General features: G+C 38.4%; 2 protein-coding genes across 2 annotated transcripts; one reads left to right on the top strand and one right to left on the bottom strand.

The window, feature by feature from the left end:
• Nucleotides 1–4,717: 4,717 nt before the first annotated feature.
• Nucleotides 4,718–22,074, bottom strand: LOC108709394. The gene is made up of 4 exons (XM_018249177.2): nt 21,745–22,074; nt 10,727–11,247; nt 6,184–6,351; nt 4,718–5,162 (listed from the first exon to the last, which is right to left on the bottom strand). Exons 2-4 carry the CDS (start codon nt 11,220–11,222, stop codon nt 4,921–4,923), a joined length of 906 nt encoding a protein of 301 aa, XP_018104666.1. The 5' UTR covers nt 11,223–11,247; nt 21,745–22,074; the 3' UTR covers nt 4,718–4,920.
• A 15,326-nt stretch (nt 22,075–37,400) lies between these two features.
• Nucleotides 37,401–71,523, top strand: stk38.S (serine/threonine kinase 38 S homeolog). Its single transcript, NM_001086949.1, is given in 14 exon segments — nt 37,401–37,492; nt 40,620–40,753; nt 50,043–50,094; nt 51,618–51,740; nt 52,845–52,928; nt 62,110–62,233; nt 62,542–62,696; nt 63,583–63,685; nt 63,923–63,984; nt 64,926–65,043; nt 65,976–66,099; nt 66,544–66,639; nt 68,900–68,994; nt 70,835–71,523. Coding segments are annotated over 13 exon segments (1,398 nt in total). The 5' UTR covers nt 37,401–37,492; nt 40,620–40,622; the 3' UTR covers nt 70,966–71,523.
• Nucleotides 71,524–72,089: the final 566 nt, after the last annotated feature.

Genomic DNA, 72,089 nt, shown 5'->3' with positions numbered 1-72,089 from the left:
AATTGAAAAAGAAAAGAACCTTATGACATTTGTCTCCACTTATTTTAGTTAAATACAATCTCGTTACCTTTGCTACAGAATGTGACCATTACATATTCTATGGTTTCTCTGTCCCATTCCTTCTTTCATCACCACTTCCCTTTCTTTCCCTTCTTGTATCTCTTTTGTATTCTTTTTTTTCTAAGGGCTGCTCTTCTTTAAGACCATGCTTCTCTGCCTCATCTCTCCACATTCTTTCCCAAATTTTATGTGTTTGGTGATGCAATAAGTGTTACAAGCAATGCATTAAATACAGTACATGGTATAAGTGCTTGTGTGCTATTCAGTTAAAGTATTTAGTTAAAGTAAAATGCAGTTTTATTTTAGAATTGAATTTCAAAAATACAATAACACAAAATGTAATTAACAGTATTTTAGTAGAAAGACATAAATATAAGGACAATATAAAGAAAGCAAGGCACTAAAAAGTGATGAAAAGTTAACATTTTCAGGCTGATTGCACGTCATTTACTGAGATGTTATAGAATCCATCTACACAGTTAATTGTTAAACAAATAAACTTATGATCTTAACATTATTCTATGAGTTTTTTTCCCTACTTTTATGGCAATATTATTTTAATGAAAAATATCATTATTGATTTCTCATTTTTTGGACCCCTGACAGAAGAAAGGAGAAAATAAGGTGATGCAAATAGGCACTATTGTTATATAGATCTGCTACATATCTTAGATGTCTGCAACAATTTGTATATTTTATTGTGTACAATTGGGGGCACATTTACTAAGGGTCGAATATCGAGGGTTAATTAACCCTCGATATTTGACCATCGAAGTAAAATCCCTCGACTTCGAATATCGGAGTCGAAGGATTTACCGCAAATACTTCGATCGATCAAAGGAAAAATCGTTCGATCGAATGATTAAATTCTTCGAATCGAACGATTCGAAGGATTTTAATCCATCGATCGATGATTTTTCTTCGATCATAAAAAGCTTACAAAACTTATGGGGAAGGTCCCCTTAGGCTAACATTGAAGCTCAGTAGGTTTTAAGTGGCAAAGTAGGTAGTCAAAGTAGGTAGCCGAAGTATTTTTTAAAGAGACAGTACTTCGACTATCGAATGGTCGAATAGTCGAATGATTTCGAAGTCGTAGTCGAAGGTCGAAGTACCCCAAAAAAAACTTTGAAATTCGAAGTTTTTTAACTTTGAATCCTTCACTCGAGCTTAGTAAATGTGCCCCTTACACTTACACGAACATGCTGGAAACCATTTAAACATATATGGGCTCATTAAAACTATTTGAAAGAATTATTAATGCTCATCTTTTTTTCCAAGCAGTCCAAGGGTTTGGAAAAAGACTGAGTATTTCAGATTTGTTTGTGAAAAACTTGCGTCAATCATTCCCAGAAATGAAAATTTAATATAAGCTTCATCATACTGAAATAAGACATTTTCTAAATATAACAAACTAAAAATCCTGACCTGTTTCTGAAATAATCAAGTTACTCTTCACTATCCCCCCTCTCAGCATCTGTCTCTGTGTTTAGTGTTTTTCTAATACATCTATGCAGTACATTAATTTTCATTAACTTTCACACCCTAATGTCTCATTCATTGACGTATTTTTACCCTGCAACAAACTGGAAACACTGGACTTTATAGTAAATTTGGATTCTAAAGGGATACTGTCACGGGAAAACATATTTTTTTCAAAATGTATCAATTAATAGCTGTACTTCAGCACTGAAATCCATTTTTTAAAAGTGCAAATACTGTAGATTTTTTTTAATTTCATTTTGAAATATGACATGGGGCTAGACATGTTGTTAGTTTCCTAGGTGTGCCTAGTCATGTTATTGTGTGCTGATATACTTCAGTCACTTTACTGTACTGCAAGTTTGAGTGATATCGCCCTTCCCCCCCAGCAGCCCTTAAGAAGAACAATGGGAAGACAACCAGAAATCAGCCCCCTGACACCTGCATTGTTAAAAATGCTCCAATCCACCTAGTGGTAGATATGAGAACAGCACTCAATAGTAAAAAATCCAAGTCCCACTGTGACTTGTCCAGTTACATTGAGTAGGAGAAACAATAGCCTGCCTGAAAGCAGTTCCATTATAGTTTCCTGAAAGCACATGACCAGTTAAAATGACCTGATTTGACTGCCTAACACCAATATTACAAAAATACATACAAAATACATTTATTGGTCCAAGAATTACATTTTAACTGGTAGAATGAATAATGTGCAACTTACACAGTATTTTACCTATAAAAACTATGCCATAAAAAATCATGACAGAATCCCGTTAAACAAAAATATGAAAAAACTAGGGAGCAAATTTATCAAATGACCAAGCTGTTCCCAACATTCTGAAACATTTAACAAATTTTATCAATATCAAAAATGTTACCAATCTGGCTTGTGCTCATAATAGGTTGTTTAGCTTTGGTGACTTTAGAAGACAAGTAACAATGCATTTTTTATGTTGCTTTTCCTGCTGCTAGACTGTTGTGTAAGTAATCTTAATGTCTGGGAAAGTGCAAATATTGTTATAAATTCTTTCACAAAGGGGAGTTGCCTTCTAAGACTTCATTTGGCAGTATTCCGATCCAATAGATATTTTGTTTATATTCTTACTGTTTTAGTACCAAGGTACGTATGCAGTGCTGTTTGCACACAATTGTGTAACATGAAAAGGTTCCATTTACAAAAACCTGGACATGGTGCAAAGTGCAAGAAAAGGAGTACATAATGCCTTGGGATTTTTTCCACATAGCCCATAGGTGGTGTCTTGAAATGCAGCTCTTTCTGTTTCTAGAATGGAATTCACAAAAGTGGTGATATTTAGAAAAAATAAAAGCGGAGATAGATTTGTTGCATTTCCCACCGTATTCACAAATCTCTATCTCCACTTCTGTGAATTCGTATTTTCCATATTTTGTCTGTTGCACAACATTTCACCAACATTTTTCCTGAATTCGTCTAAACTTGTCAGTCTGCCATCAGGTGACTCTCAGCTATAGCTATGCCTTGTACTAATGGTTCTGCCTTGAGAAGTAATTCCCTGCCTCTTTTAAACAGCAATTAAAGGAACAAATTCTTTTCCACATAAGGTGTAGTTAACTCTCAGTTGATGAATAAAGAACTACATGAGCTATATCCAATAGGTGCTGTCCTCCGTGTAAAGGGGGAGTAAATCCTCCTGGCAAATGTTTAGTTTTAGCACCATGATCTTTTATACCCCTCCCCAACCACATCAGTTACACTTGCCCCAACTCAACTTTGGCTCAACGTTCATCCAGAACTGCAGAGCCACACCACCATCTTTGATTATGCGACTTCCACAGTAGCCGAATATCCTAGTTTAGTTTCCAGTGTGTATGTGCCTGATCACTGATCACCAAGACGGATGCTAGAAACAGAAGTGAGCTAAAATGCACACCAACACTTCTAAGAAGCTCTGTAGTTTTAGGCATGATGGGGAATGAGCTGAAGACAAAAACGAAAATTTGGCTGGGTGACTTTACGTCTCCTTTAAATACAAATCAATATGTATTTGGTCAAAATGATGCAAATATGAGCAAAAACAACTATTTTATGTTGACATAAAATTACTTTTATGTTGGGCATGGTTGTCACTGATACTACAATTGGGGAGCTCCAGTGACAGCTTTGAAGGCCTGAATCATTTCCACTATAGAAATGCTGACGTTTTAGGCTGGTTAAAGTTGCCACCTGAGCTCCCCATTTTGGAGTGTTATTAACAATCACATGCCCAGTGTGCTTAGAGCAGTTCTTTTGAAGCTAAACTTAGGAGTCTGTTAAAGAAGGTGATGCTAAAGGGCTGATTATTATGTTCTGATACTAATTGCACTGGTTTGAGGGCCTTGTATTGTGACATTTCTATTCTGTATATACAGTATATTGAGACGGTTCCTAAGCTCAGTAAGTGACAATAGTACAGAGCTGAGTGAATCAGCAGAAAAGAAGATGGGGAGCTACTGGGGCATCTTTGGATGCAGAGATCTTCATAACTTAGTGGTTGTGGTTGCATTTCTGCTCTACTTCTTTAGTTAAACTTTAGTTGGTGTTATATATCACTAATGCTGTTTTTTGCAGGGACCACTATTTAAAGCCAATTTAAAAAAACAGCCTCAAGGTGTTTTAAGAGTAGATTAAAAAATCAGGTTTAAAATCAAGCTGCTGCCCATCTGCCCTGCTCAATACAATGGTTTGAGGAAACAGATCATAAATGACAGACTCCACTAATGTTCCCCAACTGTTGGGGACCTGACAGGGCAGCTATGTCGGCCCTAACGTTTCAACTGCCATTAATTAAAATGGATACAAAGCAGTGTGATTTCTTATAGGGCTGAAAGTATCCATTTAAAGGAGAAGGAAAGCTCCAAGACAGTTTATTGCCAACAGATTAGCCACAATAGTGCAAGCTAGAATGCGATATTTATTCTGCAGAATGCTTTACCATACCTGAGTAAAAAGCTCTAGACACTGTCTCTGTTTGTTTAGGATAGAAGCTGCCATATAAGCTTGGTGTGACATCACTTCCTGCCTTAGTCTCTCCCTGCTCACTAACAGCTCTGAGCTCAGATTACAGCAGGGATGGGAGGAGGGAGGGGGAGAGGAGCAAGGTTTAAGCTGAAAACAGGAAGTCTGATACAGAAGCCCATGTGTACACAATAAAAGGAAAGAAATGCTGTGTTTCTTTTGACAGAGGACTCAGAGCAGCATTACTTTGAGGGTTTACTGGTGTATTTATATAGACTTTTCTGATAAAGCTTACTTAATTTTAGCCTTTCCTTCTCCTTTAAAGTGTTAATACACAGACACATTAGTTGCCCAATTTTTGGCAGACTGGTTGATAATTTTGAATTATATATATATCAATCATAGGGTCAGACAATTCTTTGCAGTGAATTGTATGTATCCAAAGTGGATCCGCTAAAACTGGGATTCATCTCCTTGTCGCCTGGTAAAAATTCCAGTATGAATTGACCTGGTCTTGAATTAAATGGAACATAGTCAGGCTGAGAATCCTCCTCTTCCAGAGCCGTCATGTTAGGATTGTAAATTCTTGGTCCATCATATAAACCTCCGGAAATTACTAGTGTGTCATCTGGAGCAGAATATCTGTCCGCTGTAAAAGGGTATCAGAGAGGTACAGGCATTAGTTATCCTTTAAAAGTCAAAACACAGCAGAATTCCCAGCCATACAGTATGGGGCACATTTACTTAGGATCGAATATTGTGGGTTAATTAACCCTCGATATTTGACTGTCGAAGTTATATCCTTCAACTTCGAATATCGAAGTCGAAGGACTTACCAGAAAAAAAAAGGGTTTTAATCCATCGATCGAACGATTTTCCTTCGATCAGAGATTTGTTAGAAAGCCTATGGGGACCTTCCCCATAGGCTAACATTGATGTTCGATAGGTTTTAGTTGGCGAAGTAGGGGGTTGAAGTTTTTTTTAAAGAGACAGTACTTCGACTATCGAATGGTCGAATAGTTGAGCGATTTTTAGTTCGAATTGTTCGATTCGAAGTCGTAATTGAAGGTCGAAGTAGCCAATTCAATAGTCGAAGTAGCCAAAAAAACGTTCGAAATTCGAAGTATTTTTTCTTCTATTCATTTCTTCTAAGTAAATGTGCCCCTATGTGTTGCTTTTCAGAATGCCTGGTAAAAATATTGTCTCCTCTTATTTATCTTACAAGTCTGAATGTTATTCATTGTCATAAGGCTAGATTCAATTCAGTGAGAAAAAGGTTTATTATGTGAAAACTTATTTTTCTTCTCAAATTGAATCTCACGTGTTTTCCATCGTTCCCTGACAGTATAAAAAATAACTGTTTTGCCTATGTTTTTTGTATCAAAAATTTACATACAAATGTTTAAATTTTTTGCAAATATTCAGGAATAAACCAATGGTTTTTGGCCCAAACAAATTGAAATGGAACAAACGTTCAACTTAGTAAATATATACCCCTTACTGTGGTAAATATAGAATAAGTATAGTCTAACAAATATCAATAATTGTTACAAGTTTTTTAATATTCCCAAAACAGAAATATAACTTTAAAAAATACTCTCTATTGAAAAGTAATATTTTAATTAATTTGTAATAATATGTTTTTTATATTTCCAACACTGATACTTAACCTGAATCATATGGGTATTCATCTAATGGCTGGTGCAAATACTGAGATCTCCTTTTCTTGTATTTCCTGAAGATGAAGACAATTATAGCCAGGGCAACAATGCCTAAAATAGTGCTAAAGATTGAAGTCAAAATTGTCTCAGAATCTTTTAAATTTGAAATTTTTCCATCTAGAAAAAGACAAGGAGCAAAATGGTAAATAGTTTATAACAAATGTGTGCAAAGCTCAAAACTTTACCACTTCATAACATCTAACATGGAATCATTAATGGAATAATAGTGAATACATTAAGGGGGTTATTTACTAAAACTCAACTTTTTCTCACTAAAATAATAAAAAATTTTGACCAAACTCTCAGACCCGAATCCCCTTAATTTATCAATAAATCTGATCAAAAAAGTTGGTGCAGGAGAAAGTTGCGACAAAATTCAACTTGTTCAAATTGTGGCCCGACAGCTTCACAGCATAATAAAGCTTGAAAAATTCAAGTTTTTCCTCCCTCTAAAAATTAAAGGTTTTCTCCTTTAGAAACTCGAACAGAAGAATTTGAAGTTTAATAAATAGGCCCCAAAATCGGTGGTTATTTCTACATACAATAAATGGACTCAAGAACTCATGTAGTAAACAATATACTTACCTCTCTCTGTGAATGGCAGGTAAGAAGTAAAATAAAAATGCATTTCCTGGTGGGGTGCAAAGTTGTTGGGCAATCCCCAGTATATAAAGTCTCTAACATATTACCCAGTACTTTTGCTCCCCTTCTTCAAAACATGCACCATTTTTGGGATGGAAGACTTAAACTATGAGGGTAGACTGTCAAGGTTGGGGTTGTTTTCTCTGTATATTGGAGGGCATTATAGACAGATAGTGGGTTTTTTTTCCCATAAAAAGGATCAGTGAACTAGAGCCAACCCTTCAGACTAGAAGAAAAGAACTTTTATTTGAAGCAGTGTAGGTGGTTCTTCACAGTGAGGACAGTGAGGTTGTGGAATGCACTGCCGGGTGATGTTGTGATGGCTGACTCTGTTAATTTCTTTAAGAGAGGCATGGATGATTTCTTGGAGATACATAATTTTAAGGGCTATTATGATACTAAAATCCACAATTAGTATATATATATATATATATATATATATATATATATATATATATATATATATATATATAGTTTATGTGAGGGTTATAAGTATGTGTATATATGTGCACTTGGTTTCCTTTGAAGGGGTTGAAATTTACTGACTACTCTTTTTTCAGTCAAACCTAACTATGTAACTATTCTTGCGGAATGCCTTGCCACAATCTTCTTTCTTCTCCAAGGCATCCTCTTCAGGACAGTACAGAAATCTCTGGGACAATTCTAAATTCCAGCCCTAACTAGGAAAGAGGCCTGGAGAAGAGGAAGAAGATTGCAGTGTGGTGGCCCCCAAACTTTTTTTCTCATGTGTTTGGTGGTATTTTGTTAAACCAATGGAAAATCCACACAGGTTTGATTCTCTAAAAGGAGCTACCGGAGGTGGTTCCTGCAATACCCCCCCCCCAGTGTGAACCTTTGCTGTGCCAGAGGGAAGTCAGGAGGAGGCAGCAGAAGAGTTGAATTTCCAGTTTAAAAAACAGAAATTAGACTCTTAAAGTTACCAGGAGCAGAAATCTTTCTATGACTCCACCACTGGGGAATTATCAAGACCTGCTGAGAAATCTCAATTTGCTTTGCAAACTATGGAAACCTTGTGTGACTCTCAAAGAATCCAGAATGTCCAAGAATATACTCATGTGAGATGTCAGAGATAAGTTTGATAACCTGGATGCATGTCTACTCGTGGGGGAAGTCTGCAACCCACTTATATAGTACCCATGTCCTATTTTGTGGAGTTTTTCCATGTTTTTAACTTTATTATGGTTTAGGTAATCATACACTGATTAAACAGGTTTACTTCTATAAGATAACTAACTGCAGATTCCGGTAGAATGTAAAATGTGCTCTATCCATTAGGTTTTCTTTCAAATTACTGCAGGCTGACAGAAGCAATTGTTTTTATTTTTTTTATTACTTTTAAAATGCTATTTGCATTGTGGAGTGACAGAAGATTTCTAATTGTCCCTGCTTTCAAGGAGAAAATTGCAGCAGTCTTAATCCCTAGATGCCATATCAGCGTTATGTATGGGATTCAGGGACTCTAGATATAGTATAATCTATTTATAATCCTAGGAGGATAATTTACCCTTTATCTAAAGGGGTGTGTCTATTCTGGCTGTAAAGGCTGATTAAAACTGGTTACATTTGCACTGTAAGGAAGATTACAAAGGTTAACTGCTGCAGAGTTAACAAAAACACCAAACCATATTTATAAAATCTAAATCTCTTAGCAGATTACTATGTTTGCATACATAATGGGAACAGGGCTGCCATTTGAAACTTTGGGGGGCCCTGTACAAATTATCCCCCCCCATGAACACAAATGCTTAGTAGCAAAATGTGTCTACACCCCATACAGTATGTGGCACTACACAAACAATCATCTAGCAGGTAGGTAGGTTCTGCTAGAACAAAAACACAAACTACATCTGACGAGGAGTCCAGGATCTATAGGGGGCATAATTGAACTGATAAGTAGCAGCAGTATATATTTATGGAATATGTCTCCAAAGTTTAGATGCCTGATGATCTTGCTGTGGGGCCCAATAACTAGTCATTCCACTCCTGAAGGTTTTGTGAAGTTGATAGCTCATATAATTCAGTAAATAGAGTTCAATATAAACTGTTGTGCAGAGACACACAGGCAGATGTGGGGAGATTAGTTGCCCGGCGACAAATCTCCTCTTCTTCGACCTATCTTCCCGAACTGCCTTTCCTCCTTTCCCGCCTGCTAGAATGAAAATTGCCTGCAGGATGACATTCGGAAGTTGCAACTTTGGACGACTTTGGAAAACAAAGCTCTCCGAGTGCCATTACGCCGTAAATAGTTCTTAGCACACTGCACTCTCAGAATTTCCTCCTCAATTCTGTGTTTTTTTAATACAGATATGGCATACTTCATCAGAAACCCATTATCCAGAAAGCTCAGAATTACAGGAAGGCCATCTCCCTAATGTAATATTGGTCGCTAACGCAATTCGTTCTTAATGTGAATAAATGTTCGCAAAGTGAAAATGTTGCCTTTACGAATATTTTGCCCCACACAGGACAGTAGAATAGTAATTGCAACCTTTATAGTTTGAGATAGTGTGCAGCGTATATAATAAAACTTCTTAATGAAAAAGTTGTTAGGTTTGCGCCAAACGTTTTCAAGCAGGTGTTAAAGGTTAGCAATGCGCAACGAAGATCCACAATGCAATAAAAACCTAATGAAGAATATTACATTGCAACATGCAAATTTGTATTTGCAAATTTTATTACATTTCCGATTCCATTTCAAGCAAATGATTGAAGCTTTAAAAAATTATTTCCTCTTTAATAATAAACCAGTACCTTGTACTTGATCCCAACTAAGATATAAATAATGCTTACTGGAGGCAAAACAATCCAGTTAGATTGAATTAATATTTAAATTATTTTTTAGTAGACTTAAAGGAACAATTCAGTGTAAAAATAAAAACTGGGTAAATACTTTAGATAGAAATGTTTTTAATATAGTTAATTAGCTAAAAATGTAATGTATAAAGGCTGGAGTGACTGGATGTCTAACATAATAGCAAGAACACTACTTCCTGCTTTGCAGCGCTCTAACTCTGAGTTAGTCAGTGACTTGAAGGGGGGGCCACATGGGACATAACTGTTCAGTAAGTTTGCAATTGTGACAGTGACTCAGCATGCAGCTCAGATTCAAAAGCAAACATACCTCCCAACATTTTGGAAGTAAAAAGAGGGGCAAAAAAAATTTTTCCGCACGTAGCGCAGCAATTTTTGGCCACACCCCTTTCTGTGGCCACACCCCTTAATTACCATGTTTGTTTTAAAAAATTTGGCAGGTTATGAAAGTTTGAAAATATTTCTCCTTATCTAAACTGTGTTTTTGTGTCTCAAAATTGTTACAAAGTATCTTATTTGCACCTGTTAGCTGTTCTGGGCTGTCTGCTAAATGCCAATTAAGTGAGAAACTTTGTTTCTTTTTCTGGCTGTTCAGTGCAGAGAAAAGAGGGACTTTCCAGTACAAATGAGGGACTGCGGGTTGAGCTGTCAAAAGAGGGACTGTCCCTCCGAAAAAGGGACAGTTGGGAGGTATGAGCAAACAGTTATGACCCATGTGCCCCCCTTCAAGTCTCTGATTGGTTACTGACTGGACTGAACAATTCCTTCAAAGAATTGTGATACAAAAGATCATTTATCTGGAAAAGCTCAGGTCCTGAACATTCTGGATAATAGGCCCCATGTCTGTACCTTTATCAGCTTAAAAATAGCAACTTTATTGTTTTCACTTTTCACCTGCCCTAAGCCCTCTTAGTGTCTGGTGTTTTGTTGATAACTTAACTTAATACTTAGGCAAGTTCCAGGGTAAATCAAGGCAGTTATGGAGCCTGGATAATTTCAGCAGATTGGTTTTCCTTACCTTGCAGTGTATATGTTGAATTCCCTGAAGCCCATTCAGATGATGTTACTGCTTGAGTATTGTCTTGTAAAGTAGTATTTACTTGGCCTGGGTGAGTTGTGTTTAGGGTTAAATGACTTGTACCACCAGTATAACTGGTAACTGATACATTGATAGTAGAAAGAAAAGTAGCAATAGTAGTTATACTCAGAGATCCATTTTCAGAAGGGGAATTCTCTGTAGATCTGGTTGAAGTAAAAAGATTACTGAATGTTGTAGTCTTTTCATGACCTGGGCTAGAGACATTACTTGAAGCATTTGTAGCGACCAAAGTCGAAATAGTCGGATGTGCCGAGGATATGTACTCAGTACTTGTTACATTCACAAAGGCCCCTTGGGTTGTCGATGTGGTGTTGCCTAATGCTGTTATTGTTACATTTTCAGCCATCACACCCCATAATAATACCATCACAGAAACAAAGATGGAGTAAAAAGCTTTTCTTTCCATTAAGGCCATGGTAGTTGCTGCAATTGATGAAATTCTAAAAATAAAATGAAAAGAAATGTAAATATTGTACATTCTTTTGGTTTTGTTCAAAAGCACATAGTTGCCTAACTAACTGTTCTTGTTTGTCACAGAAACATGGAAGAGGCTCAGGAAAAGCAGGAAAGGCTGCAAGTCTGGAGCAAGTTTCAGTCACTGGGGGATATATATACCAAGGGACTGACAATAGCATTGAAATCTGATGCATGTGCATGTCATATCTCAGCCATTAGAGCTCCATCCAAAAATGTGTTTCAAACAATATTAAAAGGGGTAATTTTCTAGATGCAGGGCAATGTGTAAATTGGAAAACACAGGTGAAATGTTTGCCGAGACCTGATCCCCCCCCCATACAGCACTGCGGTGGGGAGGTATGTGCATGTCCCTTCTCCTGCTTCTTAACTTGCACAAATTAGTTAGTCCAGGACTTAAAAGAACAGTAACACCAAAAAATTAATGTCTTTTAAAGTAATCAAAATGTAATGTACAGTTGTGCTGCACTGTTAAAACTGACGTGTTCACTGACTCTATAATAGTTTATATAAAAAAACTGCTGAGTAGCCATGGGGGCAGCCATTCAAAACTGAAAAAGAAGAAAAGGCACAGGATGCACAGCAGATAACAGACTCTGTCGTATACAAGGGAATTTTTCAGAATATATCTGCTATTATTGTGTATCCTGTTACATAGTTAAATTGGGTTGAAAAAAGACAAAGTCCATCAAGTTCAACCCCTCCAAATGAAAACCCAGCATCCATACACACACCCCTCCCTACTTTTAATTAAAATTCTATATACCCATACCTATATTAACTATAGAGTTTAGTATCACAATAGCCTTTAATATTATGTCTGTCCAAAAAATCATCCAAGCCAATCTTAAAGGCATTAACTGAATCAGCCATCACAACATCACCCGGCAGTGCATTCCACAACCTCACTGTCCTGACTGTGAAGAACCCTCTACGTTGCTTCAAATGAAAGTTCTTTTCTTCTAGTCTAAAGGGGTGGCCTCTGGTACGGTGATCCACTTTATGAGTAAAAAGGTCCCCTGCCATTTGTCTATAATGTCCTCTAATGTACTTGTAAAGTGTAATCATGTCCCCTCGCAAGCGCCTTTTTTTCAGAGAAAACAACCCCAACCTTGACAGTCTACCCTCATAATTTAAGTCTTCCGTCCCTCTAACCAATTTAGTTGCACGTCTCTGCACTCTCTCCAGCTCATTTATATCCCTCTTAAGGACTGGAGTCCAAAACTGAACTGCATACTCCAGATGAGGCCTTACCAGGGACCTATAAAGAGGCATAATTATGTTTTCATCCCTTGAGTTAATGCCCTTTTTTATGCAAGACAGAACTTTATTTGCTTTAGTAGCCACAGAATGACACTGTCCAGAATTAGACAACGTGTTATCTACAAAGACCCCTAGATCCTTTTCATTTAAGGAAACTCCCAACACATTGCCATTTAGTGTATAACTTGCATTTATATTATTTTTGCCAAAGTGCATAACCTTGCATTTATCAACATTGAACCTCATTTTCCAGTTTGCTGCCCAGTTTTCCAGTTTAGACAGATCACTTTGCAAAGTGGCAGCATCCTGCATGGAACCTATAGTTCTGCACAATTTAGTATCATCTGCAAAAATAGAAACAGAACTTTCAATGCCCACCTCCAGGTCATTAATAAACAAGTTGAAAAGCAAGGGACCTAGTACAGAGCCCTGCGGTACTCCACTAACAACACTGGTCCAATTAGAAAATGTTCCATTTACCACCACTCTTTGTAGTCTATCTTTTAGCCAGTTCTCTATCCAGGTACAAATACTATGTTTCAGGCCAACATTCCTTAATGTGCTTGAATGGCTTCCTCCATGGCTACATAGAGGCTTGTTTATATAAACTATAGTTGTGTTTCTGAAGCAAACTCACCCATTTTACCAGTGCAGGGCAACAGCAGTACATTATATTGTCATTCCTTTAAGACACTTTCAGTTTTCAGTGTTACTATTCCTTTAACTCTATGCCCTATAGGAGGTGGTAAGAACAAGGCTGCATTGCTCTTACTGGTGCTTTGCTTTTTACTTAGCACTACATATGAACTGTATGGTAGGCCAAAGTTCATTTTATTCAACTCCCTAGCAGTCAGATTGTGTGTCTGAATAGTAGGACAAAGATTAAATAAGCAAAGACCTGAACAAAAAGATGATCTTGACCTTAGCATTAAAAAAAGATGTAAAACACAAGAGGCAGAATGGAAAGTCAAATAAAATAAAACAAAATGCGAGAGATCTAACCAAAATAGTCATATTGGTAAATGGCTATCGACATATGGCATATCTAGTACACCATGCATTAGATTAAAGTAAGGTGAAACTCTGAAGGAGAAAAATCTAGGAGTACTAGTATATAATAGGCATAATTTTCCTCAACTTAAAAAAACAATCCACTGGACTTTTCACACTGCATAACAAGCTTTTCATAGACAATACAGTTGGTAATAACTTTCTTGAAGCTCAAATATTATAAATGATATATTTTTATGAATAGTGTATTGTACTTGGAAAACAAGTTGATGTAGGTGTCTTATATAAAAAGTCTTTTTAACATCCAGTGGTGACTTTCAGCTAAAACCATCCTGAATAAGTTTGACAGAAACAACGGGTGGGAATACACAAGATTTTAGGGTGATAAACAATTTATCTTAATAACAGTGTCCACAAAATGGCTCCTGCCTGCTTGCTGTGATTGTGTAATTCTAAGACTGAAGCAAACAAATGTAAATAATAAATATAGTGTAAGTAAAGTTTATTTTGCTCAACTAACATAATAGAAAAGAATTTGGAATTATTTCTTAGAGTGACAGGTCCTCTTTAGGGATAGGGGTAAAACAGGGGGCCTTCAATTTCCTCTGTTAAGGCGATTTTAACTTATCAGATAAGATTGAGGTGGACAGAGTTCAGTTTTGCCCACTGAGCTGCCTCGTTGCGCAACAAATTTACCTAGAATTCTGGAAAATGATGCACTGTGGGGAAAAGTGGCGATTGTATTCAAAATTGCACTTTGCACACTGCGTCAAGGTAAATGAATGTGCCCTAATGTGCAGAATTTCTAGCCTAATTCTTTATTAAGCTTTAGTTCTCCTATAAGTGCAAGCAATTTCTCTCTATTCTCTACCATAAAGATACAGTACAATGAAATACCAATTTCTCTCTATTCTGTATGATAAAGATGCAGTACAATGAAATACCAATTTCTCTATATTCTCTACCATAAAGATACAGTACAATGAAATACCAATTTTTCTCTATTCTGTATGATAAAGATGCAGTACAATGAAATACCAATTTCTCTATATTCTCTACCATAAAGATACAGTACAATGAAATACCAATTTCTCTCTATTCTGTATGATAAAGATGCAGTACAATGAAATACCAATTTCTCTATATTCTCTACCATAAAGATACAATACAATGAAACACCAGGAACATTTTGATTGAACCTGTGACAGTTGCATCAGAAAATATATGAATTGAACAATATACTTGATCTTATCTCCTCCCAGAGGAACAACAAATTAGTTCTGTGCAGATTAGACATCAGGTGCTATAAATAATTTTTTCCTACTAGTAACATGCTGGTCTTTACGGGCATGGCAAAGAGCAAAAGCAAGAATAGCCTAGTGTATGGAACATGTCCTTTCATGGGTTTTCTATAAGGCTGCTCATTTCCAAAAAATGTCAGCTTTCAAATGTTAGAAATCATCATTAATAATGATCATTAGAGAAATAAACTGAATGATAAGTGATGCTGTATACATAAAATTCTACTTAGAGGAACTAGGAAAGCTAACTGAATCTAGCCACACCACCTAAACTTCAGGACTGATCAGACCTTAGGCCTGTCCATACATCAGGAAGCATCTTCTGCAGAAGGACAGCCTACCATGTGATGATGAGGATACTTATATCAGAGAATGTAATGCAGTGATATTGACTAAATTTGTATTTGTTATTTATATATGTCCATTACCTTCTAATATCCCCTATTATTTAGCAATGCTTATATAATATATATTGTGACATCTCTTCTGTTTCATGTTGAAATTGGGAAAGAAAAAATGCAGGCCACATGCCAGCCACACCATAAAGCCCTGACTGTTACTTGGCAGACACTAAGGGGCAGATTTATCAAGGGTCGAATTTCGAAGTGGAAAAAAGGTGCATTGTGACCAAAAAACATGACGCTTTGCCCCATAAATCAACACTACTGTGCCAACCTTAAATAATTGTATTTTTATTGTTTGCCCATTTGTAAGTAAAGATTTTCTCACACATTTACATTTCAAGTGTTTTCACATTTATAATGGGTATTTATTTTTTTACTGGTCATGTTCCCAGTGGTTTTTCCCTGGCTTGAGTCTCAGTTGTACAGGCAAAGTACTGTCAATGGCTATTAGTGTGTGTTGCAAATTATCCAAAATTCGAGTATTTCTTGCACTCCAAACCTGCCCTGAGGTGCTCATGTCAGGGCAAATTATAAAAGACATGGTGGCTTGCGCCTGTTTGCCCTTATAACCTCTCTTTGATTATGATACTAGGCACGTAGACTACAACCTCCACTACCCAAATGAAGCATATGCAGAAAAGTTTGCATGTGTACTGATAACTAAGTACAGGCCATGAGAAACAAAGCAGATATGGTGCTGTCACAATTAATAAAGAATCCCTTTTACTACTGAATGTTCTACTCATGTTTCTGATAAGATATCCAGAAAAATGTGCTCCTTTGGGAGATGGAAGTGGAGGAGAGTTTGAGAAGAACTCTACTTTGCTAAACTATTTCCACCACATGATCCAGTTGTGTCAAGTCTATTGTAAAAGTTCTACTAACCTGTATCTGTAATGGACACTCTGACCCTGCAATGTTATTTTATAGGAGAAGGAAAGCTCCAAGACAGTTTATTGCCAACAGATTAGCCACAATAGTGCAAGCTAGAATGCTATATTTATTCTGCAGAATGCTTTACCATACCTGAGTAAACAGCTCTGTCTCTGTTTGTTTAGCATAGAATCTGCCATATAAGCTTCGTGTGACATCACTTCCTGCCTGAGTCTCTCCCTGCTCACTAACAGCTCTGAGCTCAGATTACAGCAGGGATGGGAGGAGGTGGAGAGGAGCAAACTGAGCATGCTCAAGCCCTGCCCTGGAGGTTTAAGCTGAAAACAGGAAGTCTGATACAGAAGCCCATGTGTACACAATTAAAGGAAAGAAATGCTGTGTTAATTTTGACAGAGGACTCAGAGCAGCATTACTTTGAGGGTTTACTGGTATATTTATATAGACCTTTCTGATAAAGCTTACTTCATTTTAGCCTTTCCTTCTCCTTTAAAGGATTGTGTATAAAACAGAAAGCCACCAAGTGCTGTTAGTAAACAGGAGCCTTGATAAGCAAGTTATAAATATACTGTTATTTAATATACGGCAATATTTTTATTTGTACTCTAAATATTTTAACATTACACATTCTAATCTAACCATAGATTTTCTCTAAGAATATGTTTTCAAACATTACAGCAAATTTACTAAGTGGCGAAAATTCGCCAGTGATGGCTTTGCAGCCATCGCAACACTTCGGCAGACGAAAATTCGCTCAGACAGCGCTAATATACTAAAATGCAAAGTTGCGTCCAGGCTGCCGAACGCTGTCGATTTTTCACTAGCATTACTTTGGCAATGCGAGCAAATGAAAGCAAAGATGCACTAGCGTTCAATTCTGCCAAGCCGTTCTGCCGTTAGAGGTCTTCACTAATTTGTATACAGCGGGAAATTTAAAGTTGAATGGACGTATATGTTGCAGCAAATACATTACATTACACATGTCCAGGGAACCTTAATAAAGACAATAGAGTTATAATGCCCAACACATGAGCCCACTGTATAGTTTATGTTCCATATGTTAGAAAATGTACGGGGGAACCTGGTTACCCAAAAAAAATTTTTTAAGGACTTTTGTAGGCTATCACTCTGAAAAAAGGAAAAGAAGCCAGTGTTTTTTCCACTAAAAAATATGATGTAAGTAACAGAAGAATGAGGAAGATCTATGCACTCCAGTGCACTTTGCCTGGTCTGAGCTGGCGAAGGAGGTAACGTTCAGTAAAATCTGCATCTTAGTGAATTTGCAGAGTAACATCCATTTGCCAGAGCGAATCACCGCTAGCGTCTATATCCTTTGCTAGCGAAGTGACGCCTGCGCCCGTTAATAAATCGGCGAAGTCCCTAAAAATGGTCACTTCGCGCTCTACTCTGACAAATGTGTCCATTTTTTCTATCTTAACTGATGCATTTTAAAAAAAACATGTTTTTCGATGACAGGATCCCTTTAAGGTTAGTGATTATAATCATGGTCCACAGTGATTATCGATTTCCTTTTTCTTAAATTGCATCTACCTGTACACACAATACCCTTTCTGGCTTGTTGAGTCTGGCATTTCTTCATGTATGATCACCATGTATGTATGTATGTATGACCACTTGCTCTTGCACATCACTGAAAAAGTAGCTTGCACTTTGGCACCACCATTTTATTATTTGAGTAATTACAGTTTCAGAAGATCTAAAATGACCAATCTTTTCTTCAGCAGCCTGTTAAAGGGATACTGTCATTGGAAACTTTTTTTTTAAATGCATCAGTTAATAGTGTTGCTCCATCAGAATTCTGCACTGAAATCAGTTTCTCAAAAGAGCAAACAGATTTTTTTTTATTTACCAGTCATGTGACTCTGATCAACTTCAGTCACTCTTTACTGCTGTACTGCGAGTTTGAGTAATATCACCCCACCCCCAGTAGCCTAACAATAGAACACTGGGAAGGTAATCAGTAGCTCCCTAACACAAGATAACAGCTGCCTGGTAGATATACAGCACTCAATAGTAAAATCCAGGTCCCACTGAAACACATTCAGTTACATTAAGTAGGAGAATTTAAACAACAGCCTGCCAGAAAGCAGTTCCATCCTAAAATGCTGGCTCTTTCAGAAAGCACATGACCAGGCAATATGACCCGAGATGGCTGCCTACACACCAATATTATAACTTAAAAAAATACACTTGCTGGTTCAGGAATGAAATTTTATATGGCAGAGTTAATTATTTGCAGTGTAAACAGTGTAATTTAGAAATAAAAACTACACCATAAAAATCACGACAGAATCTCTTTCATGAAATTCTTATCTTCTCTGTCCACTGTAGTTTGTTCCAGCTCTCTCCTTTTGCTTCCTTTAACCACACTGTCATTGCATCTAATTTTTAAACATATTAACAAGAATTATTATCTTTCCAAGCTATCAGCTGACCTTGCTTCTTCCATTCTGCCCAAAGCTGTTTATAAGTGCTGTATTCTGTCACATGCTTAAGTTACTTAATTCTCTCTCCAGCTGATCTGTTTGCAGTCAGGCTGTCACACTGCTCATACTGTGTGAACAAGAAGATGAGTATGATAACTAAGCATTTGATTTTGACAAGATCTTAAGGCAGAGACACACGCTCAGATTCGGGGAGATTAGTCGCCCAGTCACTTTAAGCGACTTCGGAAAACAAAGGGCTCTGAGTGCCATCCTGCCAGCAATTTACATTCTAGCCGGCTGGACGGCAGTTCGGGGAGATTAGTTGCCCCGGAAGAAGAGGAGATTTGTTAATCCTTTCATTCATTTCAATTTCATTTTATTAATTTCATTTCAATTGTATTCTAATCATGGTGTCATAAAAAGAAGTCTATGGGGTACTTGAATAGAGGCACACGTTGTGATGATCAACTTTTCTCAGCCTTATATTTCAGGCCAAAGGCCACTCAGTGTAGCTGCATACAGGTTGACCCAGTGTCTGTGGAGCTACATGGAGCTACTGATGGAAGCAAATCCCCATCTGTCAACCTACATAAAAAAACACGTGCTCAGAAAAGTGGATTTTCTACAGTGTGTGCCCCTACCATAAGGTCATAAAAAAACAGTAATAGAGAACAGTCTTCCCTTCAATACACTTTTTGACTTGGAATACGATATAGAACCCATTTTACGCTTTTAATTTTAGCCTTAAAGGGATACTGTCACTGACTTCTGCACTGAAATCTGTTTCTCAAAAGATCAAACATATTTTTTATATTTAACTTTGAAATCTGACCTGGGGCTAGATATATTGTCAGTTTCCCAGCTGCCCCAGTCCTGTGACTTGTGCTCTGATAAACTTCAGTCACTCTTTACTGCAAGTTGGAGTGATATAACCCCCACCCCAGAAGCCCATCAGCAGAACAATGGGAAGGTAACCAGATAACAGCTCCCTAGTAGATCTAAGAACAGCACTCAATAGTAAAAATCCAGGTCCCACTGCGACACATTCAGTTACTGTACATTGAGGAGGAGAAACAACAGCCTGCCAGAAAGCAGTTCCCTTCTAAGGTGCTGGCTCTTTCTGAAAGCACACGACCAGGCAAAATGACCTGAGATGGCTGCCTACACAGCAATATTATAAATTAAAAAAATACACTTGCTGGTTCAGGAATTAAATTTTATATGGTAGAGTGAATTATTTGCAGTGTAAACAGTGTAATTAAGAAATAAAAACTACACCATAAAAATTGTGACAGAATCCCTTTAAGTACTTATTGTAGTGTCTTGTTACTAATTTTCACTTTGTGAGTGTTGCACATTCTCCTGGTGTAATTTAAGGGTGTGACCTTGGGCCACTCCTTTTTAATCTCTACACACATGACTTGTAACCTATTCTTTTTTAATTCAATGTATTTATCCCTCCATTAACACATAGATCATAAACATCACCTAATGCTTTCACCACAGGAACAGTGTTTAATGCTGTTTTTACTTTCACCAATAGCACCCTGAGATGCAGCAACTTACCAGGTATATGACCAGGTATACACTTTCCTAGGCCTACCTACTTGTATATCCTTGCTGAGAACAAATACAGCCATATCTGGCCCAAACTCTCTACACAAGTCATAAAGTATAACCAGTGGCATGTTATGTTACTGTATTCTGATGAATTTGCCTGCTTTATTGAGGTTTCTTTTGGGAATCAGAACTGTTACCTACCCTCATGTCATCAGGGTGATTATAGGGGTCATTTATGCCTTGGAAGGCAGTGTGCAAAGTAAGAAAAAAACGGTTCAAACCACTATTTGCTTGCATTCAGCTCGATGTCAGCATTTGGCAGCAATGTATTCACAAGGGACATCATTTTGATGTGCAAGTTAGGGAGCTGCAGCAGACTCAAACTACAATGTACTTCATGATTGTGGAGAGCTCAATAAGTAATGGGTGCTTTAGCAGACTCCTTTGCATAGAGTCAAGAGTCAGTACAGAAAAATGTTGATAAAGGGCCCGGATAGGCCCGAACATTGCCCTTTTTCAAATGTTCATGGGCTAAATAAATCACTTCTTTCACTGAGCAGCTCAATGGTGTGCTTCTGGATTTCACCTGCGGTCTGGATGTGCACTGCACCTTGCGCTAGACCAAAAAAAAAACTAATACAAGGTGCAGAGTGCATCCAGACCCCAGGTGGAATTGGTTTTTACTGGATCACCAAGGGGAGCTCTTGCTCTTGGGTTGTCAATGACCCCTTATGAACAGGCCTGGATTGGCAATCTATGAGTTCTGGCACATGCCGGAGGGGCTGCTGTAAGATGCCATAGAAAATAACCAATTAGCGGGCTGATGGGGGCTGTTTGGGCCTCAATGTACTTGGAATACTGGGGCATATTCTGACACCCAGTCCAGACCTGCTTATGAATCACTTATGAATTCACATATTCATTTTAAGACATTTAAGATAGTTAACATTACTAATCAAAGTGACGAAGAATTATGTTCAAAAAATCTTTATATTTAAAAAAAAAAAGCCTTCACAAGGAGCCAAATAAAAGGAAGTAATAGGCCTGCTACTCTTTCATGCCAAACACTTATCAAGATGCCGCTAACCTTAGCTGCATAAAACTGGACAAATGAGTACAAGTAAGCTTGATTGAGGAGGTCTAGAATTTTTGAATTCTAAATGCAATGCAGATAAGGAAATACAACTGTGGTAAAGGGGAAGTTTGCATTTGAAACATTTAATTGCTGCATTTTATTATGGCAGGAAAACCAAGCCCAGAAAAGTCACACCATTCCTTTTGTTTGTACCCACAAAATAACAGAAGAGAGAGGAGACAATAGACATATGTGGCAATAGGGTGTAGAAAATCAGGTATTATAGAGAATTAAAAACAAGTCAAAGTTACATTGTGACAGCTCATGTTCAATAAAAACCCCAGTCTTTCACCTTACACAATGTTATTACTAGTTGGGGTGTCTCTGTATGTGAATAACCTCAATTTTATTACAGAAGAGAAAATATGTCTGTAAAACGCTGAGGAAATGTGTCGGTAAATAAATAGATCAACTAAAAGAAGAGACTAATTCCTCACGATATTGCTCTTACCTGGATTTTAAGGTCCTTCCAAGTGATCAGCACAGAATGTTTTGCTGCCTTCTCAGTTCCAAAAAGGGATTGTGTGAGACAAAGCAGGTTTATTGCTCTGTAGCGCAGTTCAAATACCTCCCTCTCTCTTCCGGGTGCAACACTTTCTAAAGTCCTTTGACACTTATCACTGGCTTTGTTTGTGGCGTTTCAGCCACTCTCTTTTCACGAATGTTCCTTTTAGTATTTAGCAAAAGTTGGAAGTTTGGCAGCTCCGATCAAGGGTGGATATAGTACCTGCAGGCAGCTGTTCTAGGTCATAACAGGTTTACTGTTTGCTGAAAGCCTTTGTATAATACTCTCCCTGGAGGGCTGAACCAGCCATGATAATATCTCTATGGAAACGACTGAAAGTTTAACCAGTGTCTAGAGATTACATAGGGTGTTTTTACAATAGGCCTCGGGCGCACCTGAGTAAGTGGCCTGGTGAGTTTCTGGGGAAGGTCTTGTCTAATAATAAAGTACTTTGTTTTAGCACCTATTGAGTGTACTAAATTTAGACTTTTTTTCTTTTTATTTATTTTATCCAACTTTAACTCTGTAAACAGACTGGGGCCCTTGTTAAAGTTGAGGGTCCGATGAATTCAACCCAATATCAACTAATTCTTCAGGATAATGTTCAAGCATCAGTTACAAAAAAAAAAGTTTGCAGGATGATATATCAGTGATTGTCTGCATGTAGGGTTGCCACCTTTTCTGGAAAAAAAAACGCGTTCCCATATTATATTGTATAAAACTGGCATTATGCATCATTCTTACCAGCTAGCCAGGTGGCAACCCTATTTGCATGGTTGTGTGGCTGTTTGTCACAAGGAAGGGTTGCTTTTGCATACCTCCCAACATTTATAAAATCTAAAGAGGGACAAACATTAGCCACGCTAAATTTTTTGACCATGCCTATTTTATGGTCACACGTCCATAGATTATAATATTTGAATGCATTTCTGCCCTGTTGTATGTGATATAATAGTTTTGCTAATGAAGCTGTAATTGCCCTTTAAGATGTGAGTCACAGTTTCCCCAAGAGACAAGCTTATCTTAAATACTTACAATTGTTTCTTTGCTTATCTTAAATTTTTACAAATGTATTAAAGTGCAGCTGCTCAGTGTTCTGGGATCTCTGCCTCTTATTTCTACAAACTTAGAATGCTAATAGATAGTGTAGAAAGGGAATTATTTCCAGGTGTATGTTAACTGACTGGTGCTTAAAAGCACCCTGTTTTCTCAACATAACTCCTCAGTGAAGGGTAAGTGCACAATGGTCTTTCTACTCAGTCACACTGGTTGCTGGGGGACTTGCTTTTAAATGCACTACATACTTAGAATGCAAATGGATAGTGTAGGACTCACGTTCAACGAGGGGCCTCGACGAGGCACGTAAGCTTACATATTTTGGCCAAAGTTTTTAAAGGCAAACTGTGCTCTGGCAATCTTTCTTCTTCTTTTTGGTTACAAAAGAGTTTCAGCGCCATAAGCAGCACCTTGAAGCTCTGCAGCACAGTCTTTCAGCATCCTGCGCATGAAGATAGCAGGCCACCGATGGATCAGCTAGTGATAAAGTTGGCACTTAATGGACACTTCACTTATACTGTATGTGGAGGAACAGAAACCTGATGCCTGTTAAAAATTATTTTTATAATTTAACAAATAAAACGTTAGCACCTAACCAAATAAAAATCCTACAAAAAGGACTCAAATATGTTCCTACCAATCCTATCAATAAATCCCAAACTTATATAGATACTCATAAATTTATTAGAAAATTAAGTTTAAAACATGTTTTTGCTAAGAAAGAAATTATATCTGAGTCAAAAATATACGAATACAAACAAACCGAATTAAAACCGAAATCAGTTTTCAATCCCACATTTGCGAACAGCCATTTCATAAACACCTTTAAAGAACTCGTCTTTAAAGAGATTGAAGCCATAGAAACCCCAAAGGACACCTTTAAACATAACCTAACTATTGGTGAAAGAAAAGCTCTTAAAGACCTTCAGAAAGATACCTCCATTGTGATCAAGTCCATAAACAATATCCCATGGAATGAAGGATACATCATTTGGACTTGTGATGTAACCTCTTTGTACACTATTATAGACCATAAATTAGGGATCCAATCTGTAAAACATTATTTAGATGAAGATAATACATTGGCAAAAGATCATAAAGAATTTTTACTTCAAAGCATTGATTTTATACTCACCAAAAATTATTTTTGGTTTGAAGGTGATTATTACCTACAAGTTAAGGGGACAACAATGGGAACACAGAATAGAGTGGATTCAACCAGACTGTTCAATCACTAAGCCTCCGTCCAATGAAGCCAATATCAAATAGAACAAGAAAGTGATGAATTTCAGTCCAACGCAGTGGGATGCTGCAAAATCAGTGCTTTATTCGACACAAAATGTTTCGAGCTAGGCTCTTTGTCAAATTCGAGTCGAATAAAGCACTGATTTTGCAGCAACCCACTGCGTTGGACTGAAATTCATCACTTTCTTGTTCTATTTAACAATGGGAACACGTTTTGCGCCGAGCTACGCAAATTTGTTCATGGGACATTGGGAACAGAATAATATAACACCATATTTAAATACAAACAACGGATTAATCACATGGAAACGTTACATAGATGATTGCCTGTTTATTTGGAAAGGTACAGAGATTGAACTATCACAATTCCTAAAAGACCTCAACAAAAATGATTGGAATATGAACTGTTAAAAAATAATAAAAAACAGCAAAAAAATATATCAGATACTTTTATTTATTTTATTATCACTTATAATAACTCAAACAAAAAATAATGCAAAAACATTGGCATATACTCCGTAAAGATAAAGACCTCCACGAACACGAAACACCCTCGTATAATCTACAGAAAACCACGTACAGTCAAACAATTGCTGGAGCCAAGCTGTCTACCTCTGAAGGAACAGAAACACATGTTAGATCCATTTAACACTGGAATAACAAATGGATTTTTTCCATGCAGAACTTGCAAAGGATGAAAGACTAGTAAAACAAATGAAAGAAAAGTAACAAAATTTAAATCTAATGTAACAGACAGAATTTGACATTAAAAACATAACTTGCAATAGCAACAATGTCATATACTTGTTACAATGTCCTTGTAATCTGCAACACATAGGAAGAACCAACAGAAGCTTAAAAACACGAATAAGAAAATACAAGAATAATATTAAAAAAGGACTACTGACCCACAGCGTATCCGCACATTTTAAAAAATACCATAATTCCGATCCCTCATTGCATATTTTCGTAGGTATTGTACAAAAGAAAGTTCATTGGCGAGGGAGTGATATCATAAATACGATATCCAGAGAATTGACTCTCTGGATCCATAAGCTCAAAACATTAGCACCACTCGGTCTCAATATAGAGATAGATTTAAAATGTTTTTTAAATGATTAATGTAATAAATCAATGTTTTATAATGTTCATATTTATAAATATTTATTTATGTTTTAATTATACCTAATTATCCATATGTGTTGGACTAATTATGTTAATTAACCCAACCGGCAAACAATAGGGATGTCGCGGACTGTTCGCCCGCGAACTAATTCGCGCGAACATCGGCTGTTCGCGTCCGCCGAATGTTCGCGAACGTCGCGCGACGTTCGCCAATTTGGGTTCGCCTTAGCTGGCGCTTATTTTTGGCAGCCAATCAGGAAGCTCTCCCTCCTGGACCACCCCCACACCCCCTGGACCACTCCCCTTCCATATATAAACTGAAGCCCTGCAGCGTTTTTTCATTCTGCCTGTGTGTGCTTGGAAGAGCTAGTGTAGGGAGAGAGCTGTTAGTGATTTGAGGGACAGTTGATAGTAACTTTGCTGGCTAGTAATCTACTTGATACTGCTCTGTATTGTAGGGACAGAACTCTGCAGGGATTTGAGGGACATTTTAGGTTAGGTAGCTTTGCTGGCTAGTAATCTACCTTCTACTGCAGTGCTCTGTATGTAGCTGCTGTGGGCAGCTGTCCTGCTGCTGATCTCTCATCTGCTGACTGCTGCCTGTAACCCAATAGTCCTTGCAAGGACTGCTTTTATTTTCTTTTTTGTTTTTTTTACTTTGCTACTGTAAGAGCCCAGTGCTATTAGTCTAGCTGTGTTGGGGAGTGGGACTGGTGTGCTGCTCCTCCTAGTAGTTCACCACTACCAGCACCAACCAGCACCAACCAGAGTCAAAATTGTTGCTAATTAAGTTAGAAACTGTTTTTTTTCTGGCTGTTCAGTTCAGAGAAAAGAGGGACTTTCCAGTACAAAAGAGGAACAGGGGGTTGAGTGGTCAAAAGAGGGACAGTTGGGAGGTATGCAAGTGCCACCTAGCTGTGTGAGCTTTTTCACATTCTGTCTAAATAACAATAATAATTCCGTGTCCGTAAACATCACCTGAGTGATGTTTTTACAGCAGCAATAATATATTCCGTATCCACTACTGTATACGTTGCCCTTGCAGGCATTGTTTGCCCAGTCTTTAACCAAGTGCCACCTAGCTGTGGGAGCTTTTTCACATTCCGTGTCCAGAAACATCACCTGAGTGACGTAGTGTGATTTCTGCCCTTTACAGCACAAAACGCAGCGCTGTGTCAACAATGTATTTTTCAGATACATTTTTGCCCTTGATCCCCCTCTGGCATGCCACTGTCCAGGTCGTTGCACCCTTTAAACAACTTTAAAATCATTTTTCTGGCCAGAAATGTCTTTTCTAGCTTTTAAAATTCGCCTTCCCATTGAAGTCTATGGGGTTCGCGACGTTCGCGAACCGTTCGCATTTTTGGACGCAAGTTCGCGAATATGTTCGCGAACATTTTTTCCGCCGTTCGCTACATCCCTAGCAAACAATCAAATGTATTTAAAGAGTGACGAAATACAACAGGAAGTATGCAACTGATGAAGTACAATTGATACAAAACGCGTTGGGCCTTTGTTGATAAAATAAATATTTTTCCTTTTAAATTAACTATTGAGTCAAATTGATTATTTTGGAATTACTGCATTGAAAAACCGGACTGCTGGGCCAACACACAGGAAAATCCGTGCCGATTCATTCTACAGATACACAACTCAAGTTGCAACAGACCCGTCACAATCCACTCCATCTTGCAGTAACCGCCAAAAAGACAGCATATACACTATTTCCCTGTGTGCATCACCTGGTAAGTGCAACGGCCCGCAGGGCCAAATCTAAATTCTGCCGATAGCGATCCCCTCACTTCGCAATATGCGGCAATAACCTTTATGACACGCATACTACCAAGACATCCGTATGTGAGTAAATTAAAAAGAGCATATTCTAATTAAACTATGGTAATGCATTCTACAATTTAGATACTCCAGAAATCCAATAATCTCTTATCAACGCACTGAACTTTTGCATTATTGTCTGTTAAAAATTACTGTTGTCCTTTAAATGATCATGTGACTGCAGATGGCTTTTGCCGGTTACACAGTTGCAAGGTCATTAGCAACACCCTTGGATCTCTGAGACAGAGTTGCTATTACAGAGAAGATCACAAAAGGGAGCAATGCCCAAGGCACACATTGGGCTTGGTACCCAGCAGAATAAATACAGAGGCAGGTCCTGGAGCCCCAGTAATAAAGCCACAGAATCTGCTCATGTGGTTCTCAAAATGTAGCAGCTGGACAAAGAAATAGAGTATATTGCAAAAGCAAGTGAAGAGCAGGATGCAGAGGTGGCAGGATTCCTGAGCAAGATTCACATCCATCAATAGCTAGTCAACTAGGACAATGATGATTATGAAAATCTAATAAAGCTTTGCCTGGTTGCACAGCACATTTGTTTGTTTTGTCATCTAAGGGTAGAACTACACAGGTGATTTTGGGTGTGCGTCTATCTGTTCCGATACAACACGAGAAAGCGCAGGCGTCAAGTCGGATGTGCCAGGTTGAGTTCTCCTTTAACTGTAGCCTTAAAGGAAAACTATACCCCCAAAATGAATACTTAAGCAACAGATAGTTTATATCAAATTGAATGACATATTAAAGAATCTTACCAAACTGGAATATATATTTACATAAATATTGCCCTTTTACATCTCTTGCCTTGAACCACCATTTCGTGACTCTATCTGTGCTGCCTCAGAGATCACCTGACCAGAAATACTACAACACTAACTGTAACAGGAAGAAGTGAGGAAGCAAAAGGCAGAACTCTGTCTGTTAATTGGCTCATGTGACCTTACATGTGGTTTTCATGCAATAATGTAGGATAGGAAGGAGCTGACGATCCGCAGACTTGGCTGCAAAATTCCTTTATTACCACTGGTCAGCTCCTTCCTATCCTACATTATTGCATGAGTACAAGTTTGGCCTGGCTGGTGTGGCTTTAGTAGGAGAGTGAGCAGTAACACAGGTAGAGATCGTTTGAACAAAACTCCATTTTTGTACTTACATGTGGTTTGTATGTGTGCACAGTGAGTGCTGCCCCCCTCCCGAGCTGCAAAGCCCTCGCCCTCCTCCCCAGGTGTAAATCCAGGCTCTGCATCCCCTGGCGCCCCCACTGCCGGTGAGCAGTCTGTGTGCGGGTCTGGACATGGGCGCAGGATGTGCACAACCCACCTCACTTCCCCTCTAGACGCGCGGCTTTTTATCTGTGGTGCGATATCCGTTTGGCCGCGTGGGAAGGAGGGGAGCAGGCCCTGGTGCAACTCCTGCTCCACCCTAGGTACACCGCCAGCCGGCCACTGCCTCCTCTTCCAGGCTCCCTCCCCCCGGTTCCGACGCCTATGCATATAATATACATATTTATACATTTATTGGCATACACCCTCAAGCATATAATATAGTATCTGTTTTTTCATTGATATTTATATGTTCTGGTTTTAAACACTAGAGGGAAGTCAAGTTTCACTTATAGTTTTACAAATCTCTACAGGATTTTGATGAAGCTGAGGGAGGGTACAGCAAAGAGTAAGATAAAAAGAGTAAGATAATTAAGCATTTGTTCAGCAAGTGAGAATTTATGTCTAGTTCTACTATTTACTTATGCAGATCCGATTTGTGCTTGGCTCTAGCTTGTTTTAGAGGCAAATTTACTAAGCGGCGCAAATTCGATAGTGTCCGCTTCGCCCACATCGCAAATTCGACAGGACAACGCTAATTCACTAAAATGCGAACTTCCGTCCAGGGCACCTGTATGCTGGCGAAGTTGCGCTAGCGTTAGCGAAATTACGCTAGTGTTGGGTAATTTGCATGCGGCGGCAAATACATTACATTATACAAGTCCAGTAAACCTTAAAAAAATAAAATGTTATAATGCCCTACACATGTGCCCAGTGTATAGTTTACGTGCCATATGGTAGGAAATGTATGGGGAATGAACTTTTTTATAAGTTTTCTTTCCAGCAATAGCTTTCTTGTGGCCACGAGTTTCTCCTGTCTCAGCTGATGACCTCTTCACGGTTACCATTGGCTTCTTGGTTGATTTTCTAAATAATGCTCTCCATACTGGGTCACTCTGCTGTTTTTAGGCACCATCGCGCCATAGTCTTTACATTTCTTAATACTTCATTGAAATTGTGCTTTGGAGTATGTTTATAGTTTGGATTTTTTTTTTTCAGAATTGTACTGTTTATAATTTTTATTGTGAGTATGAGTGACTCTTCAAGATCTAAGTTGTTTCCTATTGGCTATATATATATATATATATATGTATGTATGTATATAGATATATATATATATATATATATATATATATATACACATACATATATGTATTCAGCAAATGACAGCACTCCAAGGATGATTCCAACAAGATAAGCAATGAAATTAAGTAAAGGTTTATTATATCCCTTATTGTAAACCTTTACTTAATTTAATTGCTTATCTTGTTGGAATCATCCTTGGAGTGCTGTCAATTGCTGGATATTTGACTTTTTAATTCTGACTCGCACCTAGGTTTCACGCTTACTTATGGTTGTGCACTCCATACACTGAGGCTATATATATATATATATATATATATATATATATATATATATATATATATATATATATATATATATATATATATATATATATATATATTTCTTGTTGCATAGACCCAACCCATGAATAAGTGCCTGTGTTTCAAAATACGTAGGGTGGAGGGAGGTGGGGCCTTCAGTTTGCACGGATGAGCCACGACCCCTCTGCAAATCGAAATCATTCAATTAATTATATGATGACTGAAGGCAATTGGTTGCACACGAGTTTATTTACAAGAATAGTAAATACTTATTTAATCAACGCTTTTTAGTTTATTTGTAAATAATTCTGGAAACAGCAGTTCTTTTCTTCACTTCGATATTATGGTCTATTTTGTCTAGATCAGTGACATAAGCTCTCCGTTAATTAGATTGTAATGATAGGTTGTAAAGCGACAAAATGTGGAAAGATAAAAATTAGTTAATTCATATAAAATAACATTTAATAAAGCTGAAACGCCTGATATATAAATGTTTGGGTTAGTTTAGAAAAATAAGAAAATCTAAGAATTGAGATTAGGTTGCGAGAGACAATGCTTTTTATGTTTAGTGGGCAGCTGTATTTCAGTATAAAGAATGAGCTGCACCTCAGCAGCTGAATGAGAAATGGATATGGCCTCAAAGAATAAGAAATGTAATATCTTTAAAAGAAGCATGATTGTGTATAGCAAGGGGTAAATTGTATTCTTCAAAGGAGCTAGCGAAACTGTATAGAATTGAAAAGTAATGAAACCTAATCTTTCTGCATGAGGAGATAAAGAGCGTGTAATATATAAAGGGGAAGATAACTTTCAGGAGCTAAAGGTGAGTATGTGATATGTGCATTGAGGGCAGAGATACAGAATTTTGTGCAATCTGCGGCTCAGATTATATTATGAAATACTACCCAAATAGCATAAAAGCAATATGTTTCTTATATTTTTTAAATATTGCAAAATAACAGATAGGTGGGTCTGACTTGCAGGGTTAAAGGGATTTGCCTTTGCGTTAACTTTAAGTATGTTATAGAAGGGCTAATTTTAAACAACTTCTCAATAGGTCTTCATTATTTTATTTTTTATAGTTTTAAAATATTTGCCTACTTCTTCAGATTATTTCCATCTTTTAAATGGGGGTCACTGACCCCGCTTAAAAAACAAATGCTCTGTAAGACTACAAATCTATCTTTCTATCCCTGTAGGTAGGAAAAACACATTGTCCAATAAAAAACACCCCACCACAATATAGCCTGCACTGCACTCCTGTTTAAAAAGCAATACAAAAAAATATATCTAATGCTTTATTAGGGAGGTAACAACTGGGACTGAGGGAAAAGGATTCATGCCGAGTATAAATCCTGTCTTTCCTTCACATCCCTACAGGCAGCACTCACACACATGAAAGTTCAAAAGCAGTCTAAGTAAGGAGGGATACTAGGAGCATGAGGCATCAAGGACAGCTTGAGCAAATGTTGCTTTTTGAGACACTGAAACATCCAATTTGTAATGTTTAACAAATGTTGAGAATTTTGACCACAAAGCAGCTCTGCAAATTTGGTCCAACAAAAGCCCTGCATACTCTGCCCAGGATGTTGCCACTGCTCTAGTAGAAAATGCCTTTAACTCATCAGGAACTAGCTTTATTGGTAAAATAGGTTGTCATCTTAATCTACCGAGTTATAGTCGCTTTGGCGACTGGTCTGCCTATTTTCTGGTCACAAAAGAAAATAAAAAGAGCATCAGATATTCAAAAAGGTTTTACCCCATTTAAATAAATCAGAAGACAGAACTTGACATCCAGAAGATGTAACCGTTTCTCTTTATCACTTTTTGGATCTGGAAAAAAAAGAAGGCAATAAAACTTCAAAGTCTCTGTGAAATTCAGAATTTACCTTAGGTGAAAATGATGGATTAGTTCTTATATTAATTTAATTCAGAAGGACCTGAAAATATGGTATTTTACATTATATGGCCTCTAACTCCCCAATTCTTCTCGCTGATGCTATGGCAAATGAGAAAAAGCTGCTGTGGATAGGGATTGGAACAGAGGTTGACTTAAGGACTAGCCTTAAATTCCAATTGGGTACACAAATTTGATGCTTAGTTTTCAAATTGAAAACAGCTTTTAATGGTACTAGATGCCAAGTTCTTAGAAAAGCTTTCCTGCAGAAAGTCCAGAATGACTGGTACCGAAGCCGATTCTGGCAAAACATTATGTCGCTTGCACCAACTCCAGATCCTTTGATATGACCCTTGATGATACCCCTAGGGCCGATATCACATCCTTCTCAATTTCCAAGCATGTAGCTGGAGGGCTTTTGGGTTTGGATTAACAACCGTACCCTGAAGACAATTGCCATTCCATTTTTTGTTCCAGGTTTTGAACATTTGCATTTGATAGCAAGACAATGATGACCATCTCCGTTTATTTTAATGGTGTGTGGACAGACAAAATATATTGACTGTTGGTTTTTCTTGCTTGCAACTGTTTACAAGATCCACAACATTTTGCTGGTCAAGCACTGAATTTTTTCCTTCATACCTATCTTTGCACATAAAATTTGAAATATCTTTCTGTGCGGGGTAGCACCTTCTTCTTGAGGCTCCAGGAAGATCACTGCTAGGAAAGAGCTCATGAAGAACATTAGCATCAGTGTCATCAGTCTCTTAAAGGACATGTAAAGGCAAAAAAATAAAAACCCATTTTTACTTTCTTTAATGAAAAAGAAACCTATTTCCAATATACTTTAATAAAAAAATGTGTACCGTTTTTATAAGAAACCTGACCATATGCAATGAAATTCTCCCTTCATTTAATGCTGTGGATAGGGATTGTCAGATGGTCCCTAACTGCTGGGCAGGTAAACAATCATACTTGTGCACAGCAGGGGGCCTTACTTCCCAGCCATGCAGAACTCAAGCAGCTTTGTTTGTTTCCCTGTAGAGCAGTCAGTGACTGTGTAGAGATTTGTATTGGATTTTATTTTTGTCTTTACATGTACCCTAAACTGTTTTAAACAGATAAACTGGTATTCTATTTAGAGGATTATTTTGCTGCAGCCACAGGTTCTGCAGAGTTGGAGAACGTTTATATTAAACAATACAAAACTAAAAAATCCACATTAGATTACATAACAACACAGGACCCAGTGCAGTCTGCATATTCTGATTATTAATCAGTCTTGCTGTATTGGCTTCTGGTAGATATTATTTGAATTGTGCTGTTTTGATAATTTATGACGATCCCTAAGCAGCCCAGACCCCACAGAGAATGTGCACAGTCTTGGTCTTGCAAAGATGTTTAACAAAGTTACAAGATGGTGACCCTCTGTGGCCAACTTTGAAAGCATAAATCATTTGTTTCATTAGGCTTGTGGTGCAGTAAGTTCATGTTTATGTTTAGTATACAAAATACAGCATTTCTAGTCTTATTCTATTTTAGACTTTACTTCCCCTTTAATTTCACTAACTTTTCTGACATCACTTAGGTACAGTTCTACAATTTTATTTTTACTGGTTGTAACATATACAGAACAACTTAAAACACTAAAATTAACTATAGAAAAAAACAGATACAAATTAACTCATTCATTTCAGTCTGCACCATATTAAAATTATGAAGTTGACTAAGCTAATAATGGGTAAAATTGTTTATGTATCCTCATATTGTTTTAAACATGGGATTTACGTTTATGAACAATTCAAAATAGCTGTAAGCTCAAGACAACCTACTTCAGCTACATCATAGACTATGCTTAGTTAACAACCAAACAAATATTTACCGCCTGATGTAGCATGGTTGCTATGGTCACTTAATTTGGGAAATTTTATCATGTAATTGTGGACACCTTTTTCCTTGTCAATATTTTGATTAAATGCATTTTTAACTGTCTGTGCTGTTACTTTTTTGTTTCTTTTACAGCCTTTTTACAGCTGAAATAGTCTTTATAGTCTTCATATAATCATTCTAGTAGCATAATTTATTTTCAAAGGTTCTAATGCCCCTCATTTTTAAAGGCAACAACAAATAGCAAGACTAGGAAATGTTATTGCTGCTTTGTGTTAAGACAACCCCAATTACTAACTAAATCCTTTAATTTAACAACCTACATTGGAGCTTTGCGCCTACCCAGAGTACTTAGCAGGAAAGCAAGGTGTATACATAAGGTGTATACATAATAGCAATTGTAGATTTTTTTCCTCTGCACTTGAACATAATTTTATCATAAAAGCCTATGTGAAAATAACTATAATACTAAGCTTACGGATACAAATTAGATTTTTTTCAGAATCAGTTTATCATGTTTTGTTACATAAAAGAAAATATTCTGAAAGGCAAAAGAGGATACAAAGTGTTCAGAACATAGGTTTACTAGTAATAACCATTCATACCAAAGGCTAAAATAATCGTCCCCTGTAATCGTTGTATAAAACAAATTCAAGTTTTTGACAGATTAGCTGGGTGCGGTTTAGAAATATCACTTAAAACTTACCTTTATTAAAAAAGTTTTTTTTCTTCTCAATAACAAAGTGTGCCTTACTACTTTCTCCAAAGACATTTATAGCATACATAGCTATATCCAGTGAGGCAAACTTTTTCACTAGAGATTTTTCCACACCTAGGAAGAGAGAGTTGATTCGTGTTTCCAGTATAACAAATAATGCAAGCATTTGATATTCCATCAAGGAAAGTGCTTAAAAATGTGCATTTGGGGCTGATTCCCACAAAATCCAACCAGCCCTGCTCATCTGTTCCACTTCCTGCCCATTGAATTCTCTGGCTATGCAGGAGAGCTGGCAGCAGTCAGCACTGTGGGATACTAGCCAATCAGCAGCTGGGCTGACCTGATAGGGAACCAAAGCCTGTCTTTGCTTGTGTGACTGCAGGGCTGAGATTGGCTGTCCCCTCCTTCTTTGATTCTGGCATGGACTGTTAGGACACCCCACACATCATTTGAAAAATGGACATTGACTGTAAGATCTATAGGGAGCACCAATAAAGGGACCATTTTTGACGATAATGTTAATTTTTAGCTCAGAGTAACGGACTATGTATTGTTCATTATTGCCTAAAAACTTAGGTTTTTTTTCTGTTATCCAGAATTGTCAGGACCTTGGGTGTTACAGATAATGGATCTTTTTATAATTTGGATCTCCATACCTTACTAAAAAAAATAATTTAACATTAATGAAACCCAACAGGATTGTTTTGCTTCCAATAAGGATTAATATCTCAGTTGGGACCAATTACAAGTTACTGTTCCTTATAACAGAGATAAAGGAAACAATGCTTAAAAAATTTGAATTACTTGATTAAAATGTAGTCTACGGGAGATGACCTTCCTGGAGCTTTCTGGATAACGGATTTCCAGATAACGGATCCCATCTTTGTTCTAGGTCTCTCCTTTTATAATGGATTTTAAAGAACTTATTTGTTCTTAAAAACTTAGTTAATGAATTTCTAGTATAAAGTGTATTAGAGAATAACAGAGATTACTTCCAAAGGTTTCAATGCATTTTATAAACCATAATCTTTTCTTACCATCTCTTGATCCTTCTTGAATTTATTCTGTTTCACTTTCATCGGCCAAGCTGATTCTGACTTTCTACTGTCTTTTCTATTAAAATATATGCCAAATATGAAATATCTGATTTAATTTAATAGCCATTTAAAAATGTATGCATAATTAGATAAGTATTAAAAAGGTTAATTAACACAAGTAAACTTAAAGGGATTCTGTCATGTTTTTCATGGTGTATTTTTTTTTTTAATTTCTGAATTACATGGTGTACATTGCAAACATCACTTAAAATTAATTTCTTGAACCAATAAATGTATGATTTTAAAGCTGTAATATTGGTGTGTAGGCAGCTAATTCAGGTCATTGTTCCCAATTCTGAGATTTTGGCACGAGCCAGCACTACACAATAGGACTGCTTTCTGATAAGCTATTGTTTTTCCTTCTCAAAATAAGGCTGAGGGCACATGGAGAAACTAGTCGCCCGTGGTTAGATATCTGCTACCGAGATCTCGCTGAAATGCTTTCCCAATGGTCATCATGTAAATTGCCGGTGGGAGAACAGAAGTATTGCTTAATTTTTCCAAAGTCATCCAAAGGAAACTTTGGGTGACTTCAGAGAAAGAAGCGACTTGCAAGCCTTTCCATTGGTGATTCACTTTATTGCCGATGGAAAGGCATTTCAGGGAGATTTAGTCACCCATGGTAGCGGAGATTTTAGGGTCTGATTCAGGGAGATTACTCGCCTGACAAATCTCCTCTTCTTCTCAGCGACTAATCTCCCCTTCTCAAAATAAGGCTGAGGGCCCATGGAGAAACTAGTCGCCCGTGGTTAGATATCTGCTACCGAGATCTCGCTGAAATGCTTTCCCAATGGCCATCATGTAAATTGCCGGTGGGAGAACAGAAGTATTGCTTAATTTTTCCAAAGTCACCTAAAGGAAACTTTGGGTGACTTCAGAGAAAGAAGCGACTTGCAAGCCTTTCCATTGGTGATTCACTTTATTGCCGATGGAAAGGCATTTCAGGGAGATTTAGTCACCCATGGTAGCGGAGATTTTAGGGTCTGATTCAGGGAGATTACTCGCCTGAAAAATCTCCTCTTCTTCTCAGCGACTAATCTCCCCGATCTGCCTTCCGCTGGCTAAAATGAAAATCGCCTGGGGGCAGGCACTCTGAGCACTTCGTTTTCCGAAGTCGCCCATAATTGCCTCACGAGGAAACTTCAGGCGACTACGGAAAACAAAGTGCTCGGAGAGCCTGCCCTCAGCCGATTTTCATTTTAGCCGGGGGAAGGCCCCATGTCAGATTTCAAAATTGAATATAAAAAAATCTGTTTGCTCTTTTGAGAAATGGATTTCAGTGCAGAATTCTGCTGGAGCAGCACTATTAACTGATTCATTTTGAAAAAAAAATGTTTTTCCCATGACAGTATCCCTTTAACGTTTAGTATGATGTACAGAGTGATATTCTGAGACAATTTGCAATTGGTCTTCATTTTTTATTATTTAAGGTTTTTGAGTTATTTAGCTTTTTATTCAGCAGCTCTTTAATTTGCATTATAAACAATCTGGTAGCTAGGGACCAAATTACCCTAGCAACCATGCATTGATTTGAATAAGAGACTGGAATCTGAATAGAAGAGGACTTTACTAGAAAGATGAGTAATAAAAAGTAACAAAAACAATACATTTGTAGCCTTACAGAGCATTTGTTTCAGTGTCAGAAAGAAAAAAAGCAAATAATGATAAAACTAAAAAAAATAAATAATGAAACCCAATGGGAAGTTGCTTAGAACTGGCCTTTCTTTTAATGAAAGTATGTAAAAGATTCGCAGCCTCTACTGAACAGCAAATGCCTTACGTATTCCACTAGTGCCCCAGTATTACACTAAGGGAAGAAATGAATAAAACCCAGCCCCAAGAAAAAAAAACCTAATGCTACCCAGCGCGACCCAACACTAACAGTGGCGCTCTGTGGCAGCGTTTTTCTCCAAGCAATCCCACCATTTGAAGAAGGCGCTGAATACGCGCCGAATGTCACGTGACGGAGACGTTCACCGAGACGTTCGCGTGTTCCTGACGTCACCCACGGCCTCTTATCAACTGGTAACTAGCAGCTACCTTGAGGGTGATCGGTCGGGGTGGCGGTCCTCAGGCTGGAGTCGGGGACGGGGTGAAGGCAGGGTGTGAGGCGGGTGAGTTGCCGGCCGCTTATTTACTTCACAGTCCTGATGACTCGAGTCTAGACTGTTGTTTTTCTTTGGAATAGTGCGGAGCTTTATGTTTTTTTTGGGGGGCGGGGAATATAGTCGCTATCATATGTGTTTTTATTTTCTTTTTGTAGTGTGTGTTTATCCGGGTCTTTGTGGATTCTCGCGTGTGTGTATATATTTATGTGTGTGTGTGTGTGTGTGTGTGTGTGTGTGTGTGTGTGTGTGTGTGTGTGTATGTATGTATTACACTGTGTGTGTGTGTATGTATGTATTACAGTGTGTGTGTGTGTGTGTGTGTATATATGTAATGTTTAGATGTATATTTATGTAATGTGTTTGTATATGTAGTGTGGGTGTATATGTTTGTGTATATTTATGTTATGTTTGTATATATGTAGTGTGGGTGTATATGTTTATAATGTGTGTATATTTATGTAATGTTTGTTTACATGTAATTTGTAGGTGTATATTTATGTAATGTTTGTGTATATGTAGTATGGGTGTATAGGTTTGTAATGTGTGTGTGTGTATATGTAATGTGTTTGTGTATATTTATGTAATGTGTGTGTGTTTATGTAATGTGTGTGTGTGTGTGTGTATATGTATATATATATATATATATATATATATATATATATATATATATATATATATATATATATATATATATATATATATATATATGTGTGTGTATATATATATATATATATATATATATATATATAATCTATCTATATATATCTCTATCTATATATATCTCTATCCATATATATGTGTATGTATGTGTCCTAGTAACCACAAGCTGACTGCAAACATATCTGTTTTAAGGCATCCAACACAGTGCCATTCACATTTCATCACATTTCATCACATTCATGTTCTAGTAAAGACACACTGGGACTCTGTGCCGTGAGAATAGCCTGAAAGCTTCGGATTCTGTCTGTACTCCCTTGAAAACATAACCACTTTGAGGGCAGTTTATGGTGGGGAAAATGCTGTAAAGAATGATCTTACTTTTACATGCTGGGCAGCCAAATACAAGGGCATTGTTAATTGTATAAAATGTGTAAAATGTTAACTTCATGTCTTTAACAGCCATAACCAAGTTTGTTCCATAAATTCATATGTAAAGGCTTTTTTTATACCTATTTATGCATAAGCCAATTCTAGGCTGGAGTCTATTGGAGTGTTATATACCACAGTGGAAACAAATCATTGCCTAGAAAACTTACATTGAAACGTGCGAACTGTAGCACTTGTGTAACGTGTACAATTTGGGTAACTGCGCAACTTTCTATGCAAGTTTTTAAGGTGCGCACTAAAGACTTCTATGACTGCTCACATTTTCCAGTTTTACTTTTTTACTGTTTTACAAATTCCCTAGAAATAAGTATTCGTTTTGCAATTAGGACAGGTGGGCAGTTTGTGTGGCACTGTTGTAAGTGTGCAATTGTTATCTACCAAACTCCACAAAAATGCATCATTTCACTTAGAAGATGCATGTGAAACGATCTGTATCATTCTGAAGGCATATTATTTCAGAACACAACTTATTGGAAAAAAAATAGATATGAATTGCTTTGTGTTTCATAAATTATGTTTCACAGAAATTATGTTTCACAGAACTGTGTAGCTGCTTCGGACTATGGCACACGTAGCCTTTTGATCACTGCAACTTACGTGGGTTTTGATGAATAGAAAGCACAGCAGGTCTGCTAGCATCTGTGGTTTTACCTGCAGTTGCCATCTGACTCCATCTTCCCATTTAATCATCCAGTTTTATGTAAATGAAACTGTAGCCCACTGAATCTAGTATATTTTATATTCCTGTATCCATCTTGTGCAGATTATCCTTTGCCACTATATGAAAATGTATATTCATAGCACACTTCAATTTTAATTGTCTATCCCAAATTGTTATATATCTTATTGAGACTGCAAGAAGATGTGTTGGATTCTAGAAATATCTATTTGGTCTTCTGTAAAACTGCATTATGGGCCCCAGTGACCACTTCAGTGGGGATCTGCCACCGTTTTACTGTATGACTATTATGATTTGTACTGCGTCATCTGTTTGTCCAAGAAATTATTCCTGTAGTTCAGCCCTATAATTTTATATAACTTTAGAGGCCAGAGTTAGCATGTTGCAGTATATTACAATATATAGATATATACACTGTATATAGATATATATTACATTACACACACATCTTTTATTTCCCTACTTTTCTTTCGCTAGAAGTTCATACTCGGGTTGATAAATGGTGTCTGTTATGTCCTTTCAGACTAATTTGGCAACTGAGTGGCCCTCAACTGCTCAACTGATATCTGGCTAAAAATTGGCTAAAAAACTATTGGGAAGTTTAGAAAATACTGCCTAAGTTGGCATATTGATGCAGTTCTCCACAGGTCACCACTAGGCCCTCATTTTGAAGGATCATCCTGATATGGTCTAGAAGGCTGTTGTATTTTTTCAGTTACTTGTGGTGGAAACATACATAATGCATGTCTAATGGGATCTGAATTTACTCCACAAAATAAATATTTCTTGTTCTCAAAAACAAATGGTATCACTTTGGGTTAGCAATGCATGTAATCATTCATATTAATAAAAGTAATTTTCTCCAGCTAATTACACAAAACCTTTCAGGTTAATTATTTTGAACTATATATAATTTAACAAATCTGAAGCAGAACTGTAAAAATTTAAGTGCAGTGAAGCCCCTTCTGTATTGATTGTATAGCTCAGATACTTGCATTAGGGCATGTTAATAGTAGGGATGCACTGAATCCACTATTTTGGATTTGGCCAGACCCCCTGAATCCTTCATGAACAATTCGTCCAAATACCGAACCGAATCTTAATTTGCATATGCAAATTAGGTGTTGTAAAGAGAACATTTTTTACTTCCTTGTTTTGTGACAAAAGATTTCCTGCCCCACCCCTAATTTACATATGAAAATTAGGGTTCTGTTGGGCAGAAGGATTTGGTCGAATCCTGCTTAAAAAGCCAAATCCCGAGCCCAATCCTTGATTCGGTGCATCCCTAGTTAATCGTTATATTGAAAGCTGTGGAATCATTCTGATACAATTGTTTTTCAATCACAGGTAATGGCAATGACAGAGCAAACTCCATGCTTCCCAATGAGTAACCACACAAAGGAGAGGGTCACCATGACCAAAATGACATTGGAAAACTTTTACAGCAATCTCATCACACAGCATGAGGAACGGGAATTTCGGTAAAGTTAGCGTTCTTATTGGTTGTGTTAATTGGGGAAGGTAAAGTTGGATCTTGAGAGATTTGCCTTTAACTTGTATATAATTCAGTATCCAAGTTTCATTATTTATTATAGCACCAGCAAGTTAAGTGGTGCTTAACAATAATTTATAACAAACAAATTACAGTGATTTAACACAATAAAAATACTACAGGTATTTGATCCGTTATTCGGAAACCCATTATCCAGAAAGTTCCAACTTACAGAAATGTTTTAAAAATATTTAGAAATATTTTTTTATGCATTCTGGATAACTGGTCCCATACGTGTAAATACGGACCTTACAAGAGTTTAGAGTTTTAAGTATTTCACTCTTTATATTTCTTGTATATTTTGCTCAGCATACTTGCAGCTGGGCAGTAGAGCTGTTAGATTCCATTAGTGCATAGAGATCCTACACTAAATAACACTGATTTTCCTGTGACCCTATGAGAAATCCGTATTCACATAGCTAGCTGCATGCTTGACTTTAGTTAGAAAGGGCACAGCCATCCACTTAGTGTTATCTGATTTCCAGGGAATATGCCTTTTGTGTGTAATGATGGTTTGATGGGCTTGATTCAATAATTAAAGGGGGTGTTCACCTTTGTGTTAACTTTTAGCATAATTGTAGAGTGTGATAATTTGTAATTGTTTCCTTTTTTTTTATTATTATTTGTGTTTTTTTTTATTTAGATGGGGATGACCCCTTTTTTGAAAGCTAGGACCAGTCAGAAGATGTTTAAAAATATATAAAAAAATAAATAATGAACACCAACTGAAAAGTTGCTTAGAATTTGCCATTCTATAACGTACTAGAAGTGAACCACCCCATTAAGCCTTCTTTTTGTGTTGTCTGCAAATAAACCTATTCATGTCTCTGACATAAATATTAAAAAAAAATTCGGTTTGTGTTCATTTAACTTCATAGTTGGGTAAACTGAGTACAGATATGGGTATGATCTGTTAACCAGAAACCCAGTATACAGAAAGCTCCAAATTACGGAAGGGCTGTTTCCCATAGACTCCATTTTATCCAAATAACCAGAATATTAAACAATTTCCTATTTCTCTGTCATAATAAAACAGTACCTTGTATTTGGGCCACACTAAGATATCATTAATTTGGGATTCGGCCGAATCCTTTGTAAAAGATTCGGCCAAATACCAAACCAAATCCTGATTTGCATATGCAATTTAGGAGCAGTAAAGGAAAAAGTGGAAAACTTTTTTTACTTCCTTGTTTTGTGATGAAAAGTCAAGTGATTTCCATTCCTGCACCTAATTTGCATATGCAAAATAGGATTCGGCCGAAATCCGAATCCTGCTGAAAGGCCGCATTCCGAACCGAATCCTAGATTTCGTGCACCCTAGAATTAATATTTATTGGAAGTAAAACCAGCTTATTGGGTTTATTTAATGTTTACGTAGTTTTCTAGTAGACTTAAGGGAGAACTGAACCCCCCCCCCCAATAATAAAAACCCGTACCACTACCCTACATAGTCCCCCCCCCCCCATACGTGATTACCCCTGAAAGTGCCCCTAATTAATTGCTCAGGTATAGGTGCAGAGTAAGTGCATCGGAGTTCATGGGCATCATCTTCCAGCTCTTATTTATTTGTCGGGAAGTGAACGCTGTATTGACAAATGCACAGTTGGAGCAGTCTTCCAGTTCGTAGCAAGTGCACATGCACCAAAAGTGCTAGAGATTGCAAAAGGGAAGGAAGAAGACCCGAATAATACAGAAGAGCCGGAGGATGGTGCCAGTGAGCTCCACTGCGCTGAAGGTGTGGAACCTTTTGTTTCATGCTTCCAATAGTGAATATTTTCTTTTATTACACAATCAATAGACTAGCCATATCTTATGCCTGTTGAATATGTTGTGAAGCTTGTATAGCATGAAGAGTCTATACATTGATACAGTATAAGGCAGTCTCTTGAGGAAATAAATGTTGTGGTCTTGTTGGTACAGTTTTGTCTAGAGGCCTATAATTGGCAATGCAATAGAAAACCAATTGTGCCATGAGGTAAGAGTTAAATGTTTGCTTTGCAGCAAAATAAACTACTGATTATTTCCAATTATTGTCATCTGATTTTAGCTCATTGCAGAATTTTACAATGTAGGCATTTAAAAAAAAAAAAAATAAAAAGCAGAGTCCTGGTATGCACACCTGCAATCAGGAGATGTTACTATGCAACACACTTGTGTATCTAGTGAAAATCAGGTACTACTATGAAATGTAAAGCTGTTATTTCCTATTGACAGTTGGGAAACAATTATCTTAATTTGTATAAGGTATTTTAGCATCACGCTATCTCCGTTCAGTTCTATCAGTCAAGGAATATGTGGACGCAAGCACTTTATTCAAGATAGAATGATTTTATATTTCTGGGATTTTCATAAAAAAGAGGGAAGGAAATAGAAGGGAGGAGAGTAGTAAAATGAAAAAGTAAGTGAAAAACTTAAACAGGAGCAGTCCAGTTGCTGCACCTAGAATAGTAAGGTCTATAACTTATTCCATAGTAATATAAGTATGGGGATCAATCTTGTGCTTTCAGTAAGTTAAAGTGGATTGATCAAATTTACTTAGTGATTTCTCTTGCCTAGATTGGGGGACACAGGCACCATGGGGATAAGGATCCTGTTGCTGGAGGATGGACACTAAACAGTTAACGAAGCTCCTCCTCCGGCACTGGGCTTTATCCCCTGCCTACTTCCTGTAACCCTCAGTTTTTCTTTAGTGTCCTCAGAAGGAGGACGGATACTCTGGCAGGGAGCAGTGGTATAGAGGCATTCATGTACCATGCCAGTTATGGGGGTCAGGGTTACCTTTTCCAGAACCCCCCCAGCCGACATCATCCTATGTTTATGGTTGATTTTAGTTTATTTGTGCCCCTTAGAGCCTTTCCGCTCCACGGAGGTCTGCAGGCTGAGGCTCCCCTCATTACCCTGTGACTACTGGATCCCGCTCTTCGGAGGCCGCCCCAGTGGTCTGTCCAGGGTCAAGGCACCAGCATTGGGCACTATTCGGCTGGCGTGGAGGGGTAAGTAGCTTGTCTCTTCCCCTTTTCCCCCTTATGGATTTCCCTAGGCAGCTAGTAGGCAGTGGTAGGGTCACCTGGTAGGCGCAGCCTTCTTAGAGCGATTCTCTGCCGGCTCATCTTAGTTGAGAGCCGCCATGCGGCTCTTCCGCGCGGCCGGCTCAGATCAGCTGTGAGCTGTCAGGCGGCGCGGCCGCCATGGTGGAGCGGCCGCCATGCGGCGCGGCGCCATGCGGCTCTTCGGGTTCTTCTGCCGGCTCATCTTGTTGAGAGCCGCCATGCGGCTCTTCCGCGCGGCCGGCTCAGATCAGCTGAGAGCGGTCATGCGGCGCGGCCGCCATGGTGGAGCGGCCGCCATGCGGCGCGGCCGCCATGCGGCTCTTCCGGCGCGGCCGCCATCTTAGTTAGGGCCGGGTACTAGGAAGAGGCGAGCGTCCGCCATCTTTCTTGAGGGCTTCACATGCGGAAGCCCCTTCTGGTTCCGCCGACGTCATCGGCGGCCATCTTGCGCGCCTGTTACACGCGCCACTCGAGTCGGAGCCCGTCTACTGCCTCTGTGTGAGAGACTGCGGCTGGTTCTAACCGTTTCTAACTGTAAGTTTTTACTTACAATACTTTCTTAGCTCTATTAGTTAGTGAGAAGCTTATTCTGTTCCCTTTCTTTACTGCAGAAACGTCAAGACTGCTTGAAAGAGGGCCTCTTATTCCCTGCCTACTTCTAGGGTCATAGTCAGTCAGGGAACCCTTCTTAGACATGGCTGACAAGGTGGATACTAGATCCTCTCTTAGGAACAAACAGGCGGTTTCCTTTTTTGCATGCACTGGGTGTAAGGCAAAATTTTCAGGCGCTTCTGCTGAATCGTTGTGTGTATCTTGCCTGGAGGGTTCTACCCCTGCTATTTCCCAACCTAATGCCACCCTACCATCCGGCTCAGCGGCAGCTTCGGCTAGCCAGGGTAGCTCGGATTCCGAACTGGTGCGAGCGCTAACCTTATCGCTGGCAGGACTTCAGAACCTCGCCAGGATACCAGAGACCTTAGACAAGGTACTAGAACACCTATCCGGGCAGCCACCCAGGATAGGAGCGCAGGCCCAGGCTGCCACTTCCAAGCGACAGCTTCCTTCTCCACCAGACTCCCCTGAGGAGCAGGAAGAATTTTCAGGAGAAGAGGGCCAGATTCTTTCAGGGGATGATTCTGATCAGGAAGAGGATTCCCCTCGTTCCCATAAGGAGGTAGAAAACCTGATCCAGTCTGTTCTTCAGACTTTAAATATTGAGGACTCAGTGACTAGTGCTGAACCAGGCAAGAATATCTTCAAAAGACAGAAGAAGTCTAATACAGTCTTTCCAGCCTATGAACAGCTAGAAGACATTATTAAGGCACAATGGAAGACGCCAGATCGTAAGGTTCAACTATCCAGGCGTTTCACTCAGTCTTACCCTTTTCCACAGGAGTGTATTGACCTCTGGTCCTCTCCTCCTACTGTAGACCCTCCTGTGTCTCGGCTGTCCAAGACCACAACCATTCCTGTGGCGGATGCAGCATCCTTTAAGGACCCCATTGATAGACGTCTAGAGGGCTTCTGCAAGGCCATCTTCTCAGCAGCGGGTGCAGCTCTACAACCCATCTTCGCAACTGCATGGGTGTCACGAGCAATGGAGGTCTGGGTCGAGCAAGTAGCACAGCTCATTGGCTCGGAGGACCCATCTACCGATCAGATCCTGTCCCAGATCGCTGACGCAAATGCCTACATCTGTGAGGCAGCACTAGATGCCGCAAAACTAATTGCTAGAGCCTCAGCTCAGTCCATTGCAGCTAGGCGTTTTCTATGGTTGAAGACATGGTCCGCAGATATTACATCAAAGAGATCGCTAGTCAGTCTTCCCTTCGGTGGAAAACAGCTCTTCGGGGCAGAACTTGATAAAATAATATCTCAGGCGACTGGGGGTAAGAGCACCCTTCTTCCACAGAACCGACCCAAGCGTCCCACTTTCAAGAGGAGGCCATTTCTCCGGCCCTTTCGTCAAGGACAGGGGCAGAGACAGAGGTCACAGACAGATAAACATCAGTCGGCGGGTCGTTCCAGGTTTCAGTCCAAGCAAAGCTCCAGCTGGTCTGCAACTCGACATGCCAACAAGCCCTCTCAAGACAAGTCTTCCTCCGCATGAGGGGGTGCCCACCCCCGAGGGCATCCTCTTAGGCGGCCGCCTAAGACACTTTCGGGAGGTGTGGGAACAGCAAGTACAGGATCCCTGGGTACAAAGGATAGTAGCCCAGGGTTATCTCATAGACTTTGTTCAGATTCCCCCACCACGATTCTTCGTTTCCCGCCTGCCACCAAAGGAACCCAAGCGCTCTGCATATCGATCTGTCGTTCACGACCTGGCAGTTTCGGGGGTCATACAACACGTTCCTCCCCGCGACAGAGGTCGAGGCTTCTATTCCAACCTTTTTATTGTACCCAAAAAAGACGGTTCTTATCGTCCAGTACTGGACCTCAAGAGGGTGAACAGATACGTCCGCAAACAACATTTCAAGATGGAGTCAGTGCAATCCGTTCTTCTGTCCTTAGACAAAGGGGAGTTCATGGCCGTACTCGACATCAAGGACGCATACCTACACATACCTATTCATCCCAACCATTACAGATTCCTTCGTTTCTTTGCCGCAGGAGAACATTGGCAATTTGTGGCTCTCCCCTTCGGTCTCTCCTCCGCTCCGCGAGTCTTCACAAAGGTGATGGCTGCAGCCCTGACAGAACTGAGACTCCAGGGAGTGGGGGTCATTCCATATTTAGACGATCTTCTCATCAAGACCCCCGTCTCTGTCCCAGACCTCAATCCACCTTCAAAAGTGATGACAACTCTATCCCAGCTGGGTTGGCTTATCAACCATCAGAAGTCAGTATTCACACCCTCTCAAAGGACGGAGTACCTTGGTCTAACTTTGGATACATCCAGGGGAAGGGCTTTCCTTCCCCCAGACAAGATAGCTGCCTTCCGCACTCGGCTCTTAGCCATTCAGAGGAACACTTCCATACCGTTACGGATCGCCATGAGAGCCCTGGGAACGATGGTAGCCTCTTTTCCAGCAGTGCCCTATGCTCAGCTCCACACAAGACCGCTGCAGAGATTAATACTGCAGCACCAGAAGAGGGTTCAAGGGAACCTGGATCGCAGAATATTGGTGACAGGCCCAGTTCGAGATTCCATGTCATGGTGGCTTCGACCTCTGACACTGCAGTCCGGAAAACTCTTCCCCAACCACTCGTGGACTATTGTCACGACAGATGCCAGTCTCCAGGGCTGGGGAGGGGTTCTAGACAACCTCACTGTTCAGGGAAGATGGAGCGCAGAGGAAAGCTCCCTTCCCATCAACATCTTAGAACTCAGGGCCATACGGCATTCCCTATCCCATTGGACAACCTGCCTGAAGGGTCGGCCGATTCGAGTACAATCAGACAACATGACGGCAGTAGCCTACATCAACCATCAGGGAGGCACAAGAAGCCAGGCTGCCCTAGCAGAGGCTCGAAAGATTCTTCTGTGGGCAGAGGACAACGTACCAGCAATATCGGCGGTACATATTCCAGGTGTGGACAACTGGGCAGCAGACTTCCTCAGTCGCGAGACAGTGGACCAGGGAGAGTGGAGCCTTCATCCCGAGGTGTTTCAGGAGATCGTGGCACGATGGGGTACGCCAGAGGTAGACCTGATGGCCTCTCGCTACAACAACAAACTGCCAGGTTACATGGCAAGAAGCAAGGACCCGTTCGCGATAGCAGTGGACGCACTCGTGGCTCCATGGCCATTTCAAAGGGTGTACGTGTTTCCTCCCCTGGCCCTACTTCCGAGGGTCATCAGAAGAATAAGGGAACAGGCAGTAGAAGCAATACTGGTAGCTCCTTTCTGGCCCCGAAGACCCTGGTTCGCAGAACTCATGCTTCTAGCAGCAGAGGCTCCCTTCCATCTTCCAGTCAGAGAGGACCTGTTGTCACAAGGACCGCTGTTCCACCCGAATTCTCCACGGCTGGATTTAACGGCGTGGCTCTTGAAGCCCTCATCCTTTCCAACTCTGGGGTTCCCACGGAGGCCATACCTACATTGATGAAGGCCAGAAAGCCGGTGTCCGCTCGCATCTATCACAGGGTGTGGAAGACATTCATTGCTTGGTGCGAGAACAACTCAGAGAACCCACAGGTCCTGCATGAGGGAAACATATTGCGGTTTCTAGAAGAAGGCTTGAATAAGGGTCTGGCTCTTAGTTCTCTGAAGGTTCAGGTTTCGGCATTATCCATCTTGTTCCAGCAGCAGTTGGCATTGCGACCTAACATTAAGACCTTCCTTCAAGGCGCCCTTCGGCAGGCCCCTCCATATCGTCATCCTGTCTCTCCATGGGATCTCAATTTGGTGCTATCTGCTATGCAAGATCCTCCATTTGAACCTCTCCGAGAGATCCCGCTATCTACCCCAACTATAAAGGCGGTGTTTCTGCTAGCAATCACCTCGGCCAGACGGGTGTCGGAACTGGCAGCCTTATCGTGTAAGCCTCCCTACACTGTATTCCATGAGGATAAGGTGGTGCTGCGACCAACTCCAGAGTTCCTTCCCAAGGTGGTGTCGGATTTTCATATTAATCAGGATATGGTGGTGCCATCTTTTTGTCCACATCCCAAGTCGGCAATTGAGAAGAAGCTTCACACACTAGATTTGGTGCGCACCTTGAGGGTTTACCTTTCAGCAACTAAGAGTATCAGGAGAGTGGATAGTCTGTTCGTCATTCCAGAGGGTCCTCGAAAGGGCCTCCGCCCTTCTAAGGCTACGATCTCAAGATGGATCAGAACAGCCATCATCAGAGCCTATACAGCTAAGAGTAGAACTCCGCCTGCCGGAATCCGGGCTCACTCCACCAGATCCCTAAGCACTTCTTGGGCGGTTCGTCACCAAGCTTCCGCTGAGCAGGTTTGCAGGGCGGCAGTGTGGTCCTCCATTCACACTTTCTCCAAATTCTATAAGATACACTCCTTCGCTTCAGCAGAAGCAGGATTTGGGAGAAGGGTACTTCAGGCTGTTGTTTCCTGAGCCCTGGGGATATAGGTCCCGCCCTCATGGGTAGCTTTGGGACGTCCCCATGGTGCCTGTGTCCCCCAATCTAGGCAAGAGAAAATTGGATTTTTGTACTTACCGTTAAATCCATTTCTCTTGTACTACATTGGGGGACACAGGCCTTCCCTCCCTATATATATATATATCAGATTACTCGTTTTGTAGTTATAGTTCAAGTTTAAGGGGGGCGAGGTTTCTCCTCTGTTTGCAAGTTGACTTCTCCGGGTGGTCCTTCCTTCTTCGGTCAAAAAACTGAGGGTTACAGGAAGTAGGCAGGGGATAAAGCCCAGTGCCGGAGGAGGAGCTTCGTTAACTGTTTAGTGTCCATCCTCCAGCAACAGGATCCTTATCCCCATGGTGCCTGTGTCCCCCAATGTAGTACAAGAGAAATGGATTTAACGGTAAGTACAAAAATCCAATTTTTGGATCCACGGGGCAGAAACCTTTGTGAACTGTCTCTACATGTCGACTTACGCTGGGTTAAACACGTTTTCTATAATTTTAAAGTTATCTGTACATATCATTTGTGTTGAAAGCTATATTTTTACACTTCTGTAATGTGGCAAAAGTCAATTTTCAATGATTGTTTTCTCTTATTGGCAAAGGGAGTAGCCTGTGTGTGTTTTTACGGCACACAGATACAACTGTATAAGTTTATTAACTCTTTTCAATGCACAGTCTTTTCGCAAGAAAACTTAAAGGGGTTGTTCACCTTCAAATAACTAGTTGTTTTCAGCTAGATCACCAGAGATAACTACTTTTTCCAATGATTTTCTATGTGTGCCCATTTTTGTAATATTGAAGCGTAAAGTGTCATTTTTCACCTTCTGAGCAGCACCGTCCCTGTAGATTGTTCTAAATGGATACATTTAGTTGATACAATTCTTTTTTTTTTTTTTTTTGTCCCTGCTGAGCAGAATCTCTGGGTTTCATTACAGGCAGCTGTTAGAATTGATACAATAGTTGCTAATTGAGAGATGCTGCTGAGAAATGTATCCACTCAATGTAGCAAAATTGTAACAGTTTAGTTTCTGTACCTGAATTACTGAGCTGCCAGACTGAAACACCAGTGACACGAACATTTTAAAGTAGAATTAAAATAAAATTATTTTCTGTTTCAGGCAGAAGAGACTAGAAAAAGCAATGGAAGAGGAAGGATTAAGGGATGAAGAGGTAATGAGAATGTTTTCCTTACAGTAATATGATTTCTACATTATAAATAAATTATTTTGTGTAATATAACTACGTTGCTCGTCAGGCTTTGATAACATCTTTTTCCTCAAAACCGTGACCTAAATGGAATAGCCTTGTTAGCACAGGTATATGGCAGCACTGATATCAAAGGCAACGTTATATACTTGTGTTCAGTTACCTGTCTAAGGTTTTTATTTAGTATTAGTGTACTAGCATTTCTGAGTAGATTTCTTGCTAAACCTAAACTTTCACTGTTTAGCAAAAAGCACATTCTTTTGGTTGAATTGCCCTTTCTGTACTTCCCCCTCCCTTTAATTTTGCTATAGTTACGATGTCATTTTTTACATTTCACATGCTTACTAAATGAGTTATTTTGCTATAATTCTGCTCTGAATGAATTCAGTCTTGTGGTCTACATTACTGAAAAGCCTCCACATTTTCATACTTGATCTCTGGGGACAGTCCTCTCTTTTCAAAATAAATTACAGGTAGTAGTTTGAGGTGAATACAGTAGCTTAGTGTGCTATACAGTAACACACTTAGCAAACACACATCTCCTACTGATTGGTAAAGAAAGGAATTTGAATTAAAAAGCTTTAAAGTAAAATTCTGTGACGTAATAGACATTTCCTGGTGTTGGATCATTAGCCTAATGTTACATCTGACTTGCTGGTTTCCTCTAGTAACGGAGAAAAATAAAGCTTACCAGTGCTAAAAGCATGCAGAATGCCAAACCGTTTGAGCTTGTAAGGCTGTTCCTCACTCGATTCATTAAAATTTTGTTGCCTGTAGACATACTGGGTATGCTTTCTCTTCCCACTGTGAAGGCATGTGGATGGTTACCTGGTCCAGAATAATAAACTCACTAGAAATTGTATTTCCAAGATTTAATTTTTACATTTTGATACTCCCTACTCTCTTTTTCTGCCATATCTTATTAGGAGGTTTTTTTTTTTTTTTTAATACACCAGCTTATAAGAACATTACCGGTGTGTTGGAGAATTTAAAGTTTTAATTACTTTTTCAAATGAAGCTCATCATCCCTAACCTTTATTTAATAATGTGACCAAATTACAGATTTAAGGAAAGGTGAAGATTGGCAACACTAAAGTTATAGTATAGTAAAATTTTGTATGACTCTTAAATTTTAATGTGGCTTCAGCAGAAAGATGGCTAGTAATTAATGATGATAAATGCATTCTTAAATCTGTCCTTTCAGTTTACTTGGACCATTCCTGCTGTGAATTTGTATTGAATTCTTAAATCTGAAATGAAGTCCGTATAAATAATCTTTAATAATATATATATAAAAAAAAAAAAAAAAAAATTGCCGGAATGAAAAAATATTTCAGGCTTTATTCTGGGACAAACATCTTCAGGAATTAATTGGAGACTGTGACATTATTTTGTGCATTATCTGGGTTAGCAATGATGCATGAGGCAATTTTTGCAAAGAACAAACTGAGCAGCTTTATAATGGTGATCTGTTCTGCAAAATTTAGAAAAGGATGCGAAGGTCAGCTCATGCACGGAAAGAAACAGAGTTTCTAAGGCTAAAAAGGACAAGACTGGGACTGGAAGACTTTGAATCCTTAAAAGTAATAGGAAGAGGTGCATTTGGAGAGGTAAGAAAACAACCTACCAAATTTAATGTACAGTATACACCTAAGACCTTAAGAACACCTGAGTGAGCGCTGTTCTTCCATAAAAAAACTGAATTTGAGTAATGACCGTTTTGATTAGTCCTCAATCAACTGACCTGCATTGAAGTCTGGATGCTGATTCTTACAGTGCAATTTCCACTTGCATCAGACCTGAAACTCATTGCAACTCTGGTGTAAGTAGAACTGTGTCTACTACAGCTGCAGTCCAGTTAAAAGGTATACGTGTGGAACTTCAGCTTCAGTAATTCAAGAAAGTAGGAACTGCATTTTGTTAGCCACGGGCAATGTGAGCAGCGAGCCTTCAGTCATATAGTCTGTGGCTGAAAATTAGGAATGCACTGAATCCACTTCTTGCGATTTGGCCGGATCCTACATGAAAATCCAAACCTTAATTTGCATGTGTAAATTAGGGGCTGGTAGGGTTCCAGAGGGGGGTTACAATTTTTTCACTTCCTTGTTTGTGTGACAAAAAGTTGCACGTTTTTAAGGATTCGTATTGACCAGGCGCAGCTGATACCTTTTGATAAAAGCCGAAACCTCTCCGAATCCCAAACCGGATACTGGATTTGGTGCATCCCTACTAAAAATAAAATTTTGTGTGTGTGCAATTTGTTTCCACTTTCTTGAATCACACAAAGTGAGTGGAAATATGACTAGTCGCACTTGTAAGGAATATTTTTATCCAAATTCAAGTCTGCAGGTGCATGACACCTGCAAGCTGTAGCTTGCAGTTTTGTGCTTATCACACTTGCATATAAAGTAGAAATGTACACAAATTCTATATGAGAATAGGATGTATTAGATATGAGAGAATGCAGAGTTATGCACTTAGAGAAAAGGTATTTGTCATGTGTATGTTGAGAGACCTTTTCAATAGCCTTTACATTAAAGCTGTTAGGAAGCATTGCAATATGTTTCTAATGATAAACTTAGAACTGTAGTTCACAGATGCTTGGACCCAGTTTGGGGGCTGTATGGAAGTGAAACCATCTCTGTGCTTTACGACCCAGAAAATGGGCAGAAAAACGAATAGAGATATCATCCTTTCTTATGATCTATTTGTAGGTCAGGCTGGTTCAAAAGAAAGACACAGGGCACGTCTATGCAATGAAGATATTACGGAAGACTGACATGCTTGAAAAAGAGCAGGTAATACATTTTTGCTCATATGCTTTGCTTTGAATCATCATACAAACTGAAAGTTCATCAAGTCTGTGAACATTGATTGTGGCACTAGTGCAAAATCAATACCTCCGTACCAAGGCAAGTTTTTGCAATCTATAAGGAAATCTGTCTGGACTGAATTTCTAGACAAGCTGGTAATTAAATGTATAAAAAATGCTGTTCTGTGACCGTTTAGAGCAGCCCTTATAGCATTTGGCAGAATATTGAGAATTCCAAAAAAAAATCTGGAACATTGTGCAAAATTAAAACAATCATGACAGATTAATCCAAACTGCTTTTTAATTCCATTTTTTGTAAAGTTTATCACAAAGACACATTAAAAGTTAGTTTATTGAATGCACATGCTTGTTCATTAATGGAGCTTAATTGGCACACCTTTATTAGAATCATCCCAACTTCTTAACATAACAGTATGAAGTGAACACTATAGATGGGAAACTGTTCCCAGCCTGTCAGAGAATATCCTTGTATGTAAATAATAAAGCTTTTACTGATGTTATGTTATTATAGTTAGAAAACATCATGGTTTCCAGTGCTTTGTTTGCTGTTTCATAGTATTAACACTAAAACTATGTTCCCTTCTTGTAAGAATTACATTTCTGTTGGAATTCTGAAATGAAATTAAATACATGTATTTCAGGGACAGAGAAAAATATATTGAGGGGAAAGAAAAGGCCTAAATCTAGTGAAGTAGTCTTATTCAAGGTTTTTTCGTATATTCTTTATAGGCTTCCAATGTTTTTATCCTATTAAATATTGTAATAATCTTTGTTTCTAAGAGATTTCCTCCATTGTAGAAAAATAAACTGCAGTAAAATAAAAACAAACATATTTTATTAAATGAATGTATGCATTTGGGTAGCATGACCAAAGGAGGCACATCTGTATCTGTGAATTGTATTTAAAACACCAGAAAGCTTTTATACACAATTCAATACATAAGGAGGTGTCTAACATACTGACACCCTCTTCGGTGTATTAACCTTTCCTTTAACACAAGCTTTACTTTCCCTTTAGCCATCGTTTTTCATTTCTGCCTCTTTCCAGCTTCCAAATTGAATATCTTGGGCATCCCTGCAAAAAAAAAACCCCAAAACTTTCTCTGTAAGATTACAATCATTGTGGGTTTTTATTACTATTGTTTAGACACTCTACTAGTTATCTTAAAAGACTCCTTTAAACCCCATTGGTTAAAGAGCTTCTGAAAAAAAGCTACACAGAGACCAGGTTGTTTCGGGAGGCTCTGTTTGGCAGTAGACTTGTTGTTTACTTAACGAAAACTTGCCTGCAGGCTTGGAATTCAAAAATAAGCACTTGATTTAAAGCAACTATGAGCAACATCCAAGGATGTTACTCCCATGCCACCAATTGGGGATGGCTGATCTAGGCAGTGTAATTCTAAGGAACCTTGCAATTGGTCTTGTAACTATTTTTTTTTTCTGTTTAGAGCTCCTTTATTCCCTATTCTGTCCTTTGCTTGACCTTTAAGTGGATATCATTGGCTTGTATAAACCAGATAGTGTCTTTAATGCTTGATCACCGCAGTGCCTTCATGTTTTTCCAATTTCCCTTTATGTGCTCAGGTGTTGGTATAAATGTTATGACCTGTTTTGTGATGTACTACACTTGTTAAGCCCTTACTATGCACGCTAATTTAAATATGTTAAAAACCATTTGGCACTGTATCTCCATTTCCTATTTCAACATCAGTTTGGGCTTGTGCAAGCTAAACCGTTTGAGCAGCAATGTTATGGAAGCTTATTGATGGAAAGGAAGTGGTTATGGGTGTAACTGTCTAACATTCACTGTCAGTTTTACTGCATGTGTTTGTAAAATATATATGGTTGTTGTGTAAAATATATGGGACTATGTGGTGCATTTTTGACATGTACAAAATGTTTTATTTATCTAAGACATCCAATAATGTGTGAGAATCTCTGTTAAAGGGGTAGTTCACCTTTAGGTTAACGTTTAGTATGTTATAGAATGGCTCATTCTAAGCAACTTTTCAATTGGTCTTCATTATTTTTCTTTAGGTTTTTAAATTTTTGCCTTAATTTTCTGACTCTTTCCAGCTTTCAAAAGGGGGTCACTGACCCCATCTAGAAACAGGTGCTCTGTAATACTACACGTGTATTGTTATTGCTACACTATTTTGGATTCGACCGAACCCCCGATCATTTGCGAAAGATTCGGCCAAATACAGAATCCTAATTTGCATAGAAGGGGAAATTTTTTTTTACCTCGTTTTGTGACAAAAAGTCAAACCATTTCCCACCCGCCCCTAATTTGCATATGCTGGATTCCGTGCATCCCTACTTTTTATGCCTCATCTTTCTATTCAGGCCTCATTCATATCCCAGTCTCTTATTCAAATCAGTAAACGGTTACTAGGGTAATTTGTACCCTACCAGCCAGATTGCTGAAATTGCATACTGGAGAGCTGCTGAATAAAAAGCCAAATAACTCAAAAACCACATAATAAAAAAACGAAAACCAATTGCAAATTGTCTCAGAATATCGGTCTCTACATCATACTAAAAGTAATTTTAAAAGTAAACAACCCCTTTAAAATGAGATCATGGCTGACTGGGCAATAGCAGGGCATTTAAGCAATTTGGTCTTGAACCATTTTAGGCCAATATCTAAGATTTGGCCGAATACCGAACCGAATCTGAATCCTAATTTGCATGTGCAAAGTCATAAGCTAATTTGCATATGCAAATTTTAGAGTGAGAAGGGGAAACATTTTTTACTTTCTTGTTTTGTGACAAGTCATGTGATTTTTCCCTCCCCACCACTAATTTGCATATGCAAATTAGGATTCGGTTTGGCCGGGCAGAAGGATTCGCCCGAATCCGGAACCGAATCCTGGATTCGCTGCATCCCTACTAATATCACATGAGGTGCATCTCAGCCTGGCAGATGTCATCTGGCTGAACTATTATCATGTAAATGTTGGTTTAACTGCTGTTCGTTTCTGTTTCATAATGACCCATGCCTTCAAAATTGTCAAAAATGTTTGTGTCAAAACTGCGCTTTGGTCTGCTAAGCGATTTATAGGGAATCCTCAAGCTCAAAACAAACCTTGTCTGTCATAGAAGCTGATTTTTAAATCCTAAATTTAGATAACTTACAGCTAGCCAGAGGAAGTGCTCAAAGTCAACAGAAAGAGTCTGATCTTCTGCGAGCATGAACCAATTGTGACTAGTTTGTGATTGGCACTGATCCATCAGCTGAATGTAGAGCAATAAAAGCAAAAATTTGGTTGGTTACTGCCCATTTGCAGTTTTGTCCAGTGTTGATACATGAGCATGTTTTTCTTGAAGGTGCAGATTTACTAAAGGTTGAATTGAAAATTCTATTTTTTTTTTTTTTTTTTTTTTTTTTCAAATCAAATTTTCGAGATCTATCCTTCTCTGGCCCTTAAAGAATTTTACGATTCGTCACCTAAAACCTACCGAATTACCGTTTGTCCGTGGGAGAGGTGCAGGGATCAATTTGGAGATTCTGAACTGATGGATAGTTAATTCACATTTAATTGCCAACTTAAAACCCTTGACACAAGAAGTAGTATTATTACTTATGTAATATGTATAAAATGTATTTCCAATTTCGGGCATTGTATGGCCATCACTGTGTTTACAGCAAATATTTTAAACCTGATAATTACAATGACATTAGTGAAGTTGTATCATATAAAAACTGTACAAGAAAGGTCTATATAGCATACTGTGTGGTATTTACTTCATACAAATTCATGACCTATAAGCTCTAATACTGACTGGCTCGTTTGCGCCAGCTATAGTCTACACCAGTGATCACCAACCACTAGCTCGTGAGCAACATGTTGCTTTCCAACCCCTTGAATGTTGCACTCAGTGGCCTCAAAGCAGGTGCTTATTTTTGAATTCCAGGCTTGGAAGCAAATTTTATTTGTATTAAAACCAGATGTACTGCCAAACAGAACCTCAATGTAGGCTGACAGTCCACATAGGGGCTACCAAATGGCCAATCACGGCACTTATTTGGCACCCCAAGAACATTTTTTCATGCTAGTGTTGCTCCCCAACTCCTTTTACTTCTGAATGTTGCTCACTGGTTCAAAAGGTTGGGGGATCCCTGGTCTACACAGTAGAGAATAATATCATATTAGGATTTTAAAGGAGAAAGCTACCAATGCAGTTTATTGCCAATAGATTAACCACAATAGTGCAAGCTACAATGCTAAATTTATTCTGTAGAATGCTTTATCATACCTGAGTAAACAGCTCTAGAAGCTCTCTGTTTGTTTAGGATAACAGTTGCCATATTAGCTTGGTCTGACATCACTTCCCTGCTCACTCATAGCTCTGGGCTCAGATTACAACAGGGAGGGGGGAAGGGAGGAAGAGAGGAGCAAACTGAGCATGCTCAAGCCGTAGCCCTGAATGTTTATGCTGAAAACCGTGTGATACAAAAGCCCATGTGTTCACAATAGAAGGACAGAAATGCAGTGTTTCTTTTGACAGGGGACTCGGAGCAGCTTTACTTTGAGGGTTTACTGGTTTATTTATATAGACCCTTCTGATACAGCTGTTTTACTTTTAACCTTTCCTTCTCCTTTAAAGATGTTCAAATTGTGTAGAGCAGGCAGTACTAGAATAAGTGTTTGATTTGGAAGTTTTCCAGCATTGGGTTTCTTTCATTCAACCAAAAGCCTAATGTCAGTAAAGGCTAATCTCAGCCATGGCTTCTTCTGTACCAATCTCAAGAAGAAAATGCCACAACCACCCTACGTGTGTAGGCAGTGACATGAATGGGATCAATAGTGTGTGATATCAACATTAGGTTGACTAGTGATCTGCACATATTTTTAAATAATACTCTTTGCTGTTTTGATTTGATGTGCATCTGTTTTTCAGAAGTGTTATAACATCACTGCTCATTATATAGAGTATTCTTTGGATACAAAAGATCCCTTTTTTATTTTGTTTTGTGTCTTCTTGCCCTTGAGCACTGGATTTGGCTGGTGTTATCAAAAGACCTCAATGTTATAATTTTTTTTTTTGATTGTTATAGTGGATTTCATACCATTGTTAGACCTCAACAGGCATGCTAGGAAACCCCCAAAAACTGTCCTGGCCATGCTGGTAAAATAAAGCACATCTTAAATTTAAATTACATATTTCTGAAGGAATTTTATAATGGCTTTGATAATGGGGTGTACACAGAAGGATGCTTTGATGGAACAAAATGCAGACTGATGTTCAGTAATATGGCTTGTATGAGATTTGTGTGTACTCTTGTCAGCTGTTCTAGCAATACTCAATCTGGTTGTTCCAAGCATATTGTTGCACCTGAAAGGATAAGTAAACCTTTAAAATAAGTGAATGTAAAATTGATAAATGCTATTCTAAGAACTTTTGCAATTTACATTCATTATTTTCTTTGTTTTTTTTTTTCCCCCAAGATCTTAACTCCACAAAAACACAATATACATCAATTAAATATACAGACTTTTCATGATTTTTAATGGTTTCTGACAGTTCCCTAAGCCTAGCCCCCTGCTCTTCTGCTGATCTTTCTGACTACTTTGCTGATACGGAACGCATATTAGGAGATCGTCAGGGCAAATCAATCTCCTGTATGCGATCTCCTATGCTAGAGGAATGCAACGTCGCCTGCTTTTCCACTCACCCCTCCTCAAAGCAGACGTCACACCTCGCTCCTCCCGTCTCCGCTATCCGGTCCTGCTCCTCAATCCTCCATTTGACCTGGGTCCTCGCTCCTCCCGAATTTGACTGCTGCAATTAAAAACCCTAAAATGGCTATTGACTAAAACAAATGGGAAGAACAAGTTACTATAATCAGGGCGCAGGGCTGAATATGCGCACCCTGAGGAGTGAGGAGCAAGAGCTGATGACTGAGGAGGGAGAAGCTAGGACCCAGGACGGATGGCTCAGGGAGGAGCGAGGACCCAGGTGCAGGACAACTATTTCCCCTGACTATATCCTAAAATGCGTTCCGTATGCTGATCTGGCTGACTACTGTTACTTTGTATCAACAGCCAGCTGTCCTCAGCCTGCATCCTCTGAACCCCACAATTCCCTGCACATGTGATATCAATAAGGAATGGAACATCACAGTGCAATGTATTGTGGGGTATGTAGTTCCTGCATGCTCTCTGTAGGCTGTGGAGAAGTTGTTACAATTTGCAACATCAGTGTTTAATCCCTCCTTCCCTGCAAGGATTTCAGATGATGCAGAAAGAGAAGAACTGTAAACAGTTGGATTGCAGCATAGAAAATGGCATTTATTCATACTTTTTGAAGAAACCGATAACTGTGATGGATATATTGGGGGTTTCTGTGTTATGTGGGCCTCTTTATCAAATTTTGGTTTGGAAGCCGGAGTTCCCCATTTAATATGAATGAATTTTGTTATAACCGCGCCACCAGGTGGTCAGTTTCCGACCAGTCTGACCACCAAGTAGTCAAGGAAGTTGTCAAGAGAAAGAAAGAGGCTGCTCTGATCATCTTCGGAAAACAATTCGAAGCCTTTCTCAAATATTTCCCAAGTAGAAGAACACCTGAGCAGCAGCCTCTTTCTTTCTCCTGACAACTTCCTTGACTACTTGGTGGTAAGAATGGTGGGAAACTGACCCGCAGGTGGTGCTGTTGTAACAAAATTCATTCATATTAACAGTACATGTATAACTTAATATCTCTGGAAAAAAAATAAAAATGAATGTAAATTGCAAAAGTTCTTGCAATATCACTCTCATCGATTTTACATTCACTTATTTTAAAGGTTTACTTATCCTTGAAGTGATATTCAGTCTCAAAAAGCTTGGAAGTTATAGGGTAGAAGTAGTGTCCGCAAGTGAATTTTGTGCTCTTGAGAAGCTTTTCCATCTTGGCAAGTTAGAACTTCTTAGAATTTAGGAGTTCCTCTGGACTATTGCAAAGTGTTTGTGCCATGGCACTCAACACTGTTCCTAACTTTGTCACCCAAGTATTAAAAAAATGTGTGGGCTGATGATAGAACACTGATTCACTCTCTTGATTTTAGCTGCAGTTGGCACATCATAACCATCCTTGCCAGATCTGCAAATGGATCACTGGGTCCAGAATATTGCTAATGCAATTAGTTGGGACTGATACTAAGCAAAGAACAAGTTTAACTGCATTGCATTGATACCTTGCTTACCAACCTCCTTGCAACTTTGCTGTATGCTCTTTAAATTCTGTCACTAATCATTCCTGTTTCCCTGACCTAACACACCCTTTTTCTTTTCCTCTGTTGCTTTTTACCTCTAGAATCCTTTGATGAGGGAATGGAGTAAGAAGAACAGATTTCCCCTTCCTCCTGATCAGTTTGTTTTGCACTCTTGTCCACGTTTAGCATGACAGAATGGAGGGCCGAGTCTCCACTTTGTCTTGTGTGCTGTGTATTTTTTAGTGGCCAGGGCTAGCACAGTGCCTTGCGGAAGGATTAAATCTAAGTGAATTAAGGGACAGGTAAATGGTGAGTAAAAACTCATGGAAAAGTCATTCCTGCTTAAATGGAGTACAACTACACAGGCAATTTTTTAATGCTTTTTAATAGTTATAGCAAATAAGAAACTAGATTATATATAGTTCTCTGATAAAATACAAATGCTTTTACACTGGCAGATGAGCGTCTGCCGTTGGGCAAGGGGAGAATCAGGGAAGGCAAAAAGCTGCTTCTGGTAATCTTAAGAGCAGGATTTTTTTTTTTAAATGTATCAGAGGACAATTATGTGTTCTTCATTATAACTACTATCCAAAGGGAAGCCTAGAGGCACCTTTTGGAAGGAATACATAGAACTACAGTGAATGTCCTTTCCCGACAGCAGCCTATTATTGTTGCTTTGTGGTTAAAAAAAGTATCACTGGACTTGCTTTTTTTTCTCTCTGTTTTAAGCTTATTATTCAAATTTAAAATGTCTTCGACAGTTTTATCTGATATCTGTAAAAAATTCTTCTTATCCTTACATTGTTCTTGCGTTTCGGGAAGGGGTCAAAAGTTGTGGCCTATTTGAGAAAATCATTTTCAGAATCTTTACCTGTCACTTGTGTTGCTTGTCCCAATAATCTTTTTTTTCGAGAAAATTTTGCTTAAAGGGGTTGTTCGCCTTTGAGTTGGCTTAGTATGATGTAAAGAGTAATATTCTGTCATTGGTTTATATTTTGTATTTGTGGTTTTTGTTATTTAGCTTTTTATTCAGCAGCTCTCCAGTTGGTATTTTATGCAATCTGGTTGCTAAGGCCCAAATTACCCTAGCAACCATGCTCTGATTTGAATGAGACACTAGAATAGGAGATGCCTGCATATTCAGGTGAGTAATAAAAAGTATCTAACAATAAATGTGTAGCCTTACAGAGCATTTGTTTTTTTAAGATGGGGTCAATGACCCCTGTTTCAAAGCTGGAAAGATTCCGAAGGTGAATAATAATCTATAAATAATGGAGACCAATTGAAAAGTTGCTTAAAACTATCCATTCTATAAACATACTAAAAGTTAACTTAAAGGTGAACCACCCCTTTAACAAAGCCATGGGCAGTAGTAAAAACTCCCAAGTACAGTTCCAAACATACTTAAGTAAATTGCAGGAGAACATGCACCTAGGAAAATGCACAAACCTGAGTTTTTTTTAAAGAAATGTAATGCAAGTATTGTTCTCAAAATTTGCCATATTTACTCTGTTACATGATTTGAATGCCTTGGTTTTTACTTGTTTTTTTTTTTTTCTACTGCCGCTACATTTTTGGAGCACAAACTGCTACCAAATGCTGACCAGTCTCCTGGTGTGACGTTGGGCAATAACCATTTGGTCTAATCATCTGGATCAGTTTGAATGTTCAGCCATATACTGTTTTTGGTGGATGTCAACTTGGCTTTCCATTTAGGCGATCAGCACTTAAGATATCATATTTCTAAATCTGTATATTAACAGATGGAGCAGAGCTCAAGTTCATTGATTAATAACAGTAAAAAAATGTATGGGTGTTTTAACTATACTAATATCCTTCTGAGAAAAGGATTGTTGTGTTGCAAATCTACATTTCTTTTGTACCTATAAAACTGTGTAAACAATATTTGCCAAAAGTCTAATAAATCTTGTATTTGATGTTACAGGTTGGACACATCCGCGCAGAACGAGACATTCTGGTGGAGGCCGACAGCTTGTGGGTGGTGAAAATGTTCTACAGTTTTCAGGACAAGCTAAACCTTTATCTCATCATGGAGTTCCTGCCAGGAGGTACTTTTGTTTATTATTTTTCTCATTAGCAAACTGGGGAATCTTATGGTTAAACTTTTAATACAGTTTTTTTTACAGAGTATAATTCAAAAGCATAAACCACACAGTATAGGAAAATTGTTAATATCTTCTATACAATTCAGCAGACAACAGTTTAAAGTGACAGTCCTGTTATTTTTCTGCAGAGTGCTATTAACATTGTAATTTGCTTCAAAAAGGGGCAGTAGGTAGAGGAGAATATGCACTTCTCTAAGCTACCATTACTTTCTAAGATTTAACAGACTTATAATATTTGTTTTTCTCATCAGGGGATATGATGACATTGCTGATGAAGAAAGACACTCTAACAGAAGAAGAAACACAGTTTTACATTGCAGAGACTGTACTGGCAATTGATTCTATCCATCAACTTGGATTCATCCACAGGGATATTAAGCCTGATAACCTTCTCCTGGACAGCAAGGTAATTATAACAGACGGCAACCCTCATTGAAAAAGGGACTAAACATTTATGGGTGGTTTAAACATTAGATTATCTTATGTTGTGTATAGGGATGGGCGAATTTGACCCATTTCCTTTCGACAAAAATTCACTGCTGGTGAAATGTTGCCGACACCCATTAAAGTCTATGGGTGTCAAAAAATGTTGGGGGAATTTTTTTGTGTGTTTTTTTTTTTTTTTTTTTTTGACACACAATGCCATACAAGTCTATGGGTGTCATTTTTGCAGCGAAAAAATTCTCCCATTCCTAGTTGTGTATAAAGACTCAGTACAGGTATAGGAACCCGGAAACCTGTTATTCAGAAAGCTCTGAATTGCAGAAAGGCCATCTCCCTTAGACTCCAGTATAATCAAATAATTCACATTTTTAAAAGTGATTAATTTTTTTCTCTGTAGAAACGGTACCTTGTACTTGATCTAATCTAAGATATAATAAATCCCATTTGGATGCAAAACAGTCCTATTGGGGACTGTGACTGCCATTCCAGAACATCGTAATTCTCCCTCTGCATAAATGCTTTTAAAGTGTGTTTAGGGTCATTGTTTTGTTGGAATATCCAACCCCTGCATAACCTCAGTTTTGTGACTGATGCTTGAACATTATCCTGAAGAATTTGTTGATATTGGGTTGAAGTAATTCGACCCTCTACTCTAACAAGGGCCTTAGTCCCTGAACTAGCCCCACAGCATGATGGAACCTCCACCAAATTTGACAGTAGGCAGCATGAAGCTATGGTTGTACTTTGGCAGTTCTATGTTTAGGGGAAAAAAAGCTTTTTTTTTCTAGTATTAGCAGGTTTAAACTAACGTATACAATTCCTCATTGCTTGACTGGTTTTCATTAAAGGGACATGTAAAGCTTTCAGATTTTGGGTTATGTACTGGACTTAAAAAGGCTCATCGGACTGATTTCTACAGGAACTTGAACCACAGCCTGCCAAGTGATTTCAGTAAGTGGACTTGTTTCTTTAACTAAGTTATAAATGCCACACTACAAAAAACTAGTTTGCAGATTAGTGTTTTTCTAATTTAAGTATCTAGTGGTTAAAGCGGATGTGATTGTAGGGCTTACAGCAAATTATAATTAATTTAAGATCGTATTGTCTTTTAACTTGGTTTAAACTCCTTGAAATAGTTCAATGTACTCAAGTTATTGACCCTTGTTACAACTATATCTCCCGTTTTAGATTTTCAAAATATGAATTCTAAGAGGAAAGCAGAAACCTGGAAAAGAAACCGACGCCAACTGGTATGTTGTTGGATGTTCACAAAAATCAGTACAGGTTATCCCGAAACCTGGTACCCAGGAAGCTCCATTTAAACTTCATTTTAATCAAATAATCCAGATTTTTAAAAATGTTTTCTCTAATAATAATAATAATAATAATAATAATAATAAAAAAAAAAAAAAGTACCTTGTACTTTATTCAAACTAAGATATAATTCTTCCCTTTTGGAAGCAAAACCAGCGTGTTGGGTTTATTTAATGTCTACATGAGTATATTTTAGAGGTGTGGTTTGAAGATCCAAACGACAGAAATATCCATTATCTGGAAAACCCCAGGCCCCAAGCATTCTGGATAGCAGGTACCATACCTGTTTTTTTCTCTAAAAACAAATGACAATTTACCCATGTTTATTCATTAATCTTAGCGGAGACATCAAAAAAGTAACAGGGACTTTATTTTCAAAAATAAATTTTATTCACATAAATTTGGTACAGGCTGTTGCGTTCTAAATAAAATGTCAGGGATCCTTTAATACTCACGTTATAACTATAAGGATATTTAGAAGTTAGTAGTGAGTTCCATAGCCATTTAAAAGCATGATATCACAGACTGTGGACTCCAAACTGACTTCTAATCTCCATATTTCTATACAGGATTGTGCTTTTTGTCTCTTATAATGCATCCCATTTTCTGGCCAAATTATGTAACATGTGAAGGTGTGTGACAAGAGCATGTAGAGGATTATAGATGGTAAAGACCCGAGAGCTGCACTTGTCAGAGTGATGCTTCAACTAGGCCCCTACAACAGTCCAGGCTGTTAGTCTGTCTTTATCAAATATGGTATAAAAGACAAAATACCAGATCACTTTTCAAACTATATGTAGATTTCCTTAGCAAAAATATATATGTCCCTTTTTTAAATGGTTCTAATAATGGCTAACCTCAAAAATTTTGTTTTTAGGCATTTTCCACTGTTGGAACACCAGACTACATTGCACCTGAAGTATTTCTTCAAACTGGATACAACAAGTTGTGTGATTGGTGGTCATTAGGGGTAATCATGTACGAGATGTTAATTGGTAAGTCTTTGAACTGTTTTTAGCTATACCTACTTAATTACTCCTTGTAAGTGACTAGGCAAATATGACAACCAGTGGAAGGTGGTAAGGTTCTCAGTGTTGCTGGGAAATTAGAGAACAGAAAATTCATAAACTTGTGCTAGTATTTTGTCAGAACAGAGACCGTACTCAAATGGGGTTCTTAGCATTATAAAGGTTAATGTCAAACACCGTCTTACTGGTTATATGAATGAAACCGTTTTTTTTATGTTTTATAATATACATCGATACTAGATTGGGCTAAAATTTTTCATAAACAATTTTAAAACATTTCATTATCCACAAACCACACAAATCCCCACCCTCTTTCCAATTAGATTAATTTAATTGGATCTTACTCTTCCAATCCACTCTAAATACTCCCATTTCTTCTATTGCTTTGATTTAGAACATATTCGTGTAAGTTAAAGAGCTTTCTGTTGCTCATTTCATTAAATTTATATCCATTAAAATAAAATATTTATTTTGGTATCTAGTTATAAAACATTGGAAATGCAACTTATGCATAACAGTGAAGCAAGTTCTCTAACAACCTGCGTGTGCAGAATTTCATCAGAATTTATTCTTTGACGGAAATTTATATTGTTTTGCCGGAATGCGCTGGAAAACGTAAAATCAGGGTTCTACTGTATATTGCTTTCATCGGGGCATAACTATAGAGGAAGCAGACCCTGCGGCTGCAGGGGGGCCCAGGAGGTATAGGGGCCCCATGAGGCCCTAATTCATATACAATTTCAATAAATATTGGAGAAACAAGTTAACCTCTAAACATTTTAGGGGCCTGAAAAATAATTTGCTGTGGGGCCCAGTAATATCTAGTTACGCCACTGGCTTTCATGTTTTATAGCCTACCTAGTTCACCTTTTAAAAAATGTATACTTGTTTTGTTACAGGTTATCCTCCATTTTGTTCTGAGACACCTCAGGAGACATACAAGAAAGTCATGAACTGGAAGGAAACGCTTATATTTCCTCCGGAGGTCCCGATTTCAGAAAAAGCCAAGGATCTTATTTTACGGTGAGAAGATTTAAAAAAAAAAAAAAAGATATTCAGTGATTTCAGTTTTCAAGAAGGTCAAGATTTTTTTTTTTTTTATGGTGCTGTCAAATGTTTAGTGAAAAATCGAGTCTACTTTGTTGCTTTGACATCCGTGTCTTGGCCTATTTGTGAAAGCGTTTGACCTCCCTAAAATGAACAATCCTTTTTAGAATTAATTTTATCTTAACATCTTATTTATAGACTATTGGCTTTCCCTTGGAAAACTAAGCACAAGTTTACTATACCGTGTCATCTTATCACATTTGGGTTGAATAGACTAAGCAACTAAAGTCATAAAAGAAAGTATTTCTGTACTATACTTTTATTTAAGGCTTTTGTAATTGTTTGCTTCTCTGACATGAAGGTTAATAATTTTTGCCATACCTGACCAAAGTCCCGTCCTGTTAAATTATTTTTCCTTAGCTTCTGCTGTGAATGGGAGCAGCGAATTGGTGCTCCCGGTGTAGAAGAGATCAAAACAAACCATTTCTTTGAAGGTGTTGACTGGGAACATATTAGGTAAGAAAATAACATTCTTAATACCTTCTACTTTCTTTAGAGCTTTAGATTAGTGTCCGATGGACATGGGATGATAATCAAAATGAAAAACTGAAGTATCCATGCTTTTCCACATTAAAACTGCTTTCCATTCATATGCATAGGAAATAGGACTGTAGTAGACACTGGCACTGTCAGGTGGAGAAATGTCTGCTTCAAAGAGTAATCTCCACCTTCTGCATAAAAATGGAAAGCAAGTGCAGGCAAGGAAAGTGTGTTGAAATGTGCTGCTCTCAGAAACAACCGTCCCATTCAAGATACCCATCTCCACACAATAGAGATTCCTATCTCTCGGATGCAGTGGTAAAGCCAGGATATCTAAAAGTAAAAGGCAAATTTTGGCGATTTCGGAAAATGAATTGTGCAGAGTGCCATCCTGCCGAGCGACTAATCTCCCTGAATTTCCTGTGTGCCCTGACCCATAGGATAACTTTTAGTATGTTATGTAAATGGACAAATCTAAGCAACTTTTCAATTGGTCTTCGTTATTTTTTGTTAGTTTTTTAATTATTTGCCTAATCTTCTAAATATTTGCAGTTTTTAAAAGGGGGTCACTGACCCCATCTAAAAACAAATGTTCTGTAAGGTTACGAATTTATTGCTATTGCTACTTTTTATTACTCCTCATTCTTTTCAGGCCTCTCTTACTGTATTCGTATTTCAGTCGCTTATTCAAATCAATTCATGGTTAGTAGAGAAACTTGGACCCTAGCAACCAGACTGCTAAAAACTACAAACTGGAGAGCTGCCAAATATAAAGCCAAGTAACTCAAAAACCAAAAATAATACAAAATGAAAACCAATTGCAAATTCTTAAAGTCTTAGAAGTTCTTAGAAGTTACTTTCTACGTATGCTAAAAGTTAACTCAAAGGTGAACCCCTTTAAAAGTACATGTTAATATGCACAGCAGATTATCCGGTACATGAAGTTACCACTTACCACCATGTGGTGGTGTTAGAGATCAAGATATCACACGTCCCATAGGTGGTTATATTGTAGCTGCATAAGCATAGTTTTACCCAAACTAGACTTCCAACTGTAACTACTTGTTGATCACAGGACTAGGGAAAGTTTTTTTTTTTTTTTTTTTTTTTTTTTAGCCATATCTGATCTGCATAATTGTGATTTCTGTGTTTATTAATTCTGTGACCAGCACACCCAAGCAAACGTCATGCCATTGCAACTGTGCATATATATAATATGGAGTGCTGCTAAAATTGGCCAGTGCTAGGACACTTTTACTCAGAGGGAGCTCCCGGTGCAATTGGCCATGGTGTGCAGAGTGCATGCGTGTAATGAGCTTCTGACATCACGTGCATAATGAGCAAGTTGCAGCATTCGCTCATTATGTGCATGCGTGTGCCCCAACATGGTGGCTCGAACTGGGATCTCTCTCCCGGTGCAGGTGTCCTAGCGGGGGGTGGGGGAGGGGCACTTTAAAATAAAAAAAACTAGTAACCCCCAACCTGAGTGCAGGCTCTGTTGGCTCACACCTTTGGGGAAAATGTTTTCAGCCAACAGGTGCCCTTTGAACTTATAAGCTCAGTCATAACCCATTCTTTTCCACCTTGAACACAGGAAACAGGTTATAACTGTAACCTTGGGAACCCAATCTAACCGATGAGACAAAATTTAGGGAGAAACATACTTATACTCCCCTTTCACACTCTGACACCATACTTAGCCCATATTATATTGTTTTTATAAATGACAACCAATAATTCCTTTTTTTGGTATTTGTTTTCTGTTATTTATTTTGTTCAGGAAGTTTGAGCTACTTTATTATGTCTTAATTTCTCTGCAAGCTGTGGATTGTCCAGTACTTGAAGGCCCAGGACTTTTTTATTTTTTTTTAATGCAAAATAATAATGCATTTGTTTCCATGCTTACATGGAGCTTTCTGTTTAACCTAGGGTCAGCCGTAATGCTCTGTTAAAATAACTCTATTAATAGGGTGGTAGAAGCCACAGAAGGGGCATTCCAATAAATGGCAACCATTTGAAAGCAAACTTGCATACTCATTTAATGTGTTTTGCTGATAACACTTTTTTTCCTGGAACTGCACATAAACAGAGCTGTAAAAAACATACCATGATAATAGAATTCATCTGCATGTATTGTGACTGTCATGTTTGTTTAGTATTACATGTGCACATTTACACACATGGTTTTTCATTCTTTTAGTTACTAGTCAAATCTTTTATATATTTCTACTTCTAGGGAAAGGCCTGCTGCTATTCCAATTGAAATTAAAAGTATTGATGACACATCAAATTTTGATGAATTTCCTGATTCTGATATTCTTAAACCAATGGGTAAGGTGACATAATTATACAAATGATCTAGTTCATCTATTGATACTGTGTTTTATCCACAACCCATACATTGCCTGGTCCACAGTGATTACTAATATCTATATCATTTGCATTTGGTATATACAGTACTTAGCAAGTTTTAAAGGAGAAGGAAAGGCTAAAATTAAGTAAGCTTTATCAGAAAGGTCTATATAAATAAACCAGTAAACCCTCAAAGTAATGCTGCTCTGAGTCCTCTGTCAAAAGAAACACTGCATTTCTTTCCTTCTATTGTGTACACATGGGCTTCTGTATCAGACTTTCTGTTTTCAGCATAAACCTCCAGGGCTAGGGCATGAGCATGCTCAGTTTGCTCCTCTCCACCTCCCTCCTCCCATCCCTGCTGTAATCTGAGCTCAGAGCTGTATGTGAGCAGGGAGAGACTCAGGCAGGAAGTGATGTCACACCAAGCTTATATGGCAGCTTCTATCCTAAACAAACCGAGTCAGTGTCTAGAGCTGTTTACTCGGGTATGGTAAAGCATTCTGCAGAATAAATATAGCGTTCTAGCTTGCACTATTGTTTCTAATCTGTTGGCAATAAACTGTCTTGGAGCTTTCCTTCTCCTTTAAGGCTGCATTTTACATAAGGAAGCAGGTCAGTTTTGGGCTATATTAACCCATGTTTCACACGTTTAATAGGAAATATAGCTTCCTCAAAACTAAGTTAAGTTCCCTATTTAACTGTTTAGCCGACTGATTGTTCCTCCCTTTCTGGACATCGGAGAAAACACCAAATATCAAGCTTATAAATTAGTAAATAAAAAAAAATCCTCATTTGACACTAATGTGTGAAATGTGAGTCTTAACTAAAATATTTGATGTTTTATAACATATTTTTATTAAGAATGCATCGCGTTCATAATGTTTGGATTTGAGCAAATGACACTTGGGGGGGGGGGGTGACTGGAATTGGATTCGCCAATAATGTTCCAACTCCTAATAACTTTAAATATAATCAAATCAGATTTAAGACCTTTGGAGGAGGATATGGCAGAAGCAATTCTGTTTCAAGAACAATACTTTAGTCAATTTGCATTGCAACAGCTATTATACAGCTATATGCCAGGTTCTAATAATATATGTTGTTTTAGGTTTTCCAATTGTTTGGTTTAAGTAGTTTAACTTTGATTTTGGTTTAGAATTACCAAATGATGTGGTTTATATGTTTGAGCTTTGACAGTGATAAAATGCCTTCTATGTTGTCTTCTTAACTTCTTTCAATCAACATGGAAAATACAATTGTATTTTAAAGGAACAGTAACCCCAACAAATTAGTGTTAAAGTAATTAACATATAATATACTGTTAGCATGCAATGGTAAAAACTGTGTGTTTGCTTCATAACGACTACTATAGTTTTATAAAATAAGCTGCTGTTGCCATGGAGGCATCCATTCCAGCTGGTACAGGTTGTATAGCACGTAACCGATAAACCCAGTACAACAGAATGGTGTTTTATCTGTTATGTAAATTGTGCCTTTCTATCCGGTTGAATGGCTGCCCCCTTGATTACACCGCAGCTTATTTATATAAACTTATAGTAGTCTTTATGAAGCAAACACACCAGTTTTACCAATTGCACTGATAAAGGCTAGTTCCTTTATAATTAAACAGAATGACATGAAATGTAACTTTAAAATTATACCTGGAACATTTTACAGAAATACATTACAATGTAGAAATTTGTTGCAATACAAATATTATTGGCTTATGCTTTCTCTAATTCCATAACTTGCACCAAATGCTCATAACACCAAGGCAATTTGTAGTGACACAGCCTATTTAATGTGATCTTTCTAGGAGCTGTAAGCAACCACCCTGAATCAGAGTTCAAGAACAAGGACTGGGTCTTTATCAACTACACATATAAGCGCTTTGAAGGGCTTACAGCACGGGGGGCTCTCCCATCTTTCATCAAGCCAAGGAAGTGAAAGCGATGTATTTAAATTTGGGATATCCATTTTGTCATTGCCTTGAAATTTTTGGAGTGTAATTTTCATCCCAGAAGTGACTTGAGCTTCAGTATTTCTTTTTATAGTATGTATCTTTTGGAAATGTCTAGGAACTGATACTCTAAAAGGGACCTTGCCTGAAGAACATCTTTCTTGTTTAAGCTCTTTGGAAAATTCACTGTCTTCTTACACTTCATTCCACTGATTATGGCTGAGAGGATAAATCGCCCAACATCCAGGCATTAAGAAATCGTTGCAGCATGGATTCATGTGGATTTATTTCTTATGGCAGGTTAGCCCCTTAAAGGGCCTGATCATTCCAAAACACCACCACCCTCTGAATCTGTTTAAATAACAGAAGAAATGCTTGTCTTATTTATTTCTATTTTCTTTGCATTTAAGATGCATGTTGGCATTTTGTCATTTTGAAATATGTTTGCAGTTTTGCTTGATAAATTGAATTCTGCTATGAAATAGCACAAAAGTCAGCTCTCTTCTCATTGTACAGCATTAAATAATTTCTGCCTTAATCCTTCAGTGACCGACGCATCAATTTGCCTTAAACTATTCCATTCATGTGAAAATACATCATTTTCTATTTCTTTACTCTTCTATGAAATTTGAATCAAAGAAGGATAAGTGAAAAAAATCAAATACATGTAGACCTACTGTTTCAACACACACCATCCGTCATGTGATAAATATTCGACTTGTAGAGATTGGAAATCGGCAGTACTTGGTCTGCAATCACCCTTTATTGGTGTATTCTCACTTACGACATGTTTCGGGACTAGCTCCTGAAACATGTTGTGAGCGAGAATACACCAATAAAGGGTGATTGCAGACTAAGTACTGCAGATTCCTGGTCTGTTTCCAATCTCTACAAATCTATGAAATTCTATGGTGGTGGTTTGCCATCAGCTCTGCTTTTCTTTTATAAACAAAACTCTCCCTTTTCTCTGTGTTTAGTGGAGCTTAAGTCTAGGGCCAGACGGGGCATATAAAGCCTGTTGAAACCCGCTGGCTGCTTTAAGCACCTACCCGCTAGCCGAATTTTCTTGTCTGTTCGCAACGGAAGCCGTGTGTTGGCTCTGGCATGAACA

This window comes from Xenopus laevis, chromosome 2S (genome assembly GCF_017654675.1).
Source record: "Xenopus laevis strain J_2021 chromosome 2S, Xenopus_laevis_v10.1, whole genome shotgun sequence".
Taxonomy (NCBI): domain Eukaryota; kingdom Metazoa; phylum Chordata; class Amphibia; order Anura; family Pipidae; genus Xenopus; species Xenopus laevis.
This window is presented reverse-complemented; position numbering and strand designations above follow the sequence as displayed.

What these genes read in the sequence shown, in the direction of transcription:
- LOC108709394 (XM_018249177.2), bottom strand. Translation starts at nt 11,222, where the DNA reads ATGGCCTTAATGGAAAGAAAAGCTTTTTACTCCATCTTTGTTTCTGTG. An exon ending in TTCAACATATACACTGCAAG is followed by an intron (nt 6,352 to 10,726) that starts GTAAGGAAAACC and finishes GTCTTTTTCTAG; the next exon opens with ATGGAAAAATTTCAAATTTA. An exon ending in TGAATACCCATATGATTCAG is followed by an intron (nt 5,163 to 6,183) that starts GTTAAGTATCAG and finishes ACCCTTTTACAG; the next exon opens with CGGACAGATATTCTGCTCCA.